We start from the raw sequence: 70,584 nt of genomic DNA, 5'->3' as shown, positions 1-70,584 counted from the left end.
AGTGAGATCATTGGAGATGTCAAGATTGGAGGCAGCCTGGTGTGCAGTGACCACGCACTGGTGGAGTTCACAGTCCTAAGGGATACGTGTCAGACAAGGGCGTAGTCAGGACCTTGAACTTTAGGAAAGCAAACCTCCGGATCATCGTAGAGTTAGTCAATAGGACCCCCTGGGAAACGGTCCTCAGGGACAAGGGGGCAGAAGAGAGCTGGCAGATCTTCAAGGACGCTTTCCATAGAGCACAAGGGCTCTCGATCCCCAGGTGTAAGAAAGGCATCAAGCAAGAAAGGGAAGAGACCAGCATGGCTGAGTTGGGACCTGCTGGTCAAAGCAGAAAAGGAAGGTTAAAGAAAGCGTGCCCTCCCTGATGACTGAGAATGTCAAACTGGTAACAACAGATGAGGAGAAGGCTGAGGTTCTCAACAATTGTTTTTGCCTTAGTCTTCACTGGCAGCCTCTCTCCTCACACCTCCCAAGTTGAAGGACTTCAAGACGGGGACCTGGGGGACAAAGTCCCTCCCACTGTAAGTGAAGACAAAGTTTGTGACCACCTGAGGAACGTGAACATACACAAGTCCATGGGGCCTGATGCACCCCAGAGCCCTGAGGGAATTGGCTGATGTAGTTGCCAAGACACTCTCCATGATATTGGAAAAGTCATGGCAGTCAGGTAAAGTTCCCGGTGACTGGCAGAAGGGAAACATTACAGCCATTTTTAAAAAGGGTAGAAAGGAGGACCCCGGAACTACCGCCCTGTCAGCGTCACCTTCGTGCCTGGGTAGATCACAGCACAGATCCCCCTAGCAGCTATGCTAAGGCACGTGGAGGACAGGGAGGTGATTCAAGAGAGCCAGCATGGCTTCACCGGGGGCAAGTCCTGCCTCACCAACCTGGCGGCTTTCTCCAATGGAGTGACTGCATCAGTGGACAAGGGAAGTGCAATGGATATCCTCTGTCTGAACTTCTGCAAGGCCTTTGACATGGTCCCCCACAACATCCTTCTCTCTGAGTTGGAGACTACGGATTTGATGGGAGGACTGTTCGGTGGATAAGGAACTGGCTGGAGGGTCGCATCCAGAGAGTAGTGGTCAATGGCTCGATGCCCAGATGCAGAGGGGTGAAAAGTGGTGTCCCTCAGGGATCTGTCTTGGGACCAGTGCTGTTTAATATCTTCATCAATGACATAGACAGTGGGATCAAGTGAACCCTCAGCAAGTTTGCCGATGACACCAAGCTGAGTGTTGCAGTTTACAGGCCAGAGGGAGGGGATGTCATCCAGAGGGACCTGGACGACCTGGAGAGGTGTGCCTGAGCAAACCTTATGAAGTTCAAGAAGACCAAGTGCAACGTCCTATACTTGGGTCGGGACAATCCTGGTTATCAATACAGGCTGGGGGATGATGTGATAGAGAGTAGCCTTGCGGAAAAAAGCCTGGGGGGTACTGGTAGGTGAAAAGCTGGACATGAGCCAACAACGTGAGCCTGCAACCCAGAAGGCCAATCGCATCCAGGGCTGCAACAACAGAACTGTGGCCAGCAGATCCAGAGAGGTGATTCTGCCCCTCTCCTCTGCTCTCGTGAGACCCCATCTGGAGTAGTGTGTCCAGGTCTGGAGCCCTCAGCACAAGAAGGATATGGACCTGTTGGAGCAGGTCCAGAGGAGGCCACAAAGATGATCTGAGGGCTGGAGCACCTCTCCTACGAAGACAGTCTGATACAGTTAGGCTTGTTCAGCCTGGAGAAGAGAAGGCTATGAGGAGACCTGATAGTGGCCTTCCAGTACCTGAAGGGGGCCTACAAGAAAGCGGGGGAGGGTCTGTTTGCAAGGGCATGTAGCCATAGGACAAGGGGCAATGGTTTAAACTAGAGCAGGGTGGGTTGAGATTAGACATTGGGAAGAAGTTCTTTACCATGAGGGTGGTGAGACACTGGCCCAGGTTGCCCAGAGAGGGGGTGGAGGCCCCATCCCTGGAGGTGTTCAAGGCCAGGCTGGATGAAGCTCTGAGCAACCTGATCTAGTTGAAGATGTCCCTGCTTACTGCAGGGGGGGTTGGACTAGGTGGCCTTTAGAGGTCCCTTCCAACCCAACACATTCTATGATTCTGTGATTCTAAACAGACATAAAGGCTAACCAATATAATTGAGATGTATCTCTTTTTGCAAAAAGTAGCGCATTATTGGTACCAAATGATCTTTGAAACCTCAAAGGCAGGTGTTTCTATATTGTAGGTGGTATTGTAGGGGACAGGTGGTTCATATTGTAGGGAGGACGCTGCATTAGGAGGAGCGTGGGTCACCCACATCAGGGGAGCTGTCATCTCACTCCACTGAAACCTGGAGTGGTCACCTCAGGGCTCGTGTGCCCCTCACTGGGGCTTCCTGTTCTAGACAAGTGGGGAGGAATGGAGAGTGTCCAGAGAAGCTCTGCCAATATGGGATTCATGGCCTCAAGCACACGCCCCGTGAGGGGAGGCTGGGGATCCTGGTCTCCTTCAGCCTGGTGAAGTGGGGGCTCAGAGCGTCACAGTCATAACCTGTAACTGCTTGAAGGTGGTTTCAGAGGTGCTGGAGCTTTTCTTCATGGTGGAAAAAAAAGCAGGAGAAAGGAAGGATGCCACAAAGTTTGGACTGGGAGGTTGAGACCAGAAATGACCAGAAGAAACTGTCACCCCGAGGGCAGTGCTGTGGTACAAGAGGACACCGAGGGGGAGGCTGGACCAGCCCATGGCTTTGTCTTTCCAGGAACAGCCAGGGAGGATGGAGAGATATCAGTAAGGGTAGTGAGACATTGGGGTGAAATCAAAAAGACAATTAGGTCCCTTCAAAGAAAGAGGTGCAGGTATGGGACACCGAAGGAGTAACACCTTAAGTTTGCTCAGCATCAGAGCCACCTTTAATTTCCCTTTACCTACCTGTCATTATTGCCTCCAGTTTTCTGCTCTAACAAGCCCCCGGGGGAGGCTTTGTTGGTAATGGTCCTCAGTGGGACCCATTAAGAAACCTTGGAGTTTACATCTGAGTTTGTCATCTTGAGCAGTTTCTTCAACTTCCTCTCAGTGTCTGAGGTTCAGGGACTCTGCCCCAAACCCACCCGAGGGGTCATTAAAATGCCTTGGGCTGCTCCTCTGCTGAGCCCACCTCCTGGGATGGAGGAAGCTCATGGCAACCAGTGCTGCAGAGAGACAGCTCTGCCCAGGAGCAGCTCCTGTGCAATGGGCAGCAGGGCTGAGGGCGCTGCCTGCAGGCACCGAGGATGGGACCATCAATGCAGAGAGAGCGTGAAGGCAGTCGTGATGGGGAGGAGAGCTGAGAGCTCACTGTGGGAGAAAGCTTCCCAGCCCTCTGCCCGGTAAGTGTGAGGCTGCAGGGCAATGCCGCTGCCGATCCTGAAGGGTTCTCATAAAGCTGTCGTAGCCCACAGCCTGTGGGATCTTTCTCTGGTGTAGAGGAGGAGAAGGGTGTGCTGCAGAGCAGGGCTTCCCTGCAGCACCGTCAGAGGGACAGGACATGGTGGCTGCCTTCTCCTGGGGATGGTTGCAGGGGCATGAAGGCGGGTGTGCAGCCAGGGGTGCCCAGGGCTGTCCTTCAGAGCAGGGTCTCATCTGTGGCCATAGCTGCAGCAGAAGGGACTCTCCTGAGCACCCTCTGTCCCTCCCTGGCCTTGTTTCCCTTGGCAGAAGCATCGGGGCATTTCTCCTTGCTTCTCCACCCATCCCTTCTGCTGCTGCTGTTGCTCTTGTTTTCAGTCTCTCTGGGGTGGGGGCTTCAGCAGCAGCTCAGCAACTGACCCTGCAGGTCCTGCCATGCAGATGTGTCCCTGGTGCCCAAGCCCTCTTCTAACCTCTGGGTCTCTAGGCAATGCAGTCCATGGGGTGGGGATAACGTTAACTCTCCACAAAGGGCACCCCATCTTCTAGGCATCCAAAAGCTGACAGCTCTTCCCTGGGGAGGGGAGTTTGGAGATCTGCACTTTGGAACTGGACTCCTCTGCTCTCCATGGGATCATCCTCCAGACCAAAGCAGTGCTGGCAAAAAGCAGCTGAGAGCAGGACAGATGGAGAGACCAGCTCTCCTCCTTCTGCGCTAAGGGACTGTCCTATTGCCTCCCAGGACTCTCACAATAGCACTCGTAGGGTAGCAGAAATGCCAGGGATTTCTACCTTCAAACATGACTCTTCAGGTGGGACAGGGGTAACAGGAGAAAAACAAAAGAAAACAAAACAACCCCCGCCAGCTCTGTTCTGCAGCCAGGGGACCTGGGAGTGACAGTGGTGAAAAGCTCTTTTATATCGGGGATAGAGTTACCCTGCGATCACTCCTGGTTCCTCTCTGCCTCTTGCTGCACAGCACGACTGACTCCTCTGGAGCCCACAGCAGAGTCCCCTGCTCCCCATTGCACCCTCAGCCAGCACAAACCAGGCATCACACCAGGATCTGCACAAACGCCTTCCTGCATGGACGGAGGTCATTTGGGGGGCTCTACTGTGACCAGTGCAACAGGTTCTACTCCGACCTGTCTGTCCTCATTCTTCACTGTCTTTTCCTCCTTGGACAGGCCCCCATGTGCAGAGGGATCAGATGTCCAACGGCAGCTCCATCACCCACTTCCTCCTCCTGGCATTCGCAGACACGCGGGAGCTGCAGCTCTTGCACTTCTGGCTCTTCCTGGGCATCTACCTGGCTGCCCTCCTGGGCAATGGCCTCATCATCACTGCCGTAGCCTGTGACCACCGCCTCCACACCCCCATGTACTTCTTCCTCCTCAACCTCGCCCTCCTCGACCTAGGTGCCATCTCCACCACTGTTCCCAAAGCCATGGCCAATTCCCTCTGGGACACCAGGACCATCTCCTACATGGGATGTGTTTCCCAGGTCTTTTTCTTTGCCTTCTTGATGTCAGCAGACTTTTGTCTTCTCACCGTCATGGCCTACGACCGCTACGTTGCCATCTGCAAACCCCTGCACTATGGGTCCCTCCTGGGCAGCAGAGCTTGTGTCCACATGGCAGCAGCTGCCTGGGGCAGTGGCTTTCTCCGTGGTCTGCTGCACACTGCCAATACATTTTCAATACCTCTCTGCCAAGGCAATGGCCTAGACCAGTTCTTCTGTGAAATCCCCCAGATCCTCAAGCTCTCCTGCTCACAATCCTACCTCAGGGAAGTTGAGCTAATTGTATTTAGTGCCTGTTTATTCTTTGTGTGTTTTGTTTTCATTGTGGTGTCCTATGTGCAGATCTTCAGGGCTGCGCTGAAGATCCCCTCGCAGCAGGGTCGGCAGAAAGCCTTTTCCACGTGCCTCCCTCACCTGGCTGTGGTCTCACTGTTTATCAGCACTGGCATGGTTGCCCACCTGAAGCCCCCCTCCATCTCCTCCCCATCCCTCAATGTGGTGATGGCTGTTGTGTACTTGGTGGTGCCTCCAGCAGTGAACCCCCTCATCTACAGCATGAGGAACCGGGAGCTCAAGGATGCCCTGAAGAAACTCATCTGATGGATCCTGAGGCAGTAAAAGTAATGTGCCTCCCGTTCTCTGTGTCATGCTATAAGTTTACTCTAGGCCAGGCTTCAGCCATTATTTTTTTCTCTGATAATTATACTTTGAAGTAATTGCTTGGGTTCATAGCACTTCTCTTGAGGCTCTTTCCTGTTCTGTCTCATCCTTGAAGAACCATGTGTCAACTCTTTCCTCCCTAAGAGCATCTCTACAATAAAAAGGGATCTCCTGAGTGTGGTGCCTGATGGCTGGGTCTGCTTGATACAGTTTTGGCTACGAACAAGCCTAAGGAACTGGACTTCCCAAGCGTCTTTCCACCTTGTTTTGGGAAACAATGTCACAGTAGCACTGGCATATTTTAGACACCGAGACTTAGTTGAAGGCTCTCTTCTTTGCGTAGAGGGGCAGTAGAGACGGTACATGACCTCCCAGTAACATTCCTCAGGCTGTCACAGGTATGATGGGGCTGATGGCAGATTTCAATCCATGTGGAAAGGAATCTGGAGTGGTCAGGAGGGGACGGGGACACTCCATGTTCTCTGGGTTGGGAAGTGAATGGAGACACAGAAGAGTTTAAGTCGCAGAGAAAGGTCCCCCCAGGACAAATCACTAAATCCAGGTACCCACAAGCCAGGACTCTGCAGGGCCGTGGGAGGCAGCGAAGATGCAGCAGGCAGAGGGAATGGAGACTGGAGAGATGCGGGAGCTGCCTGAGGAGCCCCAGGGCCAGGAGTCTCCTGCTGTCCTGGGGAGCAGGGCAGGCGGGGAGGCAGAGCAGGGCAAAGGCAGTTTGGGCTGGGGATCAGCTGCAGCTGAAGGCAGGAGAGCCAGAGAGTGAGTGGCCTCTGCTGGCCCTTGGGGCCAGCTCCAGCCCTGGGGTGATGGGGAGGCTGAGAGCCCTCTCTGCCCCCAGCAGCTGCGGTGCCCTTCAGAGGGGCTGGGGCTGTGGGGGGAGTGCCCAGAGTTCTGCAGTTCCCTGTGGGGAGCACTGCTGTGGGGCCAGCCCAGACCAGGGGGCTCTTTTGGGCTGGGCTGGGCAGATGGCGGGGAAGGTGGGAGAGAGACAGGGTGGGTCTGGAGTGGTGTGGAAAGTGCCCAGGAGAGGAAAACCCCAATGTTAGCGGCGCTGTGTGACCATGTGAGGACGTGCCCCAGTGGGCATGTGGGGCAGAGCCAGGTCTCCTGGAGAAGGAAGCAAGTCATTGTCCTGGTGACGGCAGGGACGGGGTTAATTCTCCCCGGGCTCCATCAGGGACACAGGTATTCCATCCCATGTGAGCCATGGCCAGGTGGAGCTGCCAGAGGAGGGGCCAGGAAGTCGCTGCTGGGGAGCAGGCTGGGGCGTCCCGGGTCCGGTTGGTGAGCGGCGGTTCCGTAATCGTGTTTGTACATTCCTCTGTCCGTGTTACTGTTGTTATTTTCTTGTTCCATTTGCTGTTCTGTTAAACTGCCTTTGTCTCAACCCAAGAGTCTTGCCTTTTCTCTTCCGATTCTTCTCGTATTGGGAAGGCCCGAGCGAGCGGCAAGTGGTTCTTTGTTGCCATCTTTAACTTCTGGTTTATTAGGTGGCTGTTGGTTTTCTTTCTGTTTTGAGTAGGGATGCACATCCACTGTTATTAAAGCCATCGCCCAAGAGATTCTGCATCAGCCAAGTGACGTGTTCCCAGAGCTTCTCTGCGGGGTGCCACTACTGGGCATAATAGTGGCATATATTCATTAACTGGTCACAGAGTAAAAAAAGAACAGAGTAAAACTTTGAAGCCAGGGTTCATCCTATCTAACTGGAGTCGCTTAATTGAGGCAGCTAAAAAAACCACAAACCTAGTTACTCTGTGCTCAGCAGGGAGAGAGAGGTCTGTCCAGTAGCCACATGGGTTTGACCTCACTGCACAGTGCGAGCTGCACACTCAGCCTGGGGCCTCTGTGCAGAAGAGAGAGAGAGAAACCAAGAGGCCCAGGGAGCAGGAAAGAAGGGCGACGGGAAAAGTAGAGGGAGAGGAAGGATGACAGAGAGAGAGAGGGACTTGGAGAGAAGAGAAAGGGCGACAGGGAGCAGAGCACAGCAGGAGAGAGGAAGGGAGGTACAGGGAGGCGAAAAACAGGACCCAGAGGGAAAGGGGAAGGGCAGGGAGGAACAGGGAGGCAGAAGAGGGCTGACAGGAGCCCAAGGGCCCAGGACTCACCGCAGCTCCCGGCTCTGCAGATCTGTCCTGTCGGCCTGTGCCAGCCTCCCCTCAGCCGACACAAGATGGCCACCGGGAGCCTCCTGCCGGGTCCACAACTCCCAGCGTGCCCCGGGGCGCCCCCTCCTGCCCTCTGACCCCACGGGAACCATGGCCGCCTCCCCAGGGCTGCCCTGGCCCAGGGCCAGGCCCTGGAGCACGGCTGGGGCCGGGAGGAGGAGGTCAGGGAGGGAGAGAAGGTTGGGAGAGGGCGGCGGGGTGGGGGGAGAGGGGCGGGAAGGGCCAGAGGGCCGGGGAGAGCAGGGGGGAGCTGGTCAGGGAGGGGAGGGAGGAGAAGTGCTGGTGAGGAGCGGGAAGAGATGGAGGGCAAGAGGTGCTGGTTAAGCTGGCAGAGCAGCGCGGAGAGCCGCCTGACAGCAAAGATGCCCGGTGGCCGCAGAGGAGCCCAGGTGAGCTGACTCTTTTGGAGGCCACCAGGGCAGCCTTCCTCCGCCCCTGGTTTTGGTGAGCGATGGAGCAGTGCAGAGCCTGCCCCAAGGGGTGTCTCAAGGAGGACAGGGTCGTCCGTCTGATGGCTCTGACACACAAATGGTGAGCTGAAGCCCCATGGCCGTGGCTGGCTGGGTCAAAGTCTCCGAGTTTAGTGACATTTGGTGAACTCCTGCACTAAGTATCGCATGACTCGAAACATCCCTGAAAAAATGGTGGAGGTTTGTCTGCGTGTTCTGCATGCTTCTGGATGCTAGACTGTGGCTAGGAGGGAATGTGCTTAGTTATCTCTCAAAGGGAGACAAAAGAAGTGCCTACGTAAGGGTCAGCGTAACTCTTCAGAGCTTTGGCTGTTTAAATGTTGACCTGAACTTCTACAGAAACGGTAAAACGCTTGCACTTTTCTTCTCTTCTAGTTCCTGCGTGGGTACAGGGAAGAAGGCAGCAGACGTACACATTAGCTAAACCCCCTTCTTATTGCCAGCCGTAAAGGCGCCTCTCGGCTGGGAGCCCGAGAAGGACCCCGTGTTACAATTCTTGCTCCCTTATGTGCCACCCTAAGGCGATTCACATATGCATTGTCACAGTCTAGGAAACCTATTGGCCTTGGCCATGAGGTCGCCTGTTACCATTCACTTTGGAGGAGTTGTTGACGTGACCCGCTTTGCAAGCACGCTTAATTCATATTTAGTAGCTGAGTTTGCACTCTTTCGTTGCACCTTGGTGGATTTCAGCTGGTTTCCATCTGGTTTCTTGTAACAATAGACCCATTGGCATAGGTGAGCTCACTGCTGGTCAAGTTCTCTTGCGCATGTCTCGGAAGCCATCTTTACCGAGGAGCTTCTTCTTTGTAGCCCAATGTGCTGGTCAGCTTTTTCAGCAGGGCTAGTTCAGAGCCTATGCGGCAGGACACAGCTGCTGCCTGAAAAGTTTGCCTTCTATCCCACAGGATAGTGAAAGCGCCATTTCTAGCTTTGCGAGGGAGACAGGGAGGACCAAAGCTCCCTGAGCTTTGTTGGGCTGAGCTGGCCTTCGGGATAACTCGGCTCCTTCCTTTGCCACTTGCTTGGCTACTTTTTTCCAACCATTGATGGTTTACTGCCCACTGCTCCTCAACGGCCGTCCTCTTGCAAAGGTAATTACGATTTGAGCTTTAGGACAGATGGTACAGTAGGTAGATACGGGATCAAAGTATAGGCTGGTCTCTACCTTGGGAAGGGTAGGATGAGCTATTACACCTTGACAGGCTGTCCAGATAGGCGCTATGGGTAGAGTTCCTATTTGCTAATTGTTGTTTCTTTAGCATGTGCTGGGGGCTCAGTCCGGAATGACAAGAAGCCCACCCTGACTGATGCGGCAGGAAGGGAGACAGCAGAGGAGCACAGCAAAGGCAGCTGTTAAAGCAGCGGCTGAAAGCCGGTCCCTCCTGCATCCAAGGTGGGAAAGTGTGGGCTGGAGAACCAGAGGGCTCTGCTGCTAAAGGCAGCCACAGGGAAGCAGCAGGTCCTCTCCAGTGAAGGTGACGCACAGTGCAGTCTTCCAAAAGGGCCTTGGTAACTGCTGTCAGTGAGAGTCCTGTGACAGGGCCAGCAGGGCCATCAGCCTGCAGCTGTGCAGCGGTTGTAACTACAGCTGAAACGGTTGTAGAGGGGGATGCTGTGCTGTGGGTTTGGCTTGGGGTTCTTTTCTTAACTATTTTGTTGGGGTGCAACTATTTCTTTGCACTCAGGTGAGGGGATTGGCGCTGATCTTCTCTTTCTGGAGCGCGTCCTGGCGTCCTTTGTCACCCAGAGCTTTCCCCTCTGTTCTGTTCCTGACGAGGAGCCATGGCCTCAATGGGGAACGACTCCTGTGAGTAACGACTTCACCAGCAGGCTTGGGCTTTTGTGAATCCCCAAAGGCAAGGGATGTGGCTGGTGGTCCATCCCTGACTGTTGATTTGCTGACAATCTAGGGGCAATTCTGGGGTGTTTCGTGCCAGCATCCGGACTTACCCAGGTGTTTTCAATTAGACACGGGAAAAGGTTTTTATCCCTCCTGTGCCATTATGTACAAGACCTTGAAAGATGTTGTTTCTCATAGAAAGATCTCGCCTCAGTAGGGTTACCTTTGGGGCTAGATCACTTGAGCTGGTAATGCCCTGCAAGACTCTAGCGGGCAAGGAAGGTAGGCCGAGGCACAGAAATCCGAGCGTGGGTTGGTTGGACTGCTGGCAAATTGAGCGGGGGAACAGACTGTTTTCCAAACAGTCAATTTCCATGGCAGTCCTGTACAGAACTCGACTTTTAAAATAGGCTTTCGTGCACCACTAGGGTCTCATCACTTCTCAAATGTCAGTTTAACATGATAGGCCTGCTGGTTAAGGACTCGTCTGCTGCGACATGGCTCAGGACCACACCAGGGCCAGCAGCGCTGCTTTCTGCATCCCGTGGGGGCGCTGGGCAGAGGGACGGGTTGGCAGGTCCCGGCACGAGGTACGTGTGTGGGACGTCAGGGTGACTCTCGCCTGGTTTTTCCCAGCAAAGCCCCAGCCGGTGCCAGCCGCGAGCTGCAGGGCTGTGCTCTCCGCACCCAGTTCATGGAATAAATTTTTTGTGTTTCATCAGATACTGGTTTTGTCTGCTGCCAGAGAGGGAGGGGAGGCCGAGCCAGGGCCACAGGGGCCGCTCCCCCTCACCCACCCTCCGCCTGGGCTGCCGGGAGGAGCCGGGCTGGCCCCGCCGCCACAGCCCAGCGCCATTGCTGACAGCCCCAGGCTGGAGACCTTGTGGGGCTGGGAGGCGGGGCCTTCCTGAGACCTCCCCCAGCCGAGTCTTCTCCCCCGACCATGTCTGCTGTGCATTATAAGTTCTTCTCCAAGCTGAAGTACGATATAGTCACCTTCGACGGCCTCCACATCTCCCTCCGCGACCTCAAGTGCCAGATCATGGGCCGTGAGAAGCTGAAGGCGGCCAACTGTGACCTGCAGATCAGCAACGCCCAGACCGAAGAAGGTGCGTGGGGGCGCGGGGCCTCAGGGCAGTGAGGAAAAAGCATGTGCTTCACTAGGTTCCCTTAAACGTGGGGTTGCCGAAAGGGGCTTTGCCTAAAGGGCCTAAAGGGGCTAACTTTCCTGCTTCAAAGAGCATCAGTCGTGTGTGGCAGTGACATGATCCTCCTCTAGGTAGGTTGTGTTGCACTTTGACCTTTGTAAAATGCGTGTAATCTTTTAAACTTGGTACACTGGTGGCACAGATACTTAGTGAAGGTAAGGGTGTTTTCCATGCGAAAAGACAAAAATACCCCAGTGGTTTTCAGAGCACAGCTAGAGAATATGTTTTGGTGTAATATGTATGAATGCCAACTTTTTTGGTTTATATGCATAACCGTTACTTCCAGTTGTTATTCGTCAGATGTAGATGCTTAAACTCACCTTCAGGAAAAAAAGGGAAAAAAAAACCAGACCGGGATTTTCTGCCTCAGTGGGATGTTTGGAATTCCTATATGCGGACATACAGTATTGCATTTTATACCTTTGTCTGTGCAGCAGTCCTGACAAAATGTTGAAATGCTCTTGGAAAGAACAAAGTGAAGCTTGAGTGAAGATGGCCTCCTTGTTCAGGTTTTTCTGGGTACTCCAAGCTTTTACAGTTCAGTAACTGCTACTTTTCACAATGGAAATCTAGTAATAGAAGCAAAGCTAGTATGAGGTAAAAGTAAACAGGATTTTAAAGCTCAGTGGAAAAATACGAGATGATGCTTTTAGAGATGCCGGGAAGGCAAAGGGATGGTTGGGACCTATTTTACAGAGGGGGTGGGGGGATGTGCTCTTCCACGCTTACTCTAGAGGCATGTTCTGTAAGGGCAGAATTCCCTTCAAAAAGCCCATACTCAGGAATAGCGCATTTAAACTTGCCTCCTTTTAATTTGATCTGAATTTCTTATCATAGATGTTCTCACAATACCGTGGTAGAACAGTAAACTCCAGAACTCAGGTTTCTTGAGTACTCTTTCCGGCCCTGTAACATTCTGTCTCAAACCCCTTGGAGAATGTGCTATTCTGCTTATCAGGCAAAAGACAAAAAAGTATAAAACCAAAAATGGGACTCTGAACGCTCTTGGGTGATTAGTTTTAAGGAAGAAGAGTGCTCTTCTAAGACTGTCTCTGCAGCTCGGAACTTGCTCGAGTTCAGTGTTACAGCACGCACTTGACGGTTTTAGTAATGCTGTGATGCGATGTCTTCAAAACAAACTCCCGCTAACTCCAAAGGAAGTCATGCCCATAGGAAGAATATACTGAAAAATGATGCATAAATTGTGAACTATTCCTATTTTGGGTCTGATCCCTGAGCAAAATCTCCCTGACAGAGCTTGGCTTGCTATCCGGTATCTTTGGTTTTCAGGCCACCGTTCTGCAAAGGTAAGGGCTTTTAGCATTTGAAACTGTAGGCAGATTACGGGGAATGGCTGCTGGTAGTGCTTTAAAACAGTTAGTCATATCCAGCTGGTGTAAGTACAATAGACAACCATTCTCATGGGAAGGGCTTTGCATTTTAAGCTTGCTCAGTCCCAGTGTCTCAGGTAGTAAGGGCAGGTTTTTTTGGGTCATATGTAAAAGGTCAGAAGGCTTTCCTCCGTTTCAAAAGACTGACAGGGTGTAAGCCAAGGCAAAGCACGGGTAGCGTCAGGCACACACTGTTTTCTAAAGGCTTTTAGAGGCTGTCTTCATATGTAGTTTTGTTTGAGTCTCTCTGCTCTGCAAGAAGGGAATTGAAAGAGTTCCCGTCCCTTCACGTTTAATTCAAAGGAGACGATTAGCTTCAGAGGGGAGATACCACTTTAGTTTGAGCCAATTCTGCCCTACTTGTGAAAGCAAGCTCAAAAGAGGCCAAAAGTTCTGTGATGCAAATTCTAGCACTGCCAGTTTGGGTTCCATTCAAATGTAAAGCACTGAGAGGCCGAGAAGTGTGGTTGTTGGTGGAAGATGCTCCAAGAAATAGACAGAGATGGCAGGGTCTCTTCTGCGTTCCGTCAGTCTTGAGCACTGGTGGCATTAGGTGAATCGTTTGAGTTAACAGCTATGGAAGCAATGGCGTTTTCATGCTTTAGCTCGGTGCCTGTTTTGTTGCAGGGCAAGCTAGACAGACTTTAGACTCTGGTTTATGCAGGTGAGACTTTGCTGTGGGTTGTTCTGCTCCAGAGATCTGTTGGCTTTGTAGCCTAACAGAAGCAAAAGCAACTTGAGCTAGATCAGGACAGAACCTCATGCATTAGCAGACTCTCTTTTAGTGACCATTGAGACCGTTTTGCTGTTGGCATTCCAACTTTTTTTAAAAAAGGAGACAAATTTTGCTGTATGTGTTTGGTTCTCAAACCTGAAGATTTCTTGCAATGTACTGTTAGTGTGTTGAGACGATAAAAGCGCAATGTGACATACAAAAGTTTGCTTTTCTATCTGTCAAGGGATTCTCTGAAGTGCTGTGTAATTACGTATTAATCCTTAATCCTTAATCCTTATGAATGGACTAGGGTTTTTTTCTGTGTTTCTCTTGTTTTCAGAATACACAGATGACAATGCCTTGATTCCTAAGAACTCATCGGTGATTGTCAGAAGAATCCCTGTTGGAGGAGTGAAAGCTACCATCAAAACCTCTGTTAGGTAAGTATCCATAAACCATTGTATTCTTTCTAAGGGGTTTTGGTGTGATAGATTTTTAAATTTATATTAGTTTACAGGGGCTTTCAGCTTGTATCTTTCTTGTTAAAGCTGCTGTTAAATTTGTTGTCATGGGCTAGATTTTAATGTGTCTGCCCCAAAGCAGGCTGACATTTTTAGTGCTGTTGGGACACGGGGTTCACACTCCACCAATTGTAACTTTTCAGATGCCTCTACTGGGTTTGTTCTTGGGGCTGATTGTTCTGAGACCCATGGTCTCTACATGGATCTCCATATGGAGAAATTCCTTATTATATGTGTTTGCTTTTATTGCTTTTATAGTACAGGCAGATACACATTGTAGTGTCATCTTAGGATTTGTTCCCATCTCAGAAGAGCCTGCATCTCAGTGTTTGACTATTTCTTGCATTTGGGCTGGAGGGTATTCTTACGGCCCAAATCTGGTTTTTTTGCATACTAGCTATAGAGGAAAGACCCAGGGTTGCCAGCTGGCGAACAATGCAAACAAGAAGTTTCATTCACAAAGGATTCCTAGTAGTTTCCTAAAGACAATGTCCATTTAAGGCCAGAGAAAAAGAACAGTGTCCTAAAGCCTTTTGTGTGAGTATGATGAAGGAATAGTTAATCCTTTCCAAACTTGAAACTCAGTAAGCAGTTGAGCAGGTTACCAAATGTTACTGGTTATCTTTCTAAGTCTGTTTTTACCCTAAGCCGATGTCTGTGCTCCAGGTTTTAATTCTGTATTCCTAAGATTTACGGAGGACAGAGAATCGGGTGTATTGATTAAAATTACAGATGCTCAAATGCACTCCCGACTACAGGATTATTGCTGTCATTTCTGCATTCATACAGACCCGTTCTATGTCAGCTACATTAGCGTTGTTTGAATGGTCATATTTTCCGGCCTTCTTAAAGATATGCCTCTCCCCCACAATTAAAAGATGTTATTAAATTGTGGTTTTGCCATGTCTTTCTAGTGTTGGTTCTCAACAGAGTAGAGTGATGAGTTACAGCGTGTCTCGCACCAACAGTACAGCAGCATCCTGGTACTCATGAAGTGTCTGCAAGCAAAACCCCCTGAATTTACATGGCTCTGCATGTCAGCTTTGGGCATGTTACTGCCGTAGTTGTTGCAGTGCTTTCAGGTACTCCCTAGTAATTCTGGAGGCCACAGAGTTGTGCTTCTAAACACTGGGGGTTAATTAAAACGTGTATGCTTAGTGCTGCGTTGTCAGTGCATCCTTCGTTTCTGATTGGACGGCACCCTCTCCTGGTATTGTAATGCTGCCCCACAATGAGAGGATAGATGCTGCTAGCTTCAAAGATCAGGTAAATACCTGTATGTGGGGATAAGGGAAGAACGGCACTGCTGTTCTAGCATTGACAATTCACCAGGCAGATGAGCTTTCTGCTCCTCCAGCTGGAAACATTGCAGAAGCCACTGCAGAGTGGCTAAAGTTTGGGAATGATGAACGTACGCTGTAAGGGTGGAGAGGCCTTCAAAAATGTGTTACTCACCTCATAGTGTGTTCTTTGAGGTAAGTGGATGAAGAAACCATTGGGTGGTCATTGACAGTGTTTCCTTGTACTTGCTCCCCTTCGGGAGCTGTGTGGCTGTAATTGCGAGCCTGGTGGTGGTCTAGCAGTGGCAGGAAGCACGAGCCTTTCTCTTTGTACGTGAATTCCACAGCAGCCTTTGAATTGCCTCTGCGATACGGATCAATGAGTATGTGGAATCTCAGCAAGTTTTCAAACGTAATAAATGGTTCCTAAAATATTGTAGCATTTTCAAGATCATCTTAAAACAAATTCTGGCAATCGAGGCCACTGTTTTCTTTTGTCACTGGACTCCTCAATTGAACAAAATTCTAGAAACTGCTGTCAGGTGACATTTCTAGTACTATTTTGAATCCACATAGCATATGTAACACGTTTAGTGGCTAAATATGGTAGCCGTCTGAGCACAGTGCTTGGGCTTCCACAAAGAAACGCTCTTGTAAAGACTCTGCTGCTGACATTTTTGTTATGTCTTTGTCGGATGACTGATTTCTGGTTTGCTTAAGGAAAGGTGCACTTTGAAGGGTCTAGACCATCACTGTTCTTGCTTAGAAACTAAAGTACTGTGTATGGCCCTATTTGTGATACTAGGGATATACAGACTGGCTAACGTTACCTTCCTGTTTTGATGGTTGATTATTTAAGAACACAAAATATAGGACAGACATGATGGTTTTGTTACTTAGGTAGCAGAGACAAAATACCTGAGGACTTCCTCTTGTGCTGTTGTGTTCTGTATCTGTAAGTCTTGGAGTAATTTGTGACAAAGGTGAAATGTGATTTGGGTTTTTTTTTTCTTTGCACTGAGTGTACAAGAGAGAACAGTTTATGTATACGAATAAATTTCCACATTCGGTAGACTATCAGAACATAATGTTTTGACAATCCGTTTTTATAATCTGGTTTTGCTGCTTGATGCTGGGCACAAGTGCTTTATTTTAAATTCTGATCACCTTTCTTTCTTCTTCTAGAAGTCGAACTGAGACAGTGAGTGGAACATCAAAAGCGGTATGTAAAATCACAGTCTCACTTTTTTACATTTGGAAAAGGCACAGCATTTTTCTTCAGGTTTGAAAACACTGTCATTCGGCTGCTGAAATATAATTAAGTAACACAAGGAAATACTTGACTGGTAATCTTGATTTGCCACTTGGGTTGAATGCTATGCGTAACTACACATTTCAAAATAGTCCCTACAGTATAAAAATCACTATTTGGTGGGTTTTATTTTTCATCTTTATTTTAAGTACTTCACTGCTGTGGTGTGAGCCATTACACTAACCCTGGACCGCTGGATCCGATGCCTTGATAAGCTGTTAGGATCACCTAAATCTAGAAAGAGATGAACTCTGGCTCTGTGTTCTGCGAAGAATGCAGCCTCTGATGCTCATGGAATAGTATCCAATCAACTTAAAATTGTAAGCTTGTTGTATGTAGGTCTAAAACCACTACGTCTTAATCTGACACCTGTAATTCTGTCACCGAGTGGTTCGAATTCCTTTTTGGCCATGAATGCATGAATGCCTCGCGTTGTGAGTTTGAGTTAGTTTACTGGCCCAGTGACCCAAGTAGTTAATTTTATGCATTTATGTAAACCACGTTTATAGTATTTCATCTAATTCAGACGAGTTTTTATTTCTTGAAAAGGGTTATTTTTCTTGTTGTTTACTAGCATGTGCATAAACACAAATCACATGTTCCAAAAGAAGGTTAACGTTCTTTTCGCCTCGCGTCTTCCCTGGTGTGTCTGTGTCACGTTTCTGAGTAGCATCTCGCCATCCGCTAGCACAGATGTCTCCAAGAAAAGGAAAAATCCTGGAGTGGGGGGGAAGCCTCAGCGTTAGCTAGAACTACTTAAAGTAAATGAAAGACGAAGCAGAAACGTTCCCTTCTAGTTTGCTCTGCCTGGACCTGATTTGGGTTGTGGGTAGCCGTGGGGAGGGTGGAAGCCTTGCATCGCTCTTTACAAATCCTCTCTCTCTCTCTCCCTGTAAAAGGACTGCAGCCTCGGGTGCTTCTGGTGTTGGAGACACAATTAACTTTATTCTTAAAGCTAACTCACTCTTGGTTCAAAGCGTGGGCTTTTTGTTTCAGTTTGGGTTTTTAAATACCTGTATTTCTGCATGTATTTCAAAGACAAACCTGGATCTTAGTGTGGGAGGAAGAAATCACCAAAAAGCTTGCCAATCACTGTTGAACAGTAAAGCAGCAAAATTAAAATTAGTCATGATTTTTCTGAACAGGATGCACAAAAGGTTTTACTTTGAGTATTTCTTCCTTGTCTTGCTCTTATATCAGCTGTCATTCTATACGTCCAAATTTGCGCTGCTGTCCTACTGTTACTACAGCCAAAGCAAGAAAGTGCCTCCGTTTTGGTTTAGTATTACTGTTTTGGTAACTGCGAGGATTTCTAGTTAGGGCTTGTCCTTAAAGGCTGCAGAAACGCAGCGCCGGGCCCATTGTTTTAGCACCGTCAGGCACAACTGTGATCCTTCCTGGCTGAATGTTTAGTTCAGCCAAGCAATCGGATTTTAGGAAACCGCTGTAATTTACACGTAACGTTCCAGCAGCGCAACTAGCCTTTTCCTCCTGTTTTTGGTGCCCTTTCCCACGTGCTTCGTGTGAGTTTCTGTCTAGTCTTGTGTTTGAAATGGGAGTTAATAAATTCACTGTCAGTTCTTGGTTTTTGAGGGTTGCGTTGGCTGGTTGGGTTTGCATTTTTTCCCCCCAGTTCTTCTGCAGTATTGCCTTAGGGCTGTGTACAAGTTTCATGGAGGTGTTGTTTCTGCTTGATTGATTTGGGGGACTGGCAGGAAATACTTCCGTAGAAATTTAGAGGGGAAAAAAGTCACGAGAATGTAGGATCATTGGAAGAGGAAGATGGCTGTTGGGCAGATGTACTAACTAGTACACGAATTATCTATCGCCTGCGTTTGGTAACTGTTTAGTAGAAAGGAGTGCTATCGCCACCTTTAAGAAATCGGACTGTTGCCTGCAGGCCATATAATAACTGCTCCCTAAAAAAATACCAGAACTACTTAATAGTTTATGAAGCGTTATGTTTCAGTTCCTGGTCAGTACAGGACTGTTTAATGCCAGACTCCAAGAGAGCACCTTCCCACTCTCTCAAAAACTGCAAAACGGTGGTGATTGTGCCTGCTGTGAGAGAGCCCGGGCCTGTTTTGCGCATGGGAAAGAGAGTGGCAGACGGAGCATGAAGCTGTTGGCCCAAATCTGGGTGTGCGAAGAGCTGAGCCACACACGGAGTGGAGACAGGTGTTTATTTCGTGTCTGCGCAGAGGTGGGGGCTGGGGGGAGCTCCACAAAGCCAGCACACCTTGGCTTACACGTTGTAAGCTTTCATATTTTACAAAAAGCGACTCATTGGCAGACTAGACTAATTTCTCACACTTCCCAAACTGATTTGGGTAGTATGGCTTGTGGTCTAATAAAATACAAGAAATCAGTTTTCTCAGTGTCTGCTCTGTCCTGGTAAACACCTTTATTTCAATAATTGGAGCAGTAAATTTTTCTCTAGACTAGGTGGTGTGTTACTTTTATGGCTGATGTTTTGGACTGGTGTTTTTATTTGGGTTTCGTGGGGTATGGTGAGTTTGGCATTTTTAAACATAGTGACAGGAGAGGCAGAGTTCACGTTTCGGGGCTGATATGCCGGTGCTTTATTTTGAGAGGCACCTGCTGTCTTCATCCAAGTGTAACCGTGTGCATTTATAAATGATGAGACATGAACTGATTAATTTTCAAACTACACCGAAGATAAGTTTCCTGTAGTGCTGCTTCCTTCTTGAATAAACTTGAATTTATTTTCTAAATGCTCTTTAGCTGGAAATTGACAGCTTCCTTACCCCTTTGACATTTAAGCAGTCGTGAGCATTTGAGAAGGGTCCCTCTCTGAGATATTCTGGAGCAGTAAGCTGATCTCAAATGGGTTTGGTAATTGTAGTTTCTTCTCATTAACCTCATTAACCACACTCTTAAGCTGTCGTAGGTCTGGGCTTTGCTTTGAACAAATACAAGTTCCAGTGGGTTGGAAATGCTGCTTTCAGTGACAGTCAGAGGCGATAGTGCAGGCTTTGGGACTGCAGTAGAGGTTAGCTATTGCCGTGTTTGGATTGTAGAACTCGACTGTGTGTTTCTTTTCTTGTGAACAGATTGGTGACTCTCCTGCATCTATTTCTGTGGCCCAGCTTACTAAGGTATATGAATATTCTCGTCAAATACTTAAAAAATAAAAAAGCATTTTCTTTGTACTTTTAAATCTTATACTGTCATCTGTATCTGGCTAGCACTTGTAATTTGAACAAGACTTTAATAAAATTTCTACTAATTTAAAGTATTTAACTTTAAAATGTGTGTATATTTTGATGCCATCCTGTAAAGAGTAGTTCCCATTTTGGAAGATAAAAGCAGAGTACCTTATCAGCCTCAAGATGATGTTGTAGTATTGGTCTTCTTCAGGACCCAGAGGAGCAGCACTTTAGCTGTCTACCATTTTTGATAAGTTTTGTTAATTTTGCGTTGGAAACAAACACAATTTTTATGGAAGACTTGATTTGTCTGTAAGCTGTGGACATTTAAGGGGGGTTTTGAACAGCCAAAATAGAAGCGTTTCTGTAACGTGGACAATTGCATCCCTATTTTTGAATTTCTAGTGATGGTAGTCACGGAACCTTTGTGTTCTGTGACTGTCTTCTTTGAATGCTGCACAATTTCATAAATTGTAGTATATGTACAGTGGAGAACGCAATCTAATTTGGTTGAACACAAACTGTGAATTGTGAAAATGTGCCCAGTTGTTTCTAAGATTATACCAATGTGTCTGTGTGGCATAATAGCAGATGTGGTCCTCTGAAACTGTTGTAATGCCATGTTTGGCTATGGAATCGCTTGCATTTTTGGCTCAATAACGTGTGACTTTGGCCGGGAGAGCACTAGTGATGGCCCTTGGTGCACAGACGTAGTGCTGTGCAATGAAATTACTCGTCTTGAAAGTAAAGGCCGGAATTCATTTCCAAGAAGGAGAGATCTCTTCCTGCTGGTAACGTCTTCCCTCTCTCACTGCAGAAATTAAATTGTGTACAATTGAGAAAAAAAAATAGTTTGGAAAGCAGCCAACAAAAGAAATTGGTCTCTGTTAGTGCTGTCCTTAAATGTGTCCTTGGTTCTGTAAACTCCTGTGAAGTTTTGCTCAAAAAAGTGAAAAACCGTCCAAGCGGTGTACACATTTAAGCTTTTGAGAGAATTTAACTATTTCAGAAAAATGCAGGAACATACCATAAAGCAGGTCAAAGCTGTTACTTACTCTAACCTCTTCAGTGCAGGCTGGCTTAGCATGGAGGCAAGGTGTTCAGAGTTCTCTGGTTTTTTATTACTGTGCATTAAACGCCATAATTGAATGTTGGTGTATTGCCAGTAATGTTTTGTGGGTTTTGGACGTGTTTTGTAAACCGTTTGGGTTCAAACAAATTAGTCAATGATCTCTAAAGTTTTCTGGAAATGTAAATGCCAGTGATTTCATAGATGTCGATCTGGATTATGTTACTGTTGAGCAAAAGCTGTGTATGTGAAACAAGCATTTAAGAAAATGTTGAAACTAGTTGGCTGCTTTTGTGCATGACTGCCATTAAAACCAAAACCATGAGTGGCTGATCTGACCGATAGGTGCTTGAAGGTCCAGATCACTGAGAGTCACTCCCTTAGACCCTGCTCGTATCTGGACTGGCGTGTAATTTGAACATTTGAACTAATACGTCTCTACTAATCAGATGGCTTCAATAATTTGAAAATCTGATTCTGCATAAGGTCGATATGACAATCTGTGTGAGCTTAACTGTGTTTCTAATGTGCCTGTCAAATAATTCCCTGACGCCATGTGTTGAATATTTGCATGTTTTAATTACACGAGCCTCTGGTTGTGTATTCATGCCATTAAACGTTAGTCACTGAACGTATGTGCGTGAGGTATGAACTCGGCCTTCCTACAGAGATGGTGAATCTAAGTTTCCCCAGTGACTGGCTCAGAGCCCTGAATTGAGATCTCCCTCTGAACTGTGCTTTGGAGGAGGAGCGGATTTGTGTCTCTTCTCGGAGTGGATGGTGAGCTAAGGGATATTTCACCCTTAAGGAACCTGAAGTTAAGGCAAAGGATGTCAAATGAGTTCAAACCACTGCTCAAGCCTTTGGAACATCCTGGCTATCTTCATTTAGGAACATAAGTATTTGAGTGAAGCAACCCTTCTGCTGGGTAAAAGGAGAGGATGAAAGGCTTTTGCCGCTTAACAGAATCACTGACAGATCACTTTAAGTGTGGGTCTTGAGATGAGACACGTCTGCATTTCTTTTCTTAGCAGGACAAAAGTTTGGAGTCTGTTCCCAGAATTCAAAAGAGCACAGGAATTCCAAGGAGTTCCACACCAAGGATGGAGGTGAAAGATCCCAAAACAAAGGGTGCTATGCTGACAAACACTGGAAAATACGCCATACCAACTATTAATGCGTAAGTATGGAATTAATTGGACTGACCAAAAACTGAAGGAGAAAAACCACGAGTGAATGTCTGAGTGGCAATGCAGCCGAGTTGGCCGGCATCCGTAATTGCAGGGGAGGAAGCATTGTCACCGTATCTTAACCTTAAAATCTGCCATACTTTCTAATATGAAAACAGGGTGGTCCTACTGTTCGTGCCCCTGGAAGTTGGTTAAACGTGTGGTAGGCTGAGAATCTATTTCTGCAAAACATTTCTGTAGTGTTTACACTTGGAGTCGTTCTCTCAGAAAGCTCGTTTTGCATCTGGTTTATGTTTCAAAGGCTTCTTGCAAAATTTATCAAATTGGACTATTGGGCTGAGATTTCCTTCCCCTCTGCCTTTTATCAAACCTCATGTGTGAAACAGACTGAAGTTTTCCTGTTGCTCCAAACTAAAAATGCTACTGTGTGCTGACAAGAGTGGTTCTCTTAAAAAGGAATCGGTAGCACTTCTGTTTTTCTGTCACGGATCTCCTTTGGTAGGAGCTGTAACATAGACTTCGTTCACTTATAAAATGCAATTACTCGAAGGCCAACTCTATCCTGAGCCTGCAATTTATATTTACCCTCTGGCAATGGAGGGCTGGGATTCATTTCCCCTGATTTCTAGCCGTCAAAAAATGATTTTTCTAGTCTGAGCTAATTTCTTAGTTGATCCAATGAATGGTAGAGTTCTGCAGAAGGAAAATTGTTCCCCCCTCCCTTCTCTGGCAGTTGAAACTAAATGCCTGCGTTTTAGAAGGCTAATGCGGAGTGAGAATAATTCCATCCATTATCTTCCTTTGATAAAATTAAAAGCTTGGAACAGTTTTCATATCCACATCTTTAACTTTTTTCTTTTTCCTTCCCCACCCCACCCTCCAGGGAAGCTTCTGCTAGAGGAAAGAAGGAAAAGCCGCCCTTTTTACCCTCATCCTCTGATGATCCGATTCCGGATGAGTTGCTGTGTCCCATTTGTAGAGATACGATGACCGATGCAGTTGTTATTGCCTGCTGCGGAAACAGTTTTTGTGGCGAATGTAAGTGTTACTCCCCTGACTGTTGATTCAAAACCTGATCTTCTGAAAGCAGAAGTAGGAAAGAACTGAATGATTGTGTTACCACTTCTATTTACTACTTAAGTATCCCCTGAGTAGGAGAAGAATTTTCTCACATAAAGGAAAGAAAAATAAGGCAGAAAGCTTTTTTTGCTTTTTATGCATGTAGTTAAATCCTGTTTACACGCGGAGGGATGATTATGAGAAGAGTGCGTAATTGTGCAGGTGATTACAGGATTAGATAGGGAATGCATTTAGTGTCTTTCTCTCACACAAAATTATGTGGCCAACTCTGGTGACTTGCTGTGGTCTGCAACAAGCGGATAGTTAGGCATTTAATCCACATTCTTCTCCACAGGAGAGTTGGTTAAAGCCGGCAGAACTCAACCCTACTATCGTTTTTTTGAGATGAGTTTTTTTCAAGAACCTTGAGGTTGGTGACTTGTCACCGTAGAGCCTGGAAAAAAAGAGGAGTTGAACCATCAAGACGCAGCCTGCCCTACATCTTCAAATGTTCAATAGTGAAGTACCAAAACTGCGTAGCTATTTACTGCATACTAGGAATTTTTTACACTCTTGAACGTTTATAGCTTGATGCTCTCAGGGCAAGAGCAGATTCACCCATTAAGCATATACGTCTTTTTATAAATGATTAGAACCCTCAACATTTCCTTCGTTTGGCTAAAAGCTATTTTGATGATTCTAATGATTCGCAGGTATTAGAACAGCATTACTGGAATCGGAGGAACATACGTGCCCAGCATGTCATCAGGCAGATGTTTCTCCTGATGCTTTAGTTGCCAACAAGTGCCTACGCCAGGTAACGTGATGACTTTGATGTAAACTGTTTGCATGAAAAGTCTATTTGTAAAAAGCTGAAAGGGAAGAAAAGAATAATTTACGTCTCCTTAAGAAAGGCTAAATTGAATGAGGCTAAATTTACTTTTCAAATGCTTCATCTGTTATTACAGAAGCTTACACCTTTAGAGACAGTCTGGCAAATTCGGGTCACACTTTGTTTAACGTGATTGCCTCCCTTTCCAATTCGATGTTAACACAGAATTACTTTAAGTGCAGATACTCTGAGGTGCCAATCATTACTGACACTGTTTAACGTCCCGTGTTTGTGTATCCGCACGTTGATTTATTTCAGGGTTGGTGGCATTTCCAGGAATACATCAGTAATTTTACTCTGTGGAGGTTTTTGTTCGCCTATCTACTGACGTTTCGTAGTACGTTTTTGTAAATGTTTTTCTGCCTCTAGGCTGTGAACAACTTCAAAAGTGGAACTGGCTACAGAAAGCGGATTCAGCAGCAACAGCAGCGGCAGCCGCCACCGCCACCACCTTCACCACCACTCGTGAGACAAGCAATAACCCGCAACCTGCAGCCTCTGCTCCGGCCAAAAATGTCCAGACAGCAGGCGCCACTAATGATTTCGTTAGCTTCTCTGGCTTCTCCTTCTGCTTTGGCATCGTTGGCCCCTGGTCCGTCACCTGTGGCAGCCTGGCTGCCAGTAAGTCCCTCTTCTGTCATTGTCCCTGATCTCCCTCCAGCAGTGCCCCTACCTCTCCCTGCTGAAAAGCCAGATAGACCTTCTCGGTAAGTAGAGCAACATGAATATGAAACGCTGAAGTTAGATTCTTCTTCTTGCGCTCCTCTGCTAGCGAGTGACATTTAGTGACATTCATTAGTGACATCAGTGACAGTTCCAGCTATTTTATTTTACTTTGAGTGAGGACACTTTGATAAGTTGGAAGTACACCTCATGCAAGAAGCTTCTCAGAAGTATTTGTTGTTTGGTTCCCCTATCAGTCGTTCAGTCCAGGTTTACCCCGAGAGAGGAACCTTTCTTCCCCAGGAGCCCTCTGATTTGAAGTGGCTAGGAATTCCTAAAGTAACCATTCGGTTATGCCAGACCTTCTTGAGTGCGTTCATTTCTGTGTAGTACTGAGGATCTCATGTTCTCATGAAAAGTGTAAAACCAGCTGGAGGTAACATTGATCGGGTGTTTTCATGTTACTTTTTCCTACAGTATTTCTGCCATCAATGGTACGATAAGTCAGAGCCATCCTCAGTAGTCACAGGGTAGTCAGTGATGCATGCAGATTGGATAACAAACATTGAAACACTACATTAGAAGTATTTACAAACATGACAGTCTAACTTTGCAACCCAGTGAATTAATATGAAAACACGTGAAAAATCTGAACTCTAGTTTAGGGTTTATCTTCTTTCAGCTCGATGCCTTGAATGCAAACAGCCACTCTGTCCAGAAGGCTGTCAGGCTCCGCCGTACCGTTGAATACAGGGGCTCACAATTCAAAAGAACCTCTCAGGCAGCCTCCGAACTAGAACACAGCCGATTCCTAATAGAATTTCCGTTCTTGCATCATCCAAAACTGAGGTTCAGCATGTGGGTTATACGTACTCTAATCCTCCCGTGTGCAGCCAGCTTAACAAATTCTGTTTCCAGTGAGCTGTCTCTTTGAATGCCGGTATTCCACGTAGACTTCTCTTCAGGGCTTCATGTGGAATCACCCAACTTCCAGTTGGTAGATCTGGTGAGGATTACTTTTTCTTTATGTGTTTCCATTTACAGTAGTCAGCCTTTTCTCACCTTGGACTTTATATTTCCAGTAGCACATCAAAACACTGTTTGAATAACAAAAATTCATGTTTTTTGTAGCGATGCTGATACTGTTATACCTCCTGGTACTCTGGTGACTGCTGCTGAGCTTTCTAGATCTTCCTCTCTGTCAGTCAGCAGTTTGTTGGAAGAGAAGGTAAATTTTATTTCAACATATGCAGTGAGTCCTGTATTTTAGTAGAGCTCATTTTCCAACTGTTTGCGTTTATTCACAAGGGCTGTCAGATTCCTGTACTAAGACAACCAGCATTACCAAGTCTTCTGGGCCCCCAAGGGCAATCAATGCCCACGACTGGTAAGTAACTAAAACTTTAGAATTTCTTTTCAGAAATTATCATCAGATAAACTGAACGGGATTTTTTTCTGTTTCCTCTCCCCACTCTGAAAGGTCATCCAACGAGAGCCAGTACACCTCGCTCGGCGGGTGGCAGACCAGGCTGGGACCTGTAAGTGTTCTGCAGAAATTCAGTATATTACTGCTCGTAACCTGTTAAATGAGGCCGTAGCACGTAACTTAGATAACAGCTGATTTATAATGAGGTAAGTGTGCCCAGATAGCTGTGGAGAATACAAGTGGTAATTGGGAGACCTTATTGTGGCCTTCCAGTACCTGCAGGGGGCCTACAGGGAAGCTGGGGAGGGGCTGTTTGCAAGGGCATGTAGCGATGAGGGGCAATGGTTTAAACTAGAGCAGAGCGGGTTTAGATTAGACATGAGGAAGACGTTCTTTACAGTGAGGGTGGTGAGACACTGGCCCAGGTTGCCCAGAGAGGTGGTGGAGGCCACATCCCTGGAGACATTCAAGTCCAGGCTGGATGAGGCTCTGAGCAACCTGATCTAGTTGAAGATGTCCCTGCTGACTGCAGGGGGTTGCACTAGATGGCCTTTAGAGGTCCCTTCTGACGCAACACATTCTATGATTCTGTGATTCCAATTAGTTTTGAAATGGTTTGATTTTAATTGTCTTTGACAAAGGGCATATGTGATGGCACTAAGATGATGTAAAGTAAAACTCCAGTACACAATTGAAAAGAGGACTCTGAAAAATTAACGCTTTTTGAGGAAACCGTAAGTACATCTGAAAATGAAATACAATTGAAGAATCAGGTGGAAAGATGCCCTCTTGATTACTGGCTGAATCGGGCTGAAGAAATTGATTTCCCCATAGAATTCGGCCTCCAGCATTCTTTTTTTAACAACCTAGTTGATACTGATTGAGCAAATTATTGGAAAAGTCAACGTTCTTATATGATGACAATTTTGAATTCCTTCCATTTAGTCATCTCAAATAGCCAAGCTGCTTTCTCTCAGTTGGAGAGAGAGAGAAGAGTCTGTTTGATCTATTACTGCCGCGTCACGTGAGTCCTCCCTTTTGGTATATATTTGTTCTAGAGAGATTGTAAGGGTGCATTGTGTTTGTAAAATCTTGAAGAAAAATGAAAACAAAAGCCAGGGTCCATGCCACAGGTTATCTAAAAATCTCAAATTCAGTAAGCAAGAAAATAACAATTCGGGGGTGAGAACAGGCCAAATACATCATCATGAGTCCGCAACATAGGAAGCGTACGTGGAAGAAGTCCAAAGACGTTTGAGAGATTAGTTATTATTTGTGCAGTACTTTGAAGGTCAGAAGTGTGAAGTACGAAGTGTATCAAGGATTGGTGGAGGAGCGGTGGGCACTTGGCACGTGGGAGTCTCTCCTAAGCACGGGCAGCCTCCATCCACAGTCGCAAAGCTGCGTATAGGGAGAGAAGACTGAGGGAACTGCTGGGGGTGAGGATGTGGGAGGCAAGTGTGAGGATCAAGAAATGAGCGTAGTCTCAAATGGAAGCAGGGAGAAAAATGCTTAGGCTGAGAACACGCAGTGCTCGCCACCACGCTCCAGCTTCGTTCGCTTTCCTCTCTGAAATCAGAGCAGAGTGTAACAAACGGTGACACGTGTATTTGGGTTTCTTTAGAAGTTCCAGTCGAGGACGCCTGCGTGGTGAACGTACCCAGAGGACCCAAGCCCCAACGCTACCAGCATCAACAGCAGTCTTCGTGCCAGCGCCCCCGCCTTCCTTGTACCCTCCACCACCCCAAGCACTTCCTCTTCTACCGGGGGCACTACGACCACAGTTTCCTCCCCAGTTTCCACCTGGTCAGCCTCCATCTGCCAGCTACACTGACTCCCCTCCAGGATATCCCCCAGCTCCTGCAAACACGTCATCAGCCTGGGTCCCAACAGCAGTACCAACGGCGCATTCCGATCCCATCCCAGTGACACAAGCTCCTCCCTTATCTAGGGAGGAGTTTTACAGAGAACACCAACGACTGGAAGAGGAGTAAGTACTTGGCTCAAGGAAGTTGTGTTTGTTCTTTTTCATTTTTGTATTTTGAGAGCGTACTGGACTGCAGTTACACTGAAGTGCATCTGACATAAGCAAAAATGACATAGTATTTTTTTCAACAGGCTTTTTTCTTGCAGATGGCAAATGTGCAAAACTAAAAGAAGACAAACGTAATTCTAAAACTGTCCCTTCAACTTACAGGAATTCTAAACTGGTTTTGCTTAAATAGGACATGCACCTTTTGCGCTTGCGTGCAGTATACGTTTTCTCATGTTGGGCACGGTTTGTTTCTTGGTGTCGTTTTGTCCTAAAGGTCAAACTCTAATTGTAATAAAGGTCAAACAAATGCTTTTGCTAAGGAGTTGATGGAATACAAAAGGTGCAAAAGGAGCGCAGGCATTCATTTTCCAGGTAAGTGCTCGACATGTCCATAATGGAGAAGCAGATTGTCTAGAAGAATCAGGAGGAGTTCCGCTCCACCCCTCGGTCATTCGATGGACTGGATGGTTCGAGGCGTTAGCAGTGACAGGAGTTTCATATGTAGCTTACTAGCTCAGATACATGGCAGAGGTTGCAGTTGGCTGACAGTTATAATTTGGCAGTTGTTGTTCAGGAACAAGGGTCTCTTTTAGTAGAGTTTAGCTGCAGTGACGTCCCTCACCTCCTGACAACCTGAGAGGGCTCGAGACCGAATAGGAGCAGTTGCTGGATTTTCTGCGTCTCCCTGGTCTGATTGCAACCATTACCTCAAAGCACTTTGGAGGAGATACATGAGGGAAATTGTCTTTGTTTCCGCTTTTGTCTGTCTCATGTGGATACATGGAGAGTTTTTAACCTGGATTGCAAACTGGTGGCTTTCGCTAGTATTTTGTTGACACTGTTAAATTTTCCTTAGGAATTAAAAGATCAGGCTTGTTCGTAAGGAAAGCTAAAATTTGTGAGGGACTTTGAGAGGAGGAATGATGCTGATGAACATATGTGGGATAATGTGAAACGCTTCTTTAAAAAATAAGAAAAGAAAAGCTTGTGAAGAAAAGCCTCGGGGTAGCTGATGTTTTCTGTCCCAAAAGATGACTCGGGCAGGTGTCTGAATAGCTCTTTAGTCTCAATGCGGTCAGTATCTTTCCTGGAGGAATGGCATTGAGTCGTACTACTAGAGGCTGAGTTTAGAAGCTTTTAGGTATGATTTTTCTTGAAATGTGGTCACTACCCTTGGTCAGAGCTAGAGGCGTGTGCAAAATTTTGCCAGGACGTCCGTCTCGAGGTGTTGATTGAATAGTCCTGTATGTAAGATTGCAGTACGAGCATTTTGCATCCTTGCCAAATAAGCAGTGAGGTTAAATCAACTAAGCTGGCATTTTAAAATTAAGCTTTCCTGGCGTCAGGCTAAATCATGTTTTCTTGATGTTTGATGCTGCACTGTAGCCATAAAGACTTGCACTTTTTGCATCTTGCTGCAACAGAAGTGATTTGCGCTGCACGTGGTTGCTGGGTAGTGAAAAGTGTGTGTGCTCACCTACCAGTATAGGCCAGTATACATCGCCTTACGTCAGTCAATAGCTACGGTAGCTCACGTGGTAGAAGTGAGCGGAAATAGACTTCCCCTTCCGGTATGTTTTTACACTAACAAGGCAGCAGGTGTTCTGTCTTGTAAGCAGAAACTTCTACGTGTTATCAAGTTCTTCAGTTCACAGTAGCGTTATGTCAGCAGCTGAAAAAAGCTTTGCCGTAAGCATATGGAGAGGGGGAAAAAAAAATAAATCAAATTTGGGAGGAAAAAAAACTGGGGAGAGTGACGGTTTTGAATTAACTTCTTTTTTTTTTGGTGTTATGTTTTAAGGTCCAAGTCTCCCTGTGGTGCTTCATCCTACTCCAGAAGTTCACATACCTACTCCAAGTCAAGATGGGGTTTTTCCCACTCCTGCTCCTGCTCTCGATCATTTAGACGTTCCCATTCTCGTTCCGACTCGTGATCGCCACCCTGTCCAAGAAGAGGCAAAGGGAAGAGTCCTAACTATCGTTCTAGATCAAGGTCCCGTAGTTATCACTGTTCAAAGTCAAGGTCACCCCCATACCCAAGATACTATTCTGATGCAAAACCTGAAAAAAGGAAAAGAAAAGTAGATGAAAAGGTTGATAAAGATCATGAAGCCACCTACATAAAGGCCTCTAAACCAGGAACTGCTGAATTGAAAACATGGCCGAAGGGGAAGACTGAGCCTGATGGTGAAAAAGGAGAGCGACCTCCAGAAGCGGATAAATCTGCTTTTCTTAACAACCCTGCAAAAAAGATTGAACTTAACCAAGAAACTGGCAAAATGATGGTGAGTGGAGAAAATGTGCCACCTGCGAAAGAACCTGCTGAGAAACCTGAGCCGAGCAGCAGCAAAGTTAAACAAAAGAAAGCAAAGGGAGAAGTGAGAAGAAAAGTAACAGCAGCTGATGGATGTAGTTCAGCTCTTGTAAATTACACCAGGTACCTCATCATTTCTTTTCCTATTCTTTCTTTCCTCCTCCCCGCACCCCAAAAATGTCAAATTATTTGTGGTGACTAATGAAAGGAACAGCTAAATCCATGCTACATGAGTGAATGATCTGTGACTTTTCCTGTTAAACGGTCCTTGGGTCAGAATCAAATTTTGTTAAAGAAAACAAACAGTCTGTACTGCGCAGAAAGCTCATGAGGTTAATTCATTGCTGACGTGTTTGACCCTTCCTCTGGGACTTTTTCCCCCTCTTCTTATTCATTACATGGTGACTCTGAGGAGTCCTCCCCATGTCTTCCTTCCCATCCAGCTGACTGCTAAAGGCAAGGATAACAGACACGTCTATACCGTGCAATACTTTGACATTAACAATTGCAGGGTGCTGTAATGATCTGCCTTTGTCAGTGTGACATGAAATCGACCCTTGCAGAAATAGCAGCTTGGTTGCCAATACACTGCACTGATTTTAGCTTTGAGCACAGTGCCACGGCGACACAGCTGCACTGCTTCCAGCTCAGTGCCGACTCCTTCGGCTCTTACCTTGGAGATGAGTCTTCTATATTCCATTGTGCGACATGTGAAAAACAGGAAAGTGATCTGGTGTGGGGCTGCTATTCCTTACAGTCCAGCACCTAAAGAAGCACAACAAAGCAAACTCAAAACATTGAAGACATCGCTGTAGGCTTAAGACAGTGTCTTGATAGTCTAAAAAGTTTCCAAAGCGTAATTTTTTCTAAAGAAGAACATGGGACTTGAGGATAAAATTTGGGTTGTGTGTACCTCTCCGTAATTGCTTGCTTCCACGTTGAAATGGGAACGTGTATCTAATTCATCTACCATTGGTAGAAGTGGGATGTGAAGGAATTAGCAGCTCAGACAGACCCCAATCCGACAATCCTGTGTCTTTGTTAATGAAATGTGGAGTAGGAAGACACTAAATTAATTGATTGCTCCTCATGTTAGCTAGTGGACTCGTTCTGTCTCTTGCCTGTTCCCCTAATTGAACATCCTTTGAAGAAATGCTGCAGACAGAGAATTGAAAGAAAAGCTCTTTTATAAAATGTTACAAAAGATCGTGTATCCCAGCCATTATTGAGGTACGCTTTTTTCCTCTCAGCAGTAGTTCTACTGGAGGAAGTGCCGTTAGAAAGACCGAAGAAGAGCCAGATACAAAAGGAGGCGTCGTTGAGGCAATGGAGGAGCACAGTAATGATATCCCAGCCCCAGCTGAAGACGTCGTGAAGCTGAAGTCTGAAGCAAGGGGAAGTCACAGTCTAAGCAGTCCCCGTGTTAGCCGCAGCCGCGGTCAAAGCCCTTCTGAGAGTCGGACTCGAAGGCACAGGGGCAGTGCCAGCTCAGCAGCGAATCACGGCAGCAAGAAAAAGAAAAAGAAAAAAGAGAAGCAGCAGCACAAGAAGCACAAGAAACACATTGGAAACAACATGGAATTGGGAAAGAGGCAAAAACACAAGCACAAGAAGAAAACAATGAAGAAGAGCAAAGAGAAAGAAAGAGGACCAAAAAGTGAAATCCGTCACTACACAGAATGACAGATAATTTAAAAAAGACTGAATTCCCAAGGGATCTGTACTAATTTTCCTAAAATGTAAACAAATTTGGGCGTTGCAAATAATGACACGAAAGAGCCTGTGCTGCAGTTCCAATTTTGCTGCTTGATTATTTCATTTTTACATCAGAGCTTTGTAAGAGTGAGTATTTTGTACAGAGTTGTTAGTTGTGACCATGTAACACAAAAGGTTTACTGGGGCATCTTATTTTTAGCCACCGTTAAATAGTTTAGGTGGAGTTTTCTGTACTGTGAAAATTTTCCTAGTTGAAGGTTTTTTTAGTTGCCTGGCAGAAGCAGCTGGTATCAGTTATAAAATACCAGCGGAATGATTTGCAGAGACATTACAGCCCTCTTATGTCACTTTTTGATGAGAATAAAACGTTTTCGGTAAACTGTCCAATGTGAGATTTCCAGTGATAGCTGAACATTAGCAAAGGTCAGTGACTTTTAGCAAAGGTCAGCCTTCTTTGCTTCGGTCTTTACTGCTCAGGCCAGCCCTCAGGAGCCCCAGACTTTGGAAGTGACAGCGAAAGTCTAGACGAAGGAGGACTTTCCCTTGGTTGAGGAGAATTAGGTCAGAGATCAGGGAAGTAAGCTGGATATCCACAAGTCCATGGGTCCTGATGGGATGCACCCGAGAGTGCTGAGGGAGCTGGCGGAAGTTGTTGATGGGCCGCTCCCCATCATCTTTGAAAGGTCCCGGAGAACAGGCGAGGTGCCTGAAGACTGGAGGAAAGCCAATGTCCCTCCAGTCTTCAAAAAGGGCAAGAAGGAGGAGCCAGGGAACTACAGGCCGGTCAGCCTCACCTCCATCCCTGGAAAGATGATGGAACAGCTCCTTGTGGGCGTCATCTCAAGGCATGTGGAGGAAAAGAATGCTATGGGCAGTAGTCAACACGGATTCACCAAGGGGAAATCCTGTGTGACTAACCCAATAGCCTTCTGTGATGGCGTGACTGGATGGATAGATGAGGGGAGGGCAGTGGATGGTGTCTACCTTGACTTCAGCGAGGCTTTCGACACCGTCTCCCACAGCATCCTCATAGGAAGCTTAGGAAGCGTGGGTTAGAGGAGTAGACATTGGGGTGGATAGATAACTGGTTGAAAGACAGAGCTCAGAGGGTTGTGATTAGGGGCACAGAGTCTAGTTGGAGGTCAGTGAGGAGTGGTGTTCCCCAGGGGTCCGTGCTGGGTCCAGTCCTCTTCAATATCTTCATCAGCGACCTGGATGAAGGGACAAAGTGCACCCTCAGCAAGTTCACTGATGACACAAAGCTGGGAGGGGTGGCTGACACACCAGAAGGCTGTGCCACCATCCAGAGAGACCTGGACAGGCTGGAGAGTTGGGCAGAGAGAAACCTTATGAAATTCAACCAGGGCAAGTGCAGGGTGCTGCACCTGGGGAGGACTAACCCCGTGCACCAGGACAGGTTGGGGCTGACCTGCTGGAGAGCAGCTCTGTGGAAAGAGACCTGGGAGTCCTGGTGGACAACAGGATGACCATGATCCAGCAATGTGCCCTTGTGGCCAAGAAGGCCAATGGCATCCTGGGGTGCATCAAGAAGACTGTGGCCAGCAGGTGGAGGGAGGTCATCCTTCCCCTCTACTCTGCCCTGCTGAGGCCGCATCTGGAGTGCTGTGTCCAGTTCTGGGTTCAAGAAGGACAGGGAACTGCTGGAGAGGGGACAGCAAAGGGCTACCAAGATGCTGAGGGGACTGGAAGACCTCTCTTATGAAGAAAGGCTGAAGGATTTGGGTCTCTTCAGCCTGGAAAAAAGACGACTGAGGGGGGATCTTATCAAAACTCATAAATAGTTAAAGGGTGGGTGTCAGGAGGATGGGGCCAGACTCTTGTCAGTGGTGCCCGGGGACAGGACAAGGGGCAATGGGAACAAACTGGAACATGGGAAGTTCCATCTGAACATAAGGAAAAACTTCTTTACCTTGATGGTGACAGTGCTGGAACAGGCTGCCCAGAGAGGTGGTGGAGTCTCCTTCTCTGGAGATCTTCCAAACCCACCTGGACACGATCCTGTGCAACCTCCTGCAGGTGAACCTACTTTGTCAGAGAGGTTGGACTAGAGATGATCTCTAGCGGCCCCCTCCAACCCCTACCATTCTGTGATAGTGTGGTTCAGCTCCAGCAAAATGCTTTGCATGATCTCCCTCAATATTCTTTTACCACTGGTGACACCACTGGTGACCGGCCGCCAAGAGGATTTCACCCCATTAATCACAACTCTCTGGGCACGGCCATCCAGCCAGTTTTTAACCCAGCAAAGAGTACACTTGTCTATGCCATCATTCACCAGCTTCTCCAGGAGAATGCTGTGGGGGACGGTGTCAAAGGCCTTGCCAGCCAGCAAGCTGTTCCAAGTTCCAGCCAGCTCCAAAAGAAACCCACCGCTGGCCAAAACTGAGCCCATCAACGAGGATGGTGGAACCTCTGTGAGAGTGTATTTAAGAAAGGACACAAGGGCTCGAGTGGGAGAGGAGTGAGGGAAAAACCAGTGTGAGAAACAGCCCTGCAAACACCAGGGTGAGTGAAGAAGGAGGGAGAGGAGGTGCTCCAGGTGCCAGAGCAGATGGTCTCCTGCAGCCTGTGGAGAATACCACAGTAGAGCAGGTATTTCCCTGCAGCCTAAGGAGAGGAGCACAGCGGAGGAGGTAATCCCTGCACTTGGTGGAAGACCCAACACTGGAGAGGTTGGATATTTCCTGACAGAATTTCAGCTTGAGGAGAGCCCATGCTGTAGCAGGTTTATCTCGAAAGACTGTAGCCAGTAAGAGGGACCCCATGGGAAAAGTGTTAGAAGGAAGGAGCAGCAGAGAGGAATTGTTATGGACTGCCCAGGACCCCCATTCCCCATCACCCTGCACTGCTCAGGGGGAAGGAGGGAGAGGAGCTGGGAATGAAGCAGCAAAGTTCAACAAGGAAAAAAATGTGTGGAAATAGTCTTTCCAGGTATAAGGTCTTCCATTGGTCCTATGCTTCTTTGACCCTCAGCCTTTGCAGTTGCACGTGCCTGGCCTGCCCACTTACCTTCACTCCTGTCCCCTTTGTACGAGGCCCACACACATCTTGGCACGCCCAGCGTAACGTGGCCTCCACCAAAGCTGGAGCCCACCTGGCCTTGGAGGCAGGGAGGGGCCCGGTCCCCTCTGTCCGGGGCTGGGCACAGCTTTTCCCTGGGAACCTCCCTGAGGAGCACTCCTCCTCTGTGTCAGCCTGGGGCCCGGCAGGGGTGGCCCAGGGACAAGGGCGGCTGGGGCAGGGCTGAAGGAGCTCAGCTGGGAGAGCGTTAGACTGAAGATCTAAAGGTGCCTGGTTCAGCCCTGGGCTTCAGCAGTGATTTTTCTCCCTCTGCTTTTTGCAGAGCCCGTCTGCCACCTTCCAGCCTGCCCCAGCCCTGCTTGCTCCTTCACCTCTTGCCAGAGCACTGTCCCTGCCCTGGACCTGCACATCTGCGGCTTAGAAGGAGCCTTCCTCCAGCCCCACAAGTCCCCAGCCTCCCCCTGGGCAGGACTCTCCACTCAGGGCTGCTTTGGGGTGGTCTCCAGCTGTGCCTCCTTCCCTGCTCCACAGGATCGGGATGTGTCCTCTGCGGGGTCTCTGCACGACCCAATTCCTCTCCTCTTTGTCATGCTCAAGGGTGCAGAGTCTGTTCCCCTCCTCAGGCGCCTCCTGCACCTTGTCTCCATTCCCAGAGCAGAGGCCACTGGACCCATAGTCCCAGGGAGAGGCACTCCCTGGAGCTGCGGCCTGAATGGCAGCATCCTTCCCCCGGGGGGGGTGTTGCAGTGAGACCTCTGATGTGCCCAGGACAGCTGACAAAGCCACGCTGAGGATCACCCACCGGAGTGCATGGCCATCGGTATTGTTTAGTCACACGCTGTCCTGAGCAGAATTTCTTGGCCCCCTTTGCCCCCCTGCTCCAATGACTGCTAACACACCAATATGCTCCTCTCTGGGCATCAGCCCCATGGAGATGGACACCTGCCCGTCACCACACCTCCAGGGATGCCGCGGGGCAGAGGGGTGCAGGAGGAGGCCCGCTACATGGATGAGGGCGTGTGAGCTTTCTGCCTCCATGTTGCCCCGTCGCACACCCTGGGGATCCATCAGAGCCTGGGGCACCTCACCCCAGGGAGGGCATGTCCCTCACCCTGTTGTACTTCTCCTCTGCCGCTGCGCACAGATGTGGCACACAGGGGGTTTGCCCTTGCCCTGGGGGGCAGAGGAGGCTCAGGAGTGTTCTCCTCTCCGTTGGCCCTGGAGGGGGCCAGAGCGTGGGAGCAGAACCTGCAGCCAGAGCCTCCTTCTGCCCCATCGCTCTTCAGAGACGCTGGAGGGGCAGTGCTCTGCAGTGCAGCCCTGTGCCAGGATCAGGCCCCAGGGGAGAGGCAGTGCGGACTTCCCCCATCTCAGGAGGGCTCAAGTGCTGTTTGCTGCAGAGGGTCCCTGGGCACCCAGGGGACAACGGGGCTGTGCCTGTCACAGACCCCTCATGGGAGGAGAGCGTCTCCTGCTGGGAAGGCTCCAGAGGGTGTAGCTCAGTGGCAGAGCGCCCACTTTGCATGTGGGAGATCCTGGCTTCCATCCCCAGCATCTCCAAGGGGGTTCTTCCCTGAATGCCCAGCCTCTGGGAAAGGCTGGAGCTGGAGCCTCTGGTCCTCTGCAGGCACTGTGGGCCTGCCCTGCTCAGCCAGGGTCTGGCTGTGGGGTGAGGAGGGCTGTGTGCGCTGCCTCTTTGGAGCCCCCTCTCAGGAGAGAGGCGGGCAGCTGTGCTGGACCTGAGCTCAGCTCACTGCCCTGCACCACACACCCACCCGAGACATGCCCCTTCCCCACTGCCATGTCTTTGGGCTCTGGTTTCCTCCAGCCACCCCCAGGGAGACACTAAAGCACCTGGGCAGGCAAGCACAGCTCTGGCTCAAAGGCTTTTAATAAGAACTAATATGGGGGCTCCTGCATAAAAACAGGGGAATCAAAATCGAGGAAACCCCTGGCAGATTCTGCTGCCCGTGGGAAAAGGGAGAGGGTTCCCTGGTGCTCACGGCTCTCCCAGCTGCACAGACCTCTCCTCCCTCCTGGCTGCCCCCAGCTGCACTGCAGGGACGGGCTCTCCTGGCCCGGGGCTCAGGGACCGTTGTGCACTGAGCTCTGGTGTCACAGCCTCTGTGTCCTCAGGGGGATGTGCCACAGACACCTCTTCAGCATCGTCATAGCCCGTGCTCTCTGGGGACAGGGACCAGCCATCCCCCTTAGCTCCGGGGGCACCAGCACCTCTCTGGGAGAGCAGGTCTGGCCCTGCAAGAAGCAAGGCAGGCCATTGCATGTTCACCCCATGGGGTGCCTCTCCTGGGCTGTACATCACCTTCCTCCCTTCTCCTCACCAGTCCTGAGACGTTCAGCTCCCTCTCCCACCCATGGTACCCCAGAAGAAACTGCTGGGGCAGGTTCCCCCATCCCAGCATGTTGGGCTCTCAGTGTGACAGTGATTCATCCAACACCAGGGATGCCACCCCAGGAACCAGCAGCACTTTCTTTCCCTCTCACCTCCAGGGGTATCCGTGGGTCCAGATCCCTCCTCTGCCACCCTGGGCATTTCCCAGTCTTCCTGCCCAGGGGAAGGATCCTCCCCAGGATCAGAAACCTCCCTGGCATCATCATAGCCATCAGCTGGGTCACCTCCAGGCAGGACAGGGACATCTGAAAGGAGAGGAGAGCTGGTGACAGTGAGAAGATGCGTTCTGCAGAGCAGAGGATGGGAGGATGCGCAGGGACGTGGGGCTCCGACATTGGTGTTTGCAGCCCCACAGGAGATCCCGCCCGACCTCCCAGCTCCGAGGGTGACGCTCAGTGACACTGCTGTCCATCACATGTCTGCAGGGAGGAGACATCCACCCCTTCCTGCCCCCCATTACCTGGTGCTGGCCATGGACCATCCTCCTCCTCGCTGTCCCCGGGGTAGGGCTGCAGCTTGCTCAGGGACCCCTCTGAATAGGAGCCTGGAGAGAGGCCCAGCGGGTGTTAGGGGAGTGCGCTCTGCTGACCCAGCTTGTGCTCAGTGCTGCTGGGGACGTGGGACCCACAGAGCCACAGCTGCACGGGGACGAGGGCTCAGGACTCACCCTGCTGCCCTGGGACAAAGCCCATCTCCAAGGGCCTGCCAGAGCTGCCCTGGGACAGCCCCTTCCCTCACCCCTCAGGTGTCCCCCAGGGTGCAGGGGCAGGCAGAGAGGGGCTGTCCCCAAATGGGACGCGCAGAGCAGGTGGGGAGAAAGCTTCTCTCCTGGGCCCAGGACATGGGTGCTCCCCACACAGATCCAACAGCCCCACAACCGCACGAACCATGGGTTCGGGGGCTGCAGGGGTCAACCCTGGGTGGCAGCCAGGGGAAAGAGCACTGTAGATGTGTCCTCAACGAGGGCCGCACACCAACCTGAGCCGCTGAACCTTGCCTGCTTCTGCCATGCTGGGCTGGAACCGATCTCCTCGTACACGGCCTCAGGGAAGGGCTCCTGAGCTCTCTCAGAGCCTGTGGACAGAGGCAGGGCTGGCCCAGGGATGGTCAGAGAGAGGGTGGGATCCCGCAGAGAGCACACACTCTTGTCCCCCCAGCTCTGCCTCTCCCACTCACTGACACCCCACGGCACCCCTGGCCTTGCCAGCAGGCATCTTCCCCTGGGAAGGGACCCACCTCTGCGCCCAGCCCTGGCGCTTCGCACTTGCCCGGCCAGGAGGGCCAGGAGCAGGCAGACAAGGGCTCCCAGGATGATGCACATGATGACGGGCAATGAGACTCTCCCGCTGCCGGTCAGACGGCCCCGCGTGGGATCTGCATGGCAGGAACACAGAAAGGGCAGCACCAGGCCTGGGAGAGGTGAGGGGCCGGCACACCCCAGTCCTGACCCCCATTACATACCGGGTTTCAGGGGATGAGGGATGGGGAAGCTCCCACCTGGCTTGGTGAATGACAGCCCTCCCCAGCCTCCTGCCCCACCGCTACCCCGGTGCCTCCTCCTGGGAGTTTCACAGCCCAGCAAGGAGCCCCTTCCCTCCGGCTGTGGGTCACAGCCTGGCCCCAAGAAGACCCAGCGCTGGTGGGGAGGACGGGTTACCTGCTGGAGGGGTTGGTGCTGCCGTCCTGGGTGCATCTGCAGAGGAGGAGAAGGAGAGCTGGGCTGAGAGGGTGGGGGTGCAGGTACCAGGGAGCCTCCTCTCTGACACACCGTGTGTGTGTGTGTGTGCGCGCACGTGTGCATGTGCAGACATCCCTGCCACATCCCACCCAAATCGCCCCTCCTGCACGACTGATGAGCATGGCCAGGAAGGAGCGCAGGGCCCAGAGCAGGGACAGAGCAGGCAGCCCGGGAGATGCCCCTGGGGGCTGCAGGGCCCTGCGGGCAGAAGCTGGAGGACACCCAGCCCCACAGAAGCTGCTGCCCACTCGGCAAAAGGCTCTCCTGCTCTGCAGGGATGGCCTTGCTCTCAGGAGCTCTGGAGCCATGATGGCAGCCAATGGGGAAAAGGGCTCCCTGTGAGGTGTCCCAGCCCTGCCGCTCACCTGAGCAGTTCACGGCCGCATCCTCCTTATGGCGGCAGGCACCGCTGTCCCCAGGCCGGGCCCAGCAGTCCTGCAGAGATGGCTCTGTCCCCCGGCACTCCACCTGCTCCAGCCAGATGGGGCCGCTCCCCTCCCCAAATGCAGCCTCGGCCAGGGCAGACACCGCAGGGCCACAGCCCAGCTGCCTGCATGCCACCTCGGCATCCCGCATGTCCCAAGAGTCGTCACACACCGTCCCCCAGGAGCCGCGGTGCCACACCTCCACTCGGCTGGAGCACCCCTTCTCCCCTCCCACGGCACGAATCTTCTCCCTGTCTGGAGAAGGCAGAGAGCTCCCAGGGCCGCGGGACAGCAGGCAGAGCCCTGCCAGGCGAGAGGGGCATGCAGAGGAGCAGCTACCTGTGCAGCCCGGGGTGCTGGAGCACGCAGCCATTGGGGCCAGGGGCGTTTCTGGCTGACTCCCTGCAGAGGGAAACACTGTGGTGAAGGGGCTGCTGCAGGGGGCCGTGCAGCAGAGAGCGGGGCTCAGCTCAGCTCATGCCACCCACCCATGGCAGCAGCTGAACCCCGGTCCTTCGGGGGACGCACACTCGGCAATGTGGGGGACTCTGACTGCTCAGCCCCCAAGGGACCCTGGGTCACAGAGCAGCAGGAGGGTGTCATGGAAGGGACACTCCTCAGAGCCCTGGCTGTTCCCTTCTGGGACCTTGCCTCGAGAAACCTCTGCCTCAACCAGGCGAAGCTGGGAGCCCGGCTGGCAACCGCTGGTGAATGTGTGGGGCTCCGGGAGAGGAAGTCCCATTTTTGGTACCAGCAGCAGCAGCGTCTGCCTTGGAAACGAAAGGCCCCTGCAGGCCCAGGAATTTGACGATGCCCAGCCAGGAGCAGGAACGCAGGGGATGCTGGTGCCTGGCTAGCTCAGAATTACCCTTGCAGGTGATGTGGGTCTCCTCTCGCAGGTCGTCGCATGACTGCGGGTGCCAGGGAGCGGAGGGACACTGCCAGAAGGAGCTGTTTCTCTCCCCACACTCCACACGATCCAGCCAGGCCGTGCCAGACAGCCTGCCGTAGGGCCGTTGTGTTTCCAGGGACCCTCTGTCCCCGCAGCCCAGCTCCTTGCATGCCAGCGACACAGTTTCAGGAGTCATGGAGTTGGAGCAAACGCTCCCCCACGTCCCATTGTAGAAAACCTGCAGGCGCCCGGAGCAGTTGGTGCCGTTCTCCAGCCTCAGGGCCATGAACTCTGGGAGGAAAGGCAGCGAGGGGGAACAGGCTGGGCTGGGGCTGGGGGAGCAGGGACACCCCTGCACCCGCCAGGCCCTCAGACAGGCAAAGGCACGTCCAGCAAGTCCCCCTTGCACCCACGGACAGAGAAATGTCCCTGATGGACAGACACCCCTGCCCTCCCTGCTGACCGTCAGGGACAGCAGAGCTCCCCAGGGACCCCCGGTGGGACTGAGAGCACCCCTGCATGGGTATCCCCACGGTGGCCTTTGTCAGGGGCTCAGAGCTGGCCAGGAACAGCCTCGGCCGTTGCCGGCTCTCCCCTCGTCCCGGCCTGCCTGGGCACTGGGCTCCCACCACAGCTCCTGGCACACACCTGAGCAGACGACTCCTGCGTCCTCTTTGTGCCCGCAGTCATGCTGCCCCCAGGACCCTGACGGGCAGTCCCAGAGAGCAGCTTCGGCCCCGGAGCAGTTCACACTCTCCAGCCAGATCTGAGCGGAGCCTTCCCCGAAGCGAGCGGAGCCAACCGCCTCCAGCGCCCCTCCGCAGCCCAGCTGGTGGCAAACGACGGCAGCATCAGACAGGTCCCAGCCGTCATCGCAGACACTCCCCCAGCTGCCCTGGTAGTAGATCTCCACTCTCCCAGCGCAGCGCCCAGGCCCATTCACCAGCCGCACCTGACGACTCCCTGTAGCAGGAGGAAACCCCGGCTGCCGTCAAGGGCCGGCTGCCCACCCAGCCCAGAGCCTGGGGGGGCCGTGCAGCGCCACTCACCCCAGCAAATGACCCCCACGTCCTCAGCAATCCCTGCTTCCAGCGCACTCTCAGGCAGGGAGGTGTTGCAGAAGGTCAGGTTGGCCTCGTGCCCTGCACACCGCACCCCGCGCAGCCCCATGGGACCCGTCCCTCTCTGAGCCTTCGGGGGGTTGTAGGCTGCCTCTGCCTCTCCGCACTGCAGCTGCCGGCACACCACGCTGGCCTCCTGCATGTCCCACTGCTCATCCAGGACTCTGCCCCACGTCCCGTGCTGGAAGATCTCCACTCGCCCGTCGCACGGGCTTCCTCCACCCACCAGCCGCAGGGATGCGAAGCGAGCTGGGCCTGGGGAGAGCAGCCATGCCCCAGCCCTTGGCGGCATCGGGGAGCCCGGCAGCCTGCAGCACGTCTCCAGGCTCTGGCACCCTTGCAGGAGGGCCTTGAGCTCGCCTGCCTGCCGCCAGCCCTCTGTGGGGACCTTTGAGCCAGAGCCTTGCACTGCCACAGGGTCCCCTGCTTTGGGAGCATTTAAGAGGAAAACAGAGTAACCGAGTGTTTTCCTGCACTCACCTGAGCATATGACAGCAGTGTCGTTCTCATGGGAGCACGGCGAGGCCCCCAGGGCAGTCACTGGGCACTCTCCCAGGTGGGCTTCAGTCCCGTCACAGTGGAAGGAGTCTCTCCAGACAGGGCCGCTTCCTCTCCCAAAATGCCCTCCTTTAGGAATGGACTCAGCAAACCCGCAGTTGAGGTGACGGCAGAGAACGTGGGCGTCCAAGAGGTCCCAGCGGGAGGCACAGAGGGTGCCCCAGGTCCCCTGCACATGGACCTCCACCCTCCCCTCACACGCCGTGCTGCCGTTCACCAGCCTGAACCCTGTGAACTCTGGACAGAGAAGGATGAGACAGGGCAGACTTGTGCTTTTCTCCCTTGGGTGGTGGAGTAGAGGCCAAATGGACACCCTGCCTTTCTCCTCCTTCTGCACCATTTTAGGGCTGCAGACAAACATTCAAGGTCAGGTTTAACGGGGCTCTGAGCAACCTGATCTAGTTGAAGAGGTCCCTGCTGGTTGCAGGCAAGTTGGACTAGATGACATTGAAAGGTCCCTTCCAACCCAAACCATCCTATGGTTCTGTGATCACCCCTTCTGTCCTCACACCCAGCACAGCACAGTCCCGTCCCTGCTCCCCCATCATCGGCACACCCCCGGTGGTAACACCCTGCCCTGAGTCCTTACGTGTGCAGGTGACACCGGCAGCATTCGCGTGGGTGCAGGGCTGCTCCCTGGCGGACCCCGTGGGGCAGGAGCTGAGAAGGGATTCATTCCCCACACACTGCAGCTCTCTGTCCAACATGGGACCAGCCCCTTCTCCAAAGTGAGCTGCCCCCGGGACAGACAGGGCTGTGCCACACTGCAACTCTCTGCAGACCACGTCGGCAGCTTTGGGACCAAAGTCGGAGTCACAGACAGTTTTCCGCTGGCTCCCGTCATGAATCTCCACTCGTCCTGAGCAGGGGTTGTCCCCTCCAACCAGCCGGACAAATCCTGGAGTAACCAAAGAACCCTGTGAGTTCCCACAGCCCTCTGGCAGTTACATACCCATGTCCCACCTCATCTCTAAGATGGCCACAGGCAAAGAGCCCCACGACCCTCCCAGAAGCTCCCAGTGGGTGTTGATGGCACAAACACACCAGGGACCCCCTGCTGCTCCCCCAACATCATCACAGCACTCGTGGGCTGGCTTTTCTCCCAAACCCACAGCCACAGGAAGTGCTTAGAAAAACTGCTGCCCTCCTGGAGACCCTGGGCTACCTGGCACTGGCCCCAGGCACTGCAGCGCCCAGAGCACTTGAGCCCAAGGAGATGGGCTGAGGTTCTGCTGGCTGCTGCAGCCTGCTCTGCCCCACCAAGCTGAGAGCCAGGCTGAGGAACCCCTTGGAGCCACCAGAAATGGAGCCCATTGAGGCACTGCTATTAGATGGGACATGTCAGAGGGAGCAGATGTGGTGCAGCTGTACCTCCAGTCGCTGTCTCCACCAGCCCCCAGCTCCAGCACCTGCCTGGGGAGGGTCCTCAGCCAGGGCCAGAGAACACTGCCAGGGGTGCACATCCCTGGCCCCCACCTGGGTACAGGACAGGAGAGGAGGCAGAGGAGCAGCCCTGGGCTGACACGAGCTCCCAGGGCAAGGAGAGTCAGAAAGTGCTGGCAAGTGCCCTTGGCACAGGGCAGGCAGGGTCTGGGGTAGGCAGGAGAGGCTGGGCAGCAGGTCAGCGCTGCCTGCACAGGGGTGTTTCCCGGTGGGCTCACTCTCATGGGGTGGCTCTGGAAGGGGAATGAGGTGGCCATGAGCCACCCAGCTCTTCTGCCCAAGCCCAGGGCCCCTGCCCTCTGAGCAGCCCCTCTGCTTTGGGGGACTCATGTCTGCCAGGGGAGACAACCCAAAAGTCCCTGACCTCCTTGGGCCCAGGGTTGTGGGTGGCCACGTGAGCTGCTCTAAGTTCCTCTTGCATGAGGGCAACATGTCCTCGGTGCTACCAGACAGGTCCTGGCTGAATGGGAGGAGACAGTTGGGAACCAACAGAGTCTGCGAGGCCGGGTGGGAATTCATCTCCAGCCCCAGGCGCCAATGGAGGGTGGGCTGAGACACATCAAGGGTCTGGCAGTGGCGGGTTCCCACTGGCTTTTCCTCAGGGACCGGGGAAACCAGCAATGACAGTCCCAGCTCAGCAGCGTGACCAGCCACACCAGGCCCTTCTCCAGTAACTCCTTGTTTCCTTGCGGGCACAGCCAGGTCCCTTCCCCCGTCCTGGTCACAAAGGTGGGGAACAGGCTGGCACCGTACCTGAACACGTCACTCCAGCATCCCAACTGTGATCACAGTATTGTCGAATCTCTTCTGTGTCTGTGCAATCAGACAGGGCTGACTCGTTGCCATGACACTCAACGTCAGCCATCCAAATGGGGCCAGATCCTGGCCCAAAGTGTGCTTCAGCATGAGCTTTAACAGCAGACCCACAGCGCAGCTGCTTACAAACCACTGCAGCATCGTCCATGTCCCAGTTGTAGCCACACACAGTCCCCCACTGGCCCTGGTGTTTCACCTCCACTCTCCCAGCACAGCGTCCGCCGCCATTCTCCAGTCTCACCTCCGCAGCCCCTTCAACCATCAAGATGGGACTGGTCAGGAGAGCACCGAGTCCCAGAGTGCAGGTCTAGAAGGCCCCCCCTGCCCAGGTGGGAGGGTGGGAGTCCTCACCCCTCCGAGCTGTCCCTTGGCCAGTGTGGGGGTCCCTGCTCTCCCCACAGCCTGTGAAGGCTAGGGGTGCAGTACTCCAGCCCTTCTGGGATGGGCTATTCACCATAACACAGCCCTGGGAACCTCCTCCCACTCCCATGGCCCCCTCCCATGACCACTCACTCATTGTGACCCCAGGTCCTGCACAGGGAACCCGCTCCTCCCCAGCCCAACACCCCCATAACAGCCCCATGCCCCCAGCCCCACACCTTCCCCTGCCGACCACCTGCCCTGGCACCACCCAAGCTCACACCCGCCCAGGCCTTTCTGTGTCCTCATGAACACTAACATGATCCCAAGGATCCCCCCAACTCATGTCCCCTCCTGGCCCCTGGTGGCAGCCCAGCCCCTGTGCTTGGTGGGGGCCCCTGAGAAGGGAACTTCTCTACCACCTGTGGGTGCAGACAGTCCAGTCCCCCTCTCTCTGTGGGGCACAAACTGCCTTCCTAGTGTCAGGGCTCCCCTGGACCCTGTAGCCACAGCCAGCCTCAGGGGCACAGTACTGGGGAATAAGTCATCCCAAAAGGGTACCCCAGGATGGGTTGTCTTTAAATGCAGCCAGGCACAGGCTGCCCGAAATACTGGAGCTCTGGAAGTGGAGACACCCTCTCCCAGCCAGGTGGACACAGGCAAAGGCACAGGGTCCATGGACTTGAGCTCCTCCTGACCCTCATCTCAGCGGCACTTGGAAAGAAACCCTCTTCCCAAAGGGCTCTTGATGACCCCACTGGTACCCGATGGCCCTGGGCTGTGGGAAAAGGGAGCCGGCACTTACCTCTGCAGAGCTGCACCCAGAGGAGCAGCCACAGCACCCGAGGGGACAGGAGTCCCTCCATTCCCATCCTGAGCCTCCTGCCCTGCTGGCACAGCCCTGCTCTTCCCCACTCCCTGTCACAGCTCCTGGGGACTCAGGGGGACGTCGATGATGGGAGGGTGATATATCTCTGCAGATGCCGACCCAGCTGCGGAAGGAGCCAATCGAAGCAGCAGCACCTTTTTAGACGTTATCGGGATCTATCTCCCCTCCGACACAGCCCAGCCCGCCAATGAACTTCTCCAGCGCCGTTCATGACCATATATGAGGGACATATATGTCCCGCTGCCGGTGTCATGGTCGCTGTGGTGGCGGATCATCATGGGACAAGGTGGGTGTGCAGGGGAATTTGGTTAGTCACCCCTTGCACCCTGCTGTGGGCCTGGAAGCACTGAGCATCTCCTGCGCTGGGCTCATCCAAGAAGCCATGAGGCAAGTGTCCAGCTGCCCCCAAGCTGCGGTGACCATGGAGCGGGGACTGCACCAGGGTCTGTGTCAGGATGGGGAGGAAACAGCCCCTGCCCCTGCTACTGACCTCACTGTGCTGGGAGCAGCAGCTGGGAGAGGTCTTCATCCAGGGCAAGGGCTCCGTCCCAGGAGTGTTGGCTTGTCCGTCCCTCCCTGCAGACCCCCACAGTGAGTCCCTCGCAGGAGCCGGAGCTGGATCATGTCCCTGCCCTGGCAGCAGACGGGAAGCCCAGAGGCTCAGACGTGTCCCTGACTCTCAGTGTGTCACCCAGGGGCCGTTATTCCCCGCGGGCGGAGCGGGAGCTGGAGCCTGCAGGTGCACAAACCACAGCCCACGTGGCCTCGCCGCGCTCCCCCCGCTCCCCCCGCAGCACCCGGGCAGGAAGTCTGTGGTTTCCTCCTGGCGCCGTGCCCAGGCACATCCCTGGGGTGCCCCTGAGCCACCCGCACCCCGACTGCTCCAGCCAGGGCCGCAGGGGCTGCTCCTTCGGCCTCGCAGACACGGGGACGGGCAGCTCCCAGCCCCCGTCATGCCCCTGTCATGCACACGGCCGCTCTGCACCGAGCCCGACGGGCACGGGGTGACATCGGTGATGTGACCTCACACCCTTCCTACTGCCAAAGCTGTGTGTTTGTCGGTTATACTGACGGTGACCTCACACTCTCCTACTTCTGCTGACGTGTGCTCATGAGTGGTACCGACAGTGACCTCACGTCCCTCCTGCTGCCACCACCGTGTGCTCAGGGGTTACAGTGACCATGACCTCACACCCTCCTGCTGCTGCTGCTGCGTGCTCAGGAGTCCCGCTGTCACACGTGTGTGTGTGTTGTGTACAGGCTTCTGATGACGATGATTCTTCCAAAAAGCCATATTGGAGTGGGGTCCAAGTATTATTTTAATGGCATCAGAAGCGGCCACACAAGCCATATGCCTGCTCCTTGCCCAAAAGCTACACAGGCAGCGGTGAAATCACAAGAGCGACATTCACAAGCCACGTTCCTGCTCCTGGCCTATCAGGTATTCAGACACCAATGACCTCACAGACATCTACATAAACTACTGCTTGGCTCCCAACCTGTCATCTACTCGGGCACCCGTGACACCACAACACCCTACACCACCCATGTTCCTGCTCCTGCCCTACCAGGTACGCGGGCAGCAGTGACTTCACCAGCTCCTACACAACCCATGGGCCTCTTCCTGGCCTATCAGCTCAGCGGTCACAGGTGACCTTGCAAACACCTACACAAGATGGGGGCTTAGTCCTGCCCTACCAGCTTCTCAGGCACCTGGGACCTCAAAACACCCAACACAAGACATGTTTCTCCTGGGCTCCTCAGGCACCAGTGACATTGCAGAGACATCCACAAGCCAGGTGACAGCTCCTGGCCTCTCGTCTGCGCAGGCACCAGTGACCTCCAGGCACCTACACGAGCTGTGCACCTGGGCCTGCCTTATCAGCTACTCAGCCAAGAGTGACATCACAAGGACAAGCCCGAGCCACGTGTCTCCTATCAGCTACACCAGCACCAGGGACCTCACCAGCCCCTACAGGAGCCCTGGCCTTGCTCCTGCTCTATCAGCTACTCAGGCACCAGAGACCTGACCCCCACATCTCCCCCTGCTTGCTGTCTGCTCACCTCTGAGATACGACTCCTCACAAGCTCCTGCACAGACCAGAAGCCTCCTCTTGGCCTGTTGGCTACTCAGGCAGCAGCTCCTCACAAGCACATACCAACCTATTTGCTGCCTGCTCGTCTTTTGGGGGGACCCAAGCCAGTACTGACCCCCCTCTCCGTCACTTGCTCCCCCCTCCTAGAAGGGGGCCGTAGCCCCTGGGCATGTTCCAGCATGCCCGTGCCCCACCACCTTTCGGGCACCCCTCCGCCCTCTTGAATTCCCCCCAGCCCACCCTGTCAGGGCTTGTTCTGCAGCCTGGTAAAGTGGGGGACCCCCACCCGGCCTTTTCCTTCTGCTTCCGTTCACATTTAAACTCTAATTCTTCACTACACTAAATCTTATTGAAGAAGGATTTATTCAATTCAAAATGACAATTCAAATTTACAAATATTCAAAATTTTCAATTCAGAATTATTAATTTAATTTCTATAGCTGTATGAATGTTGACCTAGATCAAAATGTATATACATATCTAGATATATATATAAAGTAGTGTATCTATTTATAAATGAATAAATAAATTTATTAATAGAATTATACACTTCCTTTCATAGATATATTCCTCTAGGTGTATATATTGCCTACCAATCTTGTAGTTTTATATCCAAGCACTTCTGGGCCAAAGGAGGCAGGCAGCCAATCCCAGGGGCTGTGTTCCTCTAAAGAAGTTGTCATGGTCAGTGGCCCAGCTGAAGTGCCTCTGTACCAACGCACGCAGCCTGGGGAACAAAGAGGAGGAGCTGAGCACCCTTGTGCAGCTGGAATCCTCACGGCTGGGGTTTGCTACAGGCCACCCGAGCAAGAGGAGCCTTTTGACGAAGCGTTCTTACTTCACCTCCAGGAAGCACCACACTCAGAGGCTGAGATCTACTGGGGGACTCCAGTCACCCTGGCAGCTGCTGGAAGAGCATCCCATGAAGCTGTAAGCAGTGCAGGAGACTCATGGAGTGTGTTGACGAAGGGATTGAGGGCAGCCCTGCAGAGAAGGGCATGAGGATGCTGGGGCTGGAGTAACTGAACATGAGCTGGCAATGTGTGCTTGCAGCCCTGAACCATTTTGTGATTCTATGATGCGATGTCTCTATGACCTACACCCAAGGGAGCACATGCCAGTGGTGGTTACCAAAGGAATTTTACTCAAAACATGAAGGGATCTCAATAAGTTGAGTTTCCCACAACAGGACACTCCTAGGAGTAGCTGCTGGCACTTGTGCTCCCTCAAATTCCTCTCATCGCACACATGAAATGTGCATTCATAAGTCTGTAATGCAAGAACAAACTTCTGATGCAGTCATTTTGTGTCCCTCCATGGAGGGACAGACCAGCTCTCTGAGCTGAGGTGAGTGGCTGCTGCTGCAGCTGTGAGGGGCTGGTTGGTGACGATTACCCTGGGGCAGGTTCCCCGGGGTGTCCAGGGACCGTGGCACAGAGCAGGTCCTGCTCTGCTGGTCCTTCCTGTCTCTCCAGAAGGCCTGGCTGTGTGAGAACACTGCTGTGGGCACCCAGCCTTCGCACTCACACAGCTGAGCTCTGCACTGGTGTTTTCCTCCCCCGAGCACTTCCCAGCTCAGCCCAGGCAAAGCCAAAGCTGTGTGTGTAAGCAAAGCAAAATAAAGCATTCATTCACTGCTTGATTTTCTGCTGCCGCCTTTATTTTGTTTGAAGTATAGAGGGAGTCTGCTTTTCATGTACATCATTGGGATGCTCAAAAAGAGAGCTTAGGAATACTATTATCAAAAGTCTAAAATAAGAGGAAGAGAGAAAAAAGAGAAACAGTGAAAGAGAGAAAGAGAGAAGAGAAAGCAAGGAATATAGGAAGGAAAAAAGAAGAAAGAGAAAGAAAGGAAGGAAGGAAGGAAGGAAGGAAGGAAGGAAGGAAGGAAGGAAGGAAGGAAGGAGGAAAGAAAGAAACAAAGAAAGAAAGAAAGAGAAAATACAGAAAGAAGGGAAAAAGAAAGAAAGAAAGAAAGAAGGAAAGAAAGAGAAAAAAGAAAAGAAGGAAAGAAAGAAATAAGAAAAGAAGGAAGGAAGGAAGAAAGAAGGAAACAAAGGAAGACTGTAAAAAGGTTATGAACAAAAGGTTGTCCTGCTGGTTTCTGTGAATATTGCAGTATATTGCAATAGTTTCCTCAGGGCATCCCTGAGTTCCTGGTTCCTCATGCTGTAGATGAGGGGGTTCACTGCTGGAGGCACCACCGAGTACAGAAATGACACCACTAAGTCTAGATCTGTGGAGGAGATGGAGGTGGGCTTCAGGTAGGCAAACGTGGCAGTGCTGAGAAACTGTGAGACCACGGCCAGGTGAGGGAGGCACGTGGAAAAGGCTTTCTGTCTTCCCTGCTGTGAGGGGACCCTCATCACAGCCCTGAAGATCAACACATAGGACACCACAATGAAAACAAAACACACAAAAGAAAAAAAGATACTAAAAGAAAGAAGACAGACTTCTCTGAGGTAGTCTGATTGTGAGCAGGAGAGCTTGAGGATCTGGGGGATTTCACAGAAGAACTGGTCTAGGCCATTGCCTTGGCAGAGAGGTATTGAAAATGTATTGGCAGTGTGCAGCAGAGCAGTGAGAAAGCCACTGCCCCAGGCAGCTGCTGCCATGTGGACACAAGCTCTGCTGCCCAGGAGGGACCCATAGTGCAGGGGTTTGCAGATGGCAACGTAGCAGTCGTAGGCCATGACTGTCAGAAGATAAAACTCTGCTGAGATAAAGAAGGCAAAGAAGAAGTCCTGGGCAGCACATCCCGAGAAGGAGATGGCCCTGGTGTCCCAGAGGGAGTTGGCCATGGCTTTGGGCAGAGTGGTGGAGATGCAGCCCAGGTCGAGGAGGGAGAGGCTGAGGAGGAAGAAGTACATGGGGGTGTGGAGGCGGTGGTCACAGGCTACGGCAGTGATGATGAGGCCATTGCCCAGGAGGGCAGCCAGGTAGATGCCCAGGAAGAGGCAGAAGTGCAAGAGCTGCAGCTCCCGCGTGTCTGCGAATGCCAGGAGGAGGAAGTGGGTGATGGAGCTGCCGTTGGACATCGCATCCCTTTGTTCCCGAGGTACTGACAAAGGAGGAAAGCACACTCACAAGTCAGGACAGCTCTGAGCAAATCTATTCCCATTGCCTGCCCTTCCAAACCCAAGCCCAAAAAACACACTTTGCCTGTGTCCTTTTTTGCGGGAGCTTTCTGCATTGCCCTTGTTGGAGCTCTCATTGTTGCTGGCCAAGTGTGCCGTGAGGAGCAGAGCTCTGCTTGTGGGCTCCCAAGGAGTCATCCCTGCTGCACAGCAGTGGGGATTGGGGAAAGGGGTTACAGCTTCTGCCATTCACTAGTTACCTCATCTGTAATCCACTTGTAACGCAGAGGAGCTGCTCAGCATATTCCTGCAGGAAAACCTCAAGGAAACTCCTGGTTGTCCTCAAACTGCAGTGACATGAGCAGAGCCAGCTCACCTCTGAGCCTTGTTGGGGGGGAAAGACCACGCAGCTCTTCACTCACTGCCCCCCGACCCCTGCAGAGGGATAGGGAGAAGAGGGAGAAAAAGGAATAAAGTCTCATGTGTTGGGATACAGACAGTTTGATAGACCAGTAACGGGAAAGAAACTAACAATCATTGTAAAAGAATATAGGAAGCCAGGAGTGATGCAGTACAATTGCTTACCACCCGATGCCCATCCCGAGCAGCGAACACGGATTCCTGCTGCCCGGCCAACCCCCATTTCTATACTGAGCAGGACCAGCCCAAGGCATTTTATTGACCTCTCTGGTGGTTTTGGTGCTGAGCCCATGAAGCTCAGACACAGGGGAAGCTGATGAAACCTCTCCAGACGTCAACGTCAGATGCAAACTCCAAAATTTCTTGGAGCGTTAATGGGTCCCACTGAGGGCCATTAGTGCCAAAGGCTCCTGGGGGCTCACTCGTTGTAAAACTGGAGGCAGTGAGGGCAGGTAGGCAAAGGCAATGGAGAGGTGTCTCTGATGCTGGCTAATGCTGAATGTGTGAGAGGAAGGCAAAGGGCCAAGCCCTGGCCTCCAGCCCCTGGGAAGGGAGATCCTGCCCCACAAGCACAGCTCAGGGCTCTTCCTGGGGCATTGTGATGGGAGGACGTGCAATGCCAAGGGCAGAAAGACAGAATGACGGCTCCCGGGTGGGGAAGAGGAGGCGCTAAGGCCCTAGTGCTGTAAGGATAAGGTGTCTTCTGGTAGCCTTGGTGGCACAGACAACAGCCACAGACAAGAGGAGAAAGACATAAGCAGTGTTGGGGGCTTTCAGCCTTGCCAACTCCCTTGATCGTCTCCACCCCTGGCTGTGCTATGGTGTCCCACATCTGCTCCTCTTCCCCTGCAGGCTGCAGACATCCCCCCTGCTTCCCCATCTTGCTCTCCCCTCAGCATCTCACTGCCTTTACTCATCTCTCTCCATCGTCCTTGGCTGTTCCTGAAACACAACGCCTTGGGCTGATCCCGACTCCCTCTGGGTGATCTGTTGCAGCACAGCACTGCCCTTGCAGTGGCATTTCTTTCTCCTGGTGTCCAGTCTCCACCTCCCAAGCTGCCCTTTGTTGCATTATTTCTTTCTCCTGCTGTTTCCCACCAAAGGAAATCTCCATTGTCTCTGAAACAACCCTTCAACCAGGTTCAGGCTATTCCAATAGTGCCCAGAGCCTCCCTGCCACTGGGCCAGAGAAGCCCAGGTCCCTCAGCCTCTCCACCAAGCACATGTGCACTGGGCCCTAAAGCCCATCTTGGCAGACCTCCTCTGGACACTCTCCAGGTCCTCTCCACTTCTCCAAAATGGGGAGCCGCACACTGGGACGCAGCTGTGTGCGTTGGGCCACAGCACTGCTGAGTCAAAGGGGAAGGTGACTCAAGTTGCCTGGGGGGCACACGCTCCTCCTCCTGCAGCCCCGTAGGCAGCCGGCCTTGTTCATAGTGAGCGTGCACCACTGGCTCATGAGGCGTCCCTCAGGGTGCCCAGCCCCGTCTCCGCAGGGTCACTGCTCAGCACATCAGGTCCCAGCCTGTCCTGCTGCATTGGGGTTATTCTTCCCCGGGATGCAGGACTGGACACTTCTCCTTGAAAGACTTCAAGACGTTTCTGTTGGCCAAATCCCAGCGTTTTTCCAGCTGCCCCTGGACTCAAGCTCCATTTGGTCAGCTGTTAATGTTTGTGTGCAGATGGTCACCCTGATGCTTGTTCCCCAGCGCTCGGTATTGGGGCCAGTTCACTTTAAGATCTTTATCAATGATCTGGATGAGGGGATCGATGTGCACCCTCAGTAAGTTTGCAGATGACACCAAGTTGGGTGGGAGTGTCGACCTGATGGAGGGTAGAAAGGCATTGTAGAGGGATCTGGTGAGTCTAGATTGATGGTCCAAGGCCAGTGGTATGAGGTTCAACAAGGCCACGTGCCAGGTCCTGCACTTGGGTCACACCAAGCCCATGCAGCGTTACAAGCCTGGGGAGGAGTGGCTGGAGAGCTGCCCTGCAGGAAAGGACCTGGGGGTATTGGTGGACAGCCGGCTGAATATGAGCCAGCAGTGTGCCCAGGTGGCCAAGGAGGCCACCAGCATCCTGGCCTGTATCAGGAACTGTGTGGTGAGCAGGAGTAGGGAAGTGATTGTCCCCCTGTACTCGGCACTGGTGAGGCCACACCTGGAGTACTGTGTCCAGTTTTGGGCCCCTCACCACAAAACAGACATTGAGGTGCTGGAGCAGGTCCAGAGAAGGGCAACGGAGCTGGTGAGGGATCTGGAGAATAAACATTATGTGGAGCAGTTGAGACAGCTGGGATTGTTTAGCCTGGAGAAAAGGAGGCTGAGGGGAGACCTTCTCACTCTACAACTCCCAGAAAGGAGGTTGTAGAGAGGTAGGGATCGGTCTTTTCTCCCAAGTAAGTGGCGATAGGACCAGAGGAAACGGCCTCAAGTTGTGCCAGGGGAGGTTTAGGCAGGATATTAGGAAACCTTTTTACACTGAGGGGGTTATTAAGCATTGGAACAGGCTGCCCAGGAAGTTTTTGAGGCACCATCCCTGGAGGTATTTCAAAGACGGGCAGACATAGTGCTTAGAGCTATGGTTTAGTGATGGCTTTTGTCAGAGGTAGGTTGATGGTTGGACTAGGTGATCTGAAAGGTCCCTTCCAACCAAGCAATTTGGTGTTCCTCTTTTCCTTTCATGCCCTTTTCCACTCTTTTTCCACTCTCAAGTTCTTCTCTTGGATCATCCTCATCCCCTCCCATACAAAGAGCCAACTCTTTTTCACCGTTTCCTTGTTAGCCATTCCCTTGGTGTTTCTGAGATGGTGCCAGTGGCACTTTCCCCCTTCCTCATGACGTCCATGACACTAGTAACCCCTTTTCTTACCTCTGCTGTCCTACAGCTACTCAAGTTGTCTTGTTAGAGGAACCACCACTCAGCATGAGCCATCCGCACATGCAATTTAAATGCTGATGTGCTGGAGCTTCAGTGCACAGGGACCTTGAGACACCTGGGGACGTGGCCAACAGAAACCTCCTGAAGTTTTTCAAGGAGAAGGGGCAAAGTGGGAGAGGACGAGGTGAGGAGTGAGTCTGAGGAGAGGGGCCTGGGCATTTTGAGGGATGCCATATGAGCCTCTGGTAAAGGCTCAGCACCATTAAGGCCAGCTGCATATGGGGTGGTGTTAGAAGGACTGTGGCCACACAGACAAGGGCAGTTATCGTCCCCCTTGACTCAGGACTGGTGTGGCCACATCTGCTCTCATATTGTCCCAGAATAATTTGGGTTTGAAGGGACGTTTAAAGGTCATGTAGTCCAATCCCTGGTTTTTAGGGACATGTGCGACTCAATCAGGATGCTCAAAGCCCTGCCCTGCCTGACCCTGAAAACCGCCAATGATGGGGAATCCACAACTTCTCTGGGCAACCTTTTCCAGTGTCTCACCACCCTCATTGTGAAAACTTTCCTCCCTATGTCCAGTCTAAATCTACCCTCCTTCAGTGTAAAACCATTGCCCCTTGTCCTGTCATTACTGGCCCTGCTAAAATCTCTCTCTCTCTCTCTCTTATAAGCCTGCCTCATAGGTTAAAAGGCCACAAGAAGGTCTCCTTGGTGCTTTTTTGTTTCCAGGCTCAACAACTTCAACTCTCTCAGCTTTTCTTCCTTGGAGAGGTCTTCCAGCTCTCCAATGATTTTTGGTGATCCTTCCCTTGACCCTCTCTAACAGGTCCATGTCTTTCTTGTGCTGGGTCCCCTAGAACTGGACGCAGTATTCCAGATGAAGTCATATGAGATTGGAGTAGAGAGGGGGAATCCCCTCCCTCCACCTGCTGGCCACGCTTCTGTAGATGCAGCCCAGGCTATGATTGGCTTTCTGGGCTGCTGTCCTGGTTCCGGCAGGGATAGGGTTAATTCTCTCCAGGACACAGACTGTTCTAACAGATGGAGCCCAGAGCCATGGATGAAATGAACTCAATGGACACGTTGGAGGGATGGCCCATAGACTAAGGGCACTATATCTGCATGAATATATACGTGTATATATACATGACAGGGGAAAGTGGTGGCAATTCATTGGAACCTGTAAGATGTGGGCATGGCATAGATGGTCTGGAATAAGGGGTGGCTAATGTCCTGGTTGCGGCGGGGACAGGGTTACTTCTCCCCAGGACGCAGGTATTCCATGCCATGTGAGCCATGCCCACCCTGAGCTGCCGGGGGAGGGGGCAGGACATCTCCCCTTGGAGCGGGCTGGGGCGTCCCGGGTCCGGTCGGGGAGCAGCGGGGAGCGGCGGTTCCGTAATCGTGTTTGTACATTCCTCTGTCCGTGTGATTGTTGTTGTTTTCTTGTTCCCTTTGCTGTTCTGTGAAACTGCCTTTGTCTCAACCCAAGAGTCTTGCCTTTTCTCTTCCGATTCTTCCCGTATTGGGAAGGCCCGAGCGAGCGGCACGTGGTTCTTTGTTGTCGTCTGAGGCTAAAACACACCATGTGAGCACTGGGACCATACTGGGAGCACTGGGAGTAACCAGAGAGTGATACTGGGAGCACTGGGAGGAGTGAGGGAGTCATACTGGAAGCACTGGGACAGCACTGGGAGCACTGGGGGGAGTCAGGGGGTCATACTGGGAGCACTGGGACAGCACTGGGAGAACTGGGGGGGGGTCAGGGAGTCATACTGGGAGCACTGGGACCGCACTGGGAGCACTGGGCGGAGTCAGCGAGTCATACTGGGAGCACTGGGACAGAACTGGGAGCACTTTGGGGAGTCAGGGAGTCATACTGGGAGCACTGGGACCGCACTGGGAACACTGGGGGGAGCCAGGGAGTCATACTGGGAGCACCGGGAGCACCCTGGGAGCACTGGGGGGAGTGAGGGGGTTGACCTGGGAGCACTGGGGAGAGTGAGGGAGTCATACTGGGAGCACTGGGGGGAGTCAACGACTCATACTGGGAATGCTGGGAGCGCACTGGGAGTACTAGGGGGAGTGAGGGAGTCATACTGGGAGAACTGGAGCGCACTGGGAGCACTGGGACAGCACTGGGAGCACTGGGGAGAGTCAAGGGGTCATAACGGGAGCACTGGGAGCACTGGGGGGAGTCAGGAGGTCATACTGGGAGGACTGGGTCAGCACTGGGAGCACTGGAGGAGTCAGGGCGTCGAACTGGGAGGACTGGGAGTACCCTGGGAGCACTGGGGGGAGTCAGGGAGTCACACTGGGAGAACTGGGACCGCATTGGGAGCACTGGGGGGATACAGGGGGACTTACTGGTAGCACTGGGAGCACCCTGGGAGCACTGGGGAAGTCAGGGTGTCATACTGGGAGCACTGGGACCACTCTGTGAGCACTGGGGGGAGTCAGAGGGTCATACTGGGAGCACTAGGACTGTACTGGGAGCTCCGGGAGGAACAAGGTAGTCATACTGGGAGCACTGGGACTGCACTGGGAGCACTGGGGGGAGTGAGGGAGTCATCCTGGGAGCACTGGGGGGAGTGAGGGAGTCATACTGGGAGCACTGGGGGGAGTGAGGGAGTCATACTGGGAGTGATGGGAGCGCACTGGGAGTACTGGGGGGAGTGAGGGAGTCATACTGGGAGAACTGGACCGCACTGGGAGCACTTGGGGGAGTCGGGGAGTCATACTGGGAGCACTGGGAGTGCACTGGGAGCACTGGTGGGAGTGAGGGAGTCATACTGGGAGCACTGGGGGGAGTCAGAGGGTCATACTTGGAGCACTGGGACCGCACTGGGAGCACTGGGGGGAGTCAGGGCGTCGAACTGGGAGCACTGGGAGCACCCTGGGAGCACTGGGGGGAGTGAGGGAGTCATACTGGGAGCACTGGGACCGCACTGGGAACACTGCAGGGAGTCAGGGGGTCATACTGGGAGCTCTGGGACCGCACTGGGATCGCTCTATGCTGGTCCATACTGGGATCACTGGCCCGTACTGGGATCACTGGTCCGCACCGGCCCGTACTCCATCTCCCATCATCCCCTGCGCCGGAAGTGGGAGCGGTTTCCGGCCGCGGTGGGCGTTGCCCTGTGACGCGCGGCAGCATGGCGGAGCTGGGATCGCCGCGGGAGGTCGCGCAGGTCGGTTGGCCCGGGGACACCCTGGGGACACCCTGGGGGGGGGACGGGACACCGCTGAGACTCTCCCGGGACCCCCCGGCCCCCACCCGCCCGTGGGCGGCCCCCGCTACCGGGTCGCGCTCATCGCTCGGTCCCCCCCCGCCATGTCCGCGTGATCCCGCACCCGCTTCCGGGTCCCGCCACGGTTCTGGGTCTCCCCCCCATCCGAGGGTGCCCCCCCACTTTCTGGCTGCGCCCCCCCGAATATCTGGGTGCCTCCCCCCCATCTCTGTGTGCCCCCCCGAGTCTCTGGGTACCCCCTCCCCATCTCTGGCGTCCCCCTCCAGTTTCTGGGTGCCCCCCCAAGGGTGACAGCCCCCCCAGTCTCTGGGCGACTCCTCCCCATGGGGCCCCCCCAGTCTCTGAATGCCCTCCTCAACCCATGGGTACTGTCCCCCCGCAATGTCCGGGTGCCCCCCCTTGCCCAGGTGTCCTCTCTCATCTGGGTTTCACCACCACCACCCTCCCCCCGGGTGCTGCCACCCCTGGGTGCAGCCCCCCCACGCCCCCCCAGGAGGAGCTGCCGCCCCACGCCCTCCCCCGTCTCTGTCCTTCCTGGTGCCGGAACCCGAGGACCTGGAGGACCGTGACACCTGCCACAAGGTGGGTGTGGGCACAGGGGGTGCAGGCAGGAGAGGGTCCAGGCAGGCGGGCGGCGGGCAGGAGGGGGTGCAGGCAGATGGTGGGGGCAGGCAGGACCTCCCCCGACCTCCAGCTGTGGCAGGAGAAGCTGCAGCAGGAGCTGGAGTTCCTGGAGGCGGGGGAGGAACACGTCAAGGAGGAGCAGAAGAACCTGAAGAAGGAGCTCCCGTCCCTCCTGCTGCCACCCCTGTGTGCGCAGGGGTTACGGTGACCGTGACCTTGCACCCTCCTGCTGCTGCTGCTGCGTACTCAGGAGTCCCGCTGTCACACGCGTGTGTGTGCTGTGTCCGGGCTTCTGCTGACGATGGTTCTTCCAAAAACCCCATATTGGGGTGGGGACCAAATACTATTTTAGTGGCATCATCTACTCAGGCACCTGTGACACCCCCCATGTTCCTGCTCCTGCCCTACCAGGTACGCGGGCAGCAGTGACTTCACCAGCTCCTACACAACCCATGGGCCTCTTCCTGGCCTGTCAGCTGAGCGGTCACAGGTGACCTTGCAAACACCTACACAAGATGGGGGCTTAGTCCTGGCCTACCAGCTTCTCAGGCACCTGGGACCTCAAAACACCCAGCACAAGACATGTTTCTCCTGGGCTCCTCAGGCACCAGTGACATCGCAGAGACATCCACAAGCCAGGTGACAGCTCCTGGCCTCTCGTCTGCGCAGGCACCAGTGACCTCCAGGCACCTACACAATCCCTAGGCCTGTTCCTGGCCCACTGGCTACTCAGGCGTGAGTGACCTCATAAGCACAGACACAGGGCGTGGGCCTGCTCCTGGCCTGTCAGGTGTCCAGACATGAAGGATCTCACCAAACCTACGCGAGCCGTGGGTCAGCTCATGGCCTGTCAGCTGAGCGGGACCTCACAAGTCCTTGATTTCCATTTTTATTAACTCATTCGTGTTACTCATCCCGTTTGTGTCCCAGAGCTCAAAATCCACCTTTTTGAGTGCAAGTTGAAGGTAAGTGTCCATTTAGTTTTAGGACCATCCCTACCCCACCCCAGAGGAGACCCCCCTCAGACCCATAGGGCCGCCCCATAGAGCTGCCCCAGCCCCACAGGGCCCCGCACCGTGATGGTGACCAGGATGGGTTTGGGGTTGGGTGCAGGTTGGGGTCCAGGGAGAAGACGCAGAACTGCACTGGGGAGGTACGGGATTGTAGGAATGTATCTGAGAGAAAATGGCCATGTGAGCCAGCCTCCCTGCTGTGAGAGATTAGATTAAGGGCAAAACAGGTGGTAGAAGATGGAATTAGTACATGGGAAAAACGGGACTGAGAAGGCAGAAAACATGTTGTGCTAGTGACTAAGCAATTTACGACGCGAATTCTTGTAACCAATCTGATGTGTGAATGAACTGCATGCACCACACGTGGACAGTGTAACTGGCTAATCAGAAATAAGCGAGTCACGTGTACGGCTACAATGCAGGGTATAAAAGATGATGATCTGTGCTTAATAAACGGCTTCTGTTGATTCACATTGGATCGTCTGGAGTCCAGTTATTTCTGCTCAGATGGTGACCCCGACGTGATCCCGATCGGCGCTTGGCTTGAGCAACGGAACGCGAGGCGCGGAAGACCCAGAAGGAGATCCACCGTCTGGAGGATGGCTCAGCTGGACTGAGACTGGGCGGATTGGGCGGCAATGCGGAATAAACAGACAACGTGGCCACGGACACCCGGAGAGAGGTGAGCAGCCGGGGCAGGAGATGGGGCAACAAGTAACAAAAGAAGAAGGGGCTGTATTAAGACTTCTCCTGCATATCCTCTCTAAGAGAGGGGTGAAATACGATGAGCGTATGCTCCGAAGGTTGTTAATATGGTGCAGAGGGAATGGATTCGCACCAGAGCCCCAGACAGCTTTTAAAGCAGAAATATGGGAGGCTGTTGGGAAAAAACTGTGGGAAGTGATAAGTAAAGGAGACAAAGAGGCATCACCGTTGGCGACGACATAGCGGTTGGTGTTATCGACTTTACAAGATATGAAGGCGGAGCGAGCCACAGCGGTCGGTGCTTTTGCAGCATTACAACCCACAGGAGGAGGATCGAACAGGCCAGGTCCGAAGGTTTGGGACGATCCCCTGCTGATCCCCTCTGCTGCACCTGAGGAAGTTCCAGAGAAAGAAGAACCGATGGAGGAGGACGTTCCCTGCCCAGCACCGCCACCCTCGGAAGCAAGGCCAACGGCACCTCCACCAGAGTGGTACAACCCCAGAACTGGGTTTTATGAAGGTCCACCTAAGCCTCCATGGCAACATGTTGATGTGCACCCCAGACCACCTTTTGATCCATCACTGTACCCACCGCTTCCACCGTCGCCTCCCTCTCCCGCTGAACAAGAATTGCCACAAGGCGCATGCGCGGCGGCAAAAACACTGCAACAGAAATTGGAACAGTTAGAGAGAGAACAACAGAGACAATGGAAACAAGAGGAGGAGCAAGCGATATGAAATATGGAGAGGCGACAGAGGGGTGAAAGCAGGGGGGGGTATGGGGCGGCGGTAACGGGAACGTGGGAGGAGAGTTGGGTAACGGGAACGTGGGAGGAGAGTTGCGGGGTGCAACCGCGGGCTCAGGGGAGCCGCCGGATCCGCAAGTGCATTGGAAAGGAATCATTTAAAATGCCTTGGCAGAGGGTATAATGTTACCAACAGCATTTCCGGTGATACTGGGGGGAACTACGGGAGGTCGAAGGAATCCCAATAGATGGGAGGGTCTTCCTTGGCCGATGGTAAAAGAAGCGAGAAAATTAGTGTATGACTTTGGCCTTAGTTCTCCCTACACTCAGTCGTTTCTTAACAATTTTTTCACTACTAATATTATGACTCCTTTTGATAGCCGGACACTGATGTCCATTATCCTCACACCAATGCAAGAACTAACGTGGAGATCAAGGTGGGAGGATGGTGTACAACGTGCAGTGATAGCGAATTTGAATAGAGTGGAAGGGGATCCGTTGCAGCTGGCAACCATGGAGATGTTATTAGGAACAGGTCCTTTCGCTGATGCTTAGCGACAAGCGCGGCTAGATGTCGCTATCTTACAACAGTCCGCAGAGTTGGCTCGCGAAGCACTGAGGACGTTGCCGGAGGATGGCAAGGTCACTCCCCCATATACGACGATAAAACAGGGCCCCAGCGAGGGATTCATGCAGTTTCTTGGTAGACTAAGGAATGCGTTAGACCGGGGAGAACTGCCAGCGGTAGCCCAAGAGGCGGTATTTCAATCATTGGCCGTAGAGAACGCAAATCCAGCCTGTAAGCGTGTCTTGCAAACTTTGCCTCGACATGCCACCATTACCGACATGATAGAGGCATGCTGTAGGGTAGGGACACCTGAAGAACAGGCAGGATTTTTGGCTTCCGCTTTTGCTGCGGCTGTCAAGACCTTGGTCAGTAATCGTAATTCAGGACCAAAGTGCTTTAAGTGTGGGAAGGTCGGTCATTTGAAGATACAGTGTAGAGCAGGAAAGCAGAGGGGAGAGACAGATATGACGCCTGCTAGGAGCAGAGGAACGGGAGGATTTACAGGCACATGAAATCGGTGTTAGAAATTTGGACATAGAGCATCTGAATGCCGCTCAAAATTCCATAAGGATGGCACGCCATTGGGAAACGGGCTGATGAGCGCGGGGGGCCCGAGCGTGATGACACAAACCAGGCCTCAGGGTCAGGGTGCGTGGGTAGCGCAGCCTCTGCCACCACAGGGAGTGCCGGAGTGGACGTGGCAACAATAAAGGAGGTTACCCTTACAGACTCCCAAGTGCAGTGCATTCCTACTGATATGGAAGGGCCACTGGGGTATGGACTGAGTGCACTATTATTGGGACGATCTTCCATTACCAGACGGGGTTTGTTTGTGTTACCTGGGGTAATAGACGCTGATTATACAGGTCCAATTAAAGTAATGGTATGGACACCCACTCCACCTGTGCATATCCCAGCGGGTACTCACATTGGACAACTAGTGCCATTTAAGGCCGCCGTTCCGACGGCCGGAAATCAGATAAGGGGGGATAAAGGTTTTGGCTCAACAAGTAATGCAGATATATATTTAGCCCTGAAATCAGTAAAACAAAGCCCTTGCAGCGAGTTGCCCTAAGAGCACCAGGGGGTCAAAAGTGCGTACTTGATATGCTTGTAGACACCGGCGCTGATGTGACTATTATCAGTCAAGGTCGTTGGCCACCCTCTTGGCCCGTAGAAGACCCAGCTATACCCATAATGGGGGTCGGAGGAACTCAGACAACAAGAATAAGCAAAGAGGTGATCCAATGCCAAATGCCTGATGGTGGAGCTTGTTCAGTACGACCGTATGTGCCAGTAGCGCCGGTGTGCCTGCTCGGCCGGGATGCTTTAAGTCAACTGGGTGCTTGCTTAACGACTGGGGGGACGGGTTTTCTGGGGCGGCCGTTGGGGAAGGGCGACCTCTTTTGAAATTGAAGTGGAAAACGAACGACCCGGTATGGGTGGACCAACGGCCTCTCAATTCAGAAAAAATCAAGCAATTGAGCAATTAGTACAGGAACAGTTGGAGAAGAGACATATAGAACCAACAACCAGCCCCTGGAATACACCTATTTTTACCATCCCAAAAAAGAGTGGCAAATGGCGGTGCTTTACAGCCAGGTTTGCCATCCCCTACCATGATCCCTAGAGGGTGGGAGATTCTGATAATAGATCTGAAGGACTGCTTTTTCACAATATCCTTGCACCCCGATGACTATCCGAAATTTGCTTTTTCCGTGCCAACAACACATAAGAATGGGCCTATGTGCAGGTATCATTGGGTAGTGTTGCCACAGGGAATGAAAAATTCACCCGCCTTGTGCCAGATGTACGTAGCATGGGCTTTGGCACCAGTGCGGAAAAAACACCCTGAGTGGATAATTTATCATTATATGGATGACATCTTGACAGCTGGACAACAATTAGAGTGTGACAAGGCTATTGAGGAGCTGCAGCAGGTACTAGGGAAAGCAGGGTTACAAATTGCACCAGAAAAAGTTCAAAAAGAACCACCCTGGAAATATTTAGGATGGGAAATATCTAAAACTACAGTTAGGCCACAGAAGTTGGAGATTAGAACACACATTTCGACGCTGAATGATGTTCAAAAACTCTTAGGAGATCTAAACTGGGTTCGTACATTGTGTGGTCTTACGAGCGAAGACTTAGCACCTCTCATGCGCCTGTTGCAAGGAGGCGGTGGCGTTGATGCCCCCAGACAGTTATCCTTAGACGTGCAGAAGGCGATGCAGATGGTCAGTGATAAGGTCGTCAACGCCTACATGCATCAATGGGACCCTGATCATTCGATAGGTTTATTGATTATAAATCATGACGAACATCCTTTCGCTTTAATAATGCAATGGGTACAGGAAAGGGACCCGCTACAAATTTTGGAGTGGATTTTCTTATCTGGCCAACCAAAGCGTACGGTTACCCCGAGGATAGAGGCAATGGCGCAACTTGTGATTAAGGGGCGTCAGAGGATCGTTGAGATATCCAGTCAGGAACCTGAATATGTGGTAATTTCTTTAGTAGCTGAATACTTGCAGTGGGCCTTGCGACACTCTATGGCGTTGCAGATTGCGCTTTTGAACTGTGCCGGAACAGTTCAGGTACATTCGCCTCCGTACAAGTTTTTTAGTGTGCTACAAGTAGGACAGATTGAGGAAATTCCTGCGTTGTCTCAATGACCTGTCCAAGGGCCGACAATCTTTACAGATGCCGGGGGGAAGACACAGAAAGCAGCAGTAACATGGTACACGGACAATAAATGGCATGATATTGTGATCACGGACTGTAAAGGGTCCACACAAAAGCTAGAATTACGCGCTGTACTAGAAGTGTTTCGCAGGTGGACAAAAGGAGGTATTAATATCGTATGTGACTCCTTATATGTGGTTGGAATCGTTCAACGAATGGAGCGTGCTTTGCTGAAGGAGGTCAGTGATGAGCAGCTGTTCACCCTGCTCCATGAACTGTTGCTCCTACTCAGTGAACGGCACGATCCTTATTTCATCACCCATATTCGCAGCCATTCGGGGCTCCCAGAAGGTTTAGCTGAGGGCAATAGACGAGCTGATAAACTTGTGGCTCCTGCATGGGCCACACCACCTCCAGATAAGTTTGTGCAAGCACGTGCCTCTCATACATTCTTCCATCAATCTGCACGAATGCTGCGCAGACAATTTGGGATCTCGGAGTCTGACGCCCAAGGTATAGTGCAAACTTGTGCTGATTGTCAACCATTTATACCTAACTTCAACCCAGGCGTCAGTCCCCGAGGGCATGGACCTTTGGAGTTCTGGCAGACTGATGTAACCCATGTGTCAGAATTTGGAAAACTGAAATTTATACACCTGAGTGTAGACTGTTAGTCAACTGCAATTTGGGCAACTGCGCAGACTGGTGAATCCAGTAAACATGTACAAAGACATTTGCGATGCGCGTTTGTGGCCTTAGGCGTACTGCGTGTGATAAAGACTGATAATGGCCCAGGGTACGTAGCCCGTTCAACAGAGGTATTTCTACAGCTGTGGGGCATTATACGTGTGACTGGCACACCACATTCTCCGACGGGTCAAGCCATAGTGGAACGCATGAACCAGTCTTTAAAAAATTTGCTTCAAAAACAGAAAGGGGGAGAGCAAGGGCTGAGCCCTTTAGATCGACTGAACAAAGCCATTTACGTCCTGAACTTCCTACGCCTCCCTCAACGCTGCCTTGTACCTCCAATCGTGCGGCACGGCGCAGGCCTGCAGAGAGACCTGGGGGATTTTAGGCAGGAAAATGGCATGGTAGCAGTTAAAAACAGTGTGACAGGGAAGTGGGAAGGACCATGTAGACTATTAACCTGGGGTCGAGGATATGCCTGTGTCATTACTGTCGCGTTAAAAAGACTGTAGTTTCGATATTTGTCTGTCAGAGTCGCAGGACTTTCACTGATTTACTATCAGAGTCCCACCAAAGGACTTTCACTGAATCAGATTCACAAATAATCGAAACTAGTTACTTTATTGAGAGCGACAGTCGCAGATTCGAGATTGCCGTTGATAAATTCACTGACTACAATAGTGCTAATTACTGAAGGTTAATATTGCTAGCAAAAATAACGATAGTACAACAAGCCGGGGTAACATTCCCCAGAGGGTGAAGGGCGCAGCGCTTACCCAGAAAGGCGTCCCTGCCTGGGGTGGAGGAAGAGAACGCAGCCCATCGACTGGTCCGTCAGATATCAAGTTTCATCTCTCCCAATTTAACAGTCATTTTCTCCATCCTTTTATCCCCAAAATTATGAGGTTTCCCTCCCCCAGGTGACGTGTAGTATGATTTGGGTGGAGAGACAAGTGCTATAGTCATATATGTTTAGCATGATGTCTAAAATCTTCATTAGCATATGCAGGGTGTCAACTTTAATATGCATTTCACAGGTAATGAGGCAAAGGTCAATTACCGGGCATGGCAGCCTCTCAAGGAAACAAAGAGCTACACAAGGTCTCTGTTATCTTGATTTTACTGTCTCTGCTGACGAAAAGCAGGGCTGTCCTGGCTCCCCAGGACTACCCCGTCATTTATGTATCCTGTGATAGCCAGACAAGCCTTCGCTCCCCTGGGCTGCACAAGAGATAGCAAAGCCAGTCTGAATTGCTCTTTGAGCACAGAGACTTCACCTCATTATCCAAATTCCACAGTTACAGATGCCGGAACCAGATGGGTACCAGCCAAGTGGATAAAGCCCTGGTTTGAGAAGATGGATTGGAATGAGTTACCCCACAACACCAACAACGATGGTGAGGGCTGAAGAAGTGCAGTGCCCTAGGTGTGGAACTGTGACCCATGGATCCTTGTGCCTTGTGAGGATTGTCGAGGCCGGTGGTGGTTTGAAAGACCACGTGCTGTGGCCCAGTGTGCTGTGTGTTTTAAATCCGGTGTGCTGTGTGTTTTAATAAGGAACTAAGTAAGGTGACGGGTTTAAAATGGGGACTTCCAAAACGGGAACTACTCTTTACAGGATGGTATCAAAATATACACACATTTTAAAGTTAAAGTAAATACTTTAAATTAGTAGAAATTTTATTAAAGTCTTGTTCAAATTACAAGTGCTAGCCAGATACAGATGACAGTATAAGATTTAAAAGTACAAAGAAAATGCTTTTTTATTTTTTAAGTATTTGACGAGAATATTCATATACCTTAGTAAGCTGGGCCACAGAAATAGATGCAGGAGAGTCACCAATCTGTTCACAAGAAAAGAAACACACAGTCGAGTTCTACAATCCAAACACGGCAATAGCTAACCTCTACTGTAGTCCCAAAGCCTGCACTATCGCCTCTGACTGTCACTGAAAGCTGCATTTCCAACCCACTGGAACTTGTATTTGTTCAAAGCAAAGCCCAGACCTACGACAGCTTAAGAGTGTGGTTAATGAGGTTAATGAGAAGAAACTACAATTACCAAACCCATTTGAGATCAGCTTACTGCTCCAGAATATCTCAGAGAGGGACCCTTCTCAAATGCTCACGACTGCTTAAAAGTCAAAGGGGTAAGGAAGCTGTCAATTTCCAGCTAAAGAGCATTCAGAAAATAAATTCAAGTTTACTCAAGAAGGAAGCAGCACTACAGGAAACTTATCTTCGGTGTAGTTTGAAAATTAATCAGTTCATGTCTCATCATTTATAAATGCACACGTTTACACTTTGATGAAGACAGCAGGTGCCTCTCAAAATAAAGCACCGGCATTATCAGCCCCGAAACGTGAACTCTGCCTCTCCTGTCAATATGTTTAAAAATGCCAAACTCACCATACCCCACGAAACCCAAATAAAAACACCAGTCCAAAACATCAGCCATAAAAGTAACACACCACCTAGTCTAGAAAAAAATTTACTGCTCCACTTATTGAAATAAAGGTGTTTACCAGGACAGAGCAGACACTGAGAAAACTGATTTCTTGTATTTTATTAGACCACAAGCCATACTACCCAAATCAGTTTGGGAAGTGTGAGAAATTAGTCTAGTCTGCCAATGAGTCGCTTTTTGTAAAATACGAAAGTTTACAACGTGTAAGCCAAGGTGTGCTAGCTTTGTGGAGCTCCCCCCAGCCCCCACCTCTGCGCAGACACGAAATAAACACCCGTCTCCACTCCGTGTGTGGCTCAGCTCTTCGCACACCCAGATTTGGGCCAACAGCTTCATGCTCCGTCTGCCACTCTCTTTCCCATGCGCAAAACAGGCCCGTGCTCTCTCACGGCAGGAACAATCACCACCGTTTTGCAGTTTTTCAGAGAGTGGGAAGGTGCTTTCTTGGAGTCTAGCATTTAACAGTCCTGTACTGACCAGGAACTGAAACATAACGCTTCATAAACTATTAAGTAGTTCCGGTATTTTTTTAGGGAGCAGTTATTATATGGCCTGCAGGCAACAGTCTGATTTCTTAAAGGTGGCGACAGCACTCCTTTCTACTAAACAGTTATCAAACGCAGGCGATAGATAATTCATGTACTAGTTAGTACATCTGCCCAACAGCCATCTTCCTCTTCCAATGATCCTACATTCTCGTGACTTTTTTTCCCCCCTAAATTTCTACTGAAGTATTTCCTGCCAGTCCCCGAAATCAATCAAGCAGAAACAACACCTCCATGAAACTTGTACACAGCCCTAAGGTAATACTGCAGAAGAACTGGGGGGAAAAAATCCAAACCCAACCAGCCAACGCAACCCTCAAAAACCAAGAACTGACAGTGAATTTATTAACTCCCATTTCAAACACAAGACTAGACAGAAACTCACATGACGCATGTGGGAAAGGGCACCAAAAACAGGAGGAAAACGCTAGTCTCACTGCTGGAACGTTACGTGTAAATTACAGAGGTTTCCTAAAATCCGATTGCTTGGCTGAACTAAACATTCAGCCAGGAAGGATCACGGTTGTGCCTGATGGTGCTAAAACAATGGGCCCGGCGCTGCGTTTCTGCAGCCTTTAAGGACAAGCCCTTACTAGAAATCCTCGCAGTTACCGAAACAGTAATACTAAACCAAAACGGAGGCACTTTCTTGCTTTGGCTGTAGTAACAGTAGGACAGCAGCGCAAATTTGGACGTATAGAATGACAGCTAATACAAGAGCGAGACAAGGAAGAAATACTCAAAGTAAAACCTTTTGTGCATCCTGTTCAGAAAAATCATGACTAATTTTAATTTTGCTGCTTTACTGTTCAACAGTGATTGGCAAGCTTTTTGGTGATTTCTTCCTCCCACACTAAGATCCAGGTTCGTCTTTGAAATACGTGCAGAAATACAGGTATTTAAAAAACCAAACCGAAACAAAAAGCCCACGCTTTGAACCAAGAGTGAGTTAGCTTTAAGAATAAAGTTAATTGTGTCTCCAACACCAGAAGCACCCGAGGCTGCAGTGCTTTTACAGGGAGCGAGAGAGAGAGGATTTGTAAAGAGCGATGCAAGGCTTCCACCCTCCCCACGGCTACCCACAACCCAAATCAGGTCCAGGCAGAGCAAACTAGAAGGGAACGTTTCTGCTTCGTCTTTCATTTACTTTAAGTAGTTCTAGCTAACGCTGAGGCTTCCCTCCCACTCCAGGGTTTTTCCTTTTCTTGGAGACATCTGTGCTAGCGGATGGCGAGATGCTACTCAGAAACGTGACACAGACACGCCAGGGAAGATGCGAGGCGAAAAGAACGTTAACCTTCTTTTGGAACATGTGATTTGTGTTTATGCACATGGTAGTAAACAACAAGAAAAATAACCCTTTTCAAGAAATAAAAACTCGTCTGAATTAGATGAAATACTATAAACGTGGTTTACATAAATGCATAAAATTAACTACTTGGGTCACTGGGCCAGTAAACTAACTCGAACTCACAACGCGAGGCATTCATGCATTCATGGCCAAAAAGGAATTCGAACCACTCGGTGACAGAATTACAGGTGTCAGATTAAGACGTAGTGGTTTTAGACCTACATACAAAAAGCTTACAATTTTAAGTTGATTGGATACTATTCCACGAGCATCAGAGGCTGCATTCTTCGCAGAACACAGAGCCAGAGTTCATCTGTTTCTAGATTTAAGTGATCCTAACAGCTTATCAAGGCATCAGATCCAGCGGTCCAGGGTTAGTGTAATGGCTCACACCACAGCAGTGAAGTACTTAAAATAAAGATGAAAAATAAAACCCACCAAATAGTGATTTTTATGCTGTAGGGACTATTTTGAAATGTGTAGTTACGCACAGCATTCAACCCAAGTGGCAAATCAAGATCTAGACCATTACCAGTCAAGTATTTCCTTGTGTTACTTAATTATATTTCAGCAGCCGAATGACAGTGTTTTCAAACCTGAAGAAAAATGCTGCTCCTTTTGCAAACGTAAAAAAGTGAGACTGTTATTTTACATACCGCTTTTGATGTTCCACTCACTGGCTGAGTTCGACTTCTAGAAGAAGAAAGAAAGGTGGTCAGAATTTAAAATAAAGCACTTGTGCCCAGCATCAAGCAGCAAAAACAGATTATAAAAACGGATTGTCAAAACATTATGTTCTGATAGTCTACTGAATGTGGAAATTTATTCGTATACATAAACTGTTCTCTCTTGTACACTCAGTGCAAAGAAAAAAAAAACCCAGATCACATTTCACCTTTGTCACAAATTACTCCAAGACTTACAGATACAGAACACAACAGCACAAGAGGAAGTCCTCAGGTATTTTGTCTCTGCTACCTAAGAATCTAAACCATGATGTCTGTCCTATATTTTGTGTTCTTAAATAATCAACCATCAAAACAGGAAGGTAACGTTAGCCAGTCTGTATATCCCTAGTATCACAAATAGGGCCATACACAGTACTTTAGTTTCTAAGCAAGAACAGTGATGGTCTAGACCCTTCAAAGTGCACCTTTCCTTAAGCGAACCAGAAATCAGTCATCCGACAAAGACATAACAAAAATGTCAGCAGCAGAGTCTTTACAAGAGCGTGTCTTTGTGGAAGCCCAAGCACTGTGCTCAGACGGCTACCATATTTAGCCACTAAACGTGTTACATATGCTATGTTGATTCAAAATAGTACTAGAAATGTCACCTGACAGCAGTTTCTAGAATTTTGTTCAATTGAGGAGTCCCGTGACAAAAGAAAATAGCGGCCTCGATTGCCAGAATTTGTTTTAAGATGATCTTGAAAATGCTACAATATTTTAGGAACCATTTATTACGTTTGAAAACTTGCTGAGATTCCACATACTCATTGATCCGTACTGCAGAGGCAATTCAAAGGCTGCTGTGGAATTCACGTACAAAGAGAAAGGCTCGTGCTTCCTGCCACTGCTAGACCACCACCAGGCTCACAATTACAGCCACACAGCTCCCGAAGGGGAGCAAGTACAAGGAAACACTGTCAATGACCACCCAATGGTTTCTTCATCCACTTACCTCAAAGAACATACTACAAGGTAAGTAACACATTTTTGAAGGCCTCTCCACCCTTACAGCGTACGTTCAT

The 70,584-nt window shown here is 51.1% G+C and overlaps 2 protein-coding genes across 2 annotated transcripts in view; both read right to left on the bottom strand.

Annotated features, from left to right (window-relative positions):
• Positions 1 to 40,266: 40,266 nt before the first annotated feature.
• On the bottom strand, positions 40,267 to 57,266 carry LOC141736638 (scavenger receptor cysteine-rich type 1 protein M130-like). The gene is made up of 11 exons (XM_074571184.1): positions 57,233 to 57,266; positions 56,980 to 57,030; positions 56,845 to 56,852; positions 56,554 to 56,581; positions 56,203 to 56,262; positions 44,396 to 44,710; positions 42,122 to 42,436; positions 41,570 to 41,662; positions 41,169 to 41,483; positions 40,497 to 40,811; positions 40,267 to 40,394 (listed from the first exon to the last, which is right to left on the bottom strand). The coding sequence occupies exons 1-11, from the start codon at positions 57,264 to 57,266 to the stop codon at positions 40,297 to 40,299; spliced, it is 1,632 nt and encodes a 543-aa protein (XP_074427285.1). The 3' UTR covers positions 40,267 to 40,296.
• Positions 57,267 to 69,421: 12,155 nt separating this feature from the next.
• LOC141736637 (E3 ubiquitin-protein ligase RBBP6-like) overlaps positions 69,422 to 70,584 on the bottom strand; it is a 5,472-nt gene continuing 4,309 nt past the window's right edge. The window contains exon 3 of the mRNA XM_074571183.1: positions 69,422 to 69,524. Within this exon, the coding sequence (XP_074427284.1) occupies positions 69,422 to 69,524 (103 nt within the window). The remainder of the gene's footprint in view (positions 69,525 to 70,584) is intronic.

This window comes from Larus michahellis (genome assembly GCF_964199755.1).
Source record: "Larus michahellis chromosome W unlocalized genomic scaffold, bLarMic1.1 SUPER_W_unloc_1, whole genome shotgun sequence".
NCBI lineage: Eukaryota > Metazoa > Chordata > Aves > Charadriiformes > Laridae > Larus > Larus michahellis.
This window is presented reverse-complemented; position numbering and strand designations above follow the sequence as displayed.

Coding starts and splice junctions, on each gene's coding strand:
- LOC141736638 (XM_074571184.1), bottom strand. CDS start 57,266: ATGGAGTACGGGCCGGTGCGGACCAGTGATCCCA. Junction 56,263..56,553: donor GGGTGCTCCCAGTGCTACCA/GTAAGTCCCCCT, acceptor CACTCCCCCTAG/TACTCCCAGTGCGCTCCCAG. Junction 40,395..40,496: donor GACCCACATCACCTGCAAGG/GTAATTCTGAGC, acceptor TTTCCAAGGCAG/ACGCTGCTGCTGCTGGTACC.